A 72,089-nucleotide genomic window follows, 5' to 3' on the forward strand; every position below is an offset into this window, starting at 1 on the left:
TTCAGTACAAAGTTCAGTAAAATAATGCAAAATTTGTGCATCAACATTCATCCACGTGAGCACCCATCACCACAAACTGGAGGTAGTAATATTATTCCTGCCAAATATGTAGAACTCTGTCATAAGTACCTGTGTGCATGGCATGTGCCACTGAGCGTCCATTACGATCATAAAAAGGTTACTGTTTTTTTCTCCCATCCACTGTCATGATATCACACCTCAATTGCATGTTGCAATGTTTCCATTTACCCATACCACCTATTGTTATATCGCAACAGGAACTCTCTTTTTTCCTTTCGACAATAGTAGACATTTCTTTCACCACTAACACATGGTATCTCTTTCACCACTAACACATGGTATCTCTCTGGGACTGAAATGACTGCACTGGCTCCCAGTACCTGCGAGCAATAAGGTGAAAACCTTATTCATAATGCACAAAGCCTTCTGGGTCCCGAGGCTTCAATACCTGCAACTGTCACTGTGTAAATATGTGCGTACTCCAGCTCCTCCCTCATCCACTTCCAACTGCCTCAGGGTCACTTGCTTCTGAAAGTAACCACTTGGTGGTAGATCTCTTTCTTTGGCTGGGGCCTTCCTCTGCAACACTTTGTTCATAGTGGCAAACAAAACAGCATTGCCAATGGAGGTAAAAAAAATGCCATTTCCTTGAAACCACTGCAAATCTCGCTCGTTAGTGCTGTCATAGTCAGTGCAGAACATTCCAGAACTGCACATGAAGCCACACATGCTTCTGTTTATGAAACATCTCCCGACCTCTGGCTGTGGACAAATTACACTAGCATGGTCCCATACTCCTCTTCATGGTATGGCTGAGAAAATCAACTTGGCAGTGGGAAAAATCAGCATCACTGCTGTCATCAACTTCTTGAGGTGATGGAGCAAACGTGAGCACAACATGTACCGCAAATGTAGGCCTCCAAAATGCACGCTGACTACATCAACAGTACCGACAGAGGCCACACATGTACAAAGGGGAACCATGGTACCGAAACCTCCCTCATAGACTGTGCCCCAAAAAGCTTGCACTCCTTCCAACTGAAAGTTAGCAGCAAATCCTCTTTCCACGGCATACAAGTGCAGATCTTGCACAAAGGTATAACCCACGATGAGCACTCTGCATCTCTCCATCTCTACCAACCTCACTGCATCGACTATTGGGGAATGATATCACAATCCCTTCCTATCAACGACACCCTCAACACCTGATTGGGTAAATCACACAGTTCCATCTCCATGCCCACCATCCTTAAAAGGCCAGGATGTGGCACATGTGCTTTTCCACCTACAGTGAGTGCTGCGCCCCAGTAAAGCAGGGACACTACTTTTCCCTTTCCACTCCAGCCATGCATGCAAGGTGCTAGGCCCTCACCACCGAAAACACAACAAAGTACATGCTATGATTAAATGCTCATTTCATGTGCACTGCAATCCCCATCTGCAATTGAGCTTGCCAGCTTTCACCCTGGGCACATGTTTGCATGCATGGCTGCATAGCGTGGCATTTGGTGTGCTGAACTTTAAGTAGGAGGCCGTGTACATTAGCCATAGTTTACATGTGTGCTGCTGAGCACTGCCTTTCATGCTGCAATATCTTAAAGCACTCCCAAAAGCATGGGGCTTGTAAAGGCCAAACCATAGACATGCACATGGTGGCATGTGGCTCCCTATTGTTCAACAGGGGCAATGATGTAAACCATATGCTACTGTAAACATACAAGCTCACTTCTGCTCGTCTACCAAGTCTACAATGTCCTCCACAACCATTAGGTAAAAGTCACCAACGTCAAATGCATGCAGACACCATCGTACACGCTATGTTTAAAAACTCATGGCATGTGCACTGCACTCCCCATCTGCAATTGAGCCTGCCAGCTTTCACCCTGGCCACATATTTGCATGCATGGCTGCATAACGTTCCGTTGGGTGTGCTGAAAGGTATGTAGGAGGCGGTGTACATTAGCCATTGTTTACATGTGTGCTGCTGAGCATGTCCTTTCATGCTGCAATATCTTAAAGCACTCCCTAAAGCAAGGGTCTTATAAGGGGCAAACCATATGAAATGCACATAGTGGCATGTGGCGCCCTATTGTACAACAGGGGAAATGATGTACAGCATATGCTAATTTACTCATAGCAGCTCTGTTCTGCTGGTCTACCAAGTGTACAATGTCCTCCACAACCATTGTGTAAAAGTCATCAACTTCAAATGCATGCAGAGTGACAGCTTCATGGCTGCATTATGTTGTGGTGGCTGTAATGAAGGACTAGGCTGTTGGATGCAGATGTGGTGAATGGTATATAGGAGGCTGTGTACATTAGCCATATTTTACATGCCATTGTTTACATGTGTGGTGCAAAGCACGTCCTTTCATGCAGCAATAACTTGCAGCACCTCCTAAAGCAAGGGTCTTATAAGGGCCTAACCAAAACAAACGCAAATGATGACATGTGGCTCCCTATTGTACAGCAAGGGCAATGATGTACATAGTATGCTAATGTACGCATAGCATCTCACTTCTGCTGCACTACCAAGTCTGCAATGTCCTCCACAACCATTGCGTAAAAGTCACCAACCTGACATGCATGCAGACTGACAAGTGCATGACTGCATTATATTGTGGTGGCTTTGATGAATGCCTAGCCTGTTGAGTGCATGGCATACGGCTTAAGGCCTTTGGCCATGAACCCAACAGTCTAGGCCTTGCCCACACCCACCAAAACATAACAAAGCCATGCAGGCCAACATGTAGGCATGTGCCACAATTCAGAAAGGCAACATAGGCACCTGCACTTCTACCCAACCTGTGCATCCTAAAGCAAGAATGCAAGCACACATTTTCCACTTACTTAAATGCACCAACATACCACAGTGTTTGGCACCGCTACACACTTCCATTCAGAAACCATTGTAATAATGCCAACCAAACAACACAATCTTCACAATATTGGTCTTGCTCTCTACACTCTACTATGTGCATACAAGCAATGCTGCATAGTGCACTGCAACACTTACTAATCTGTGCAATGCACACTACGCAAGCACATACAAGAACGAGTTGCACCGTAACCCCTTCTATATGTACACTATTCCATTAGTGCACCCAGTGGCCACACTACATGACTGGTCACTGCAGCATCTCCACCCATACACTGACAACTGTCCACACACACCAATGTGAGCAATGCAGCCAAACCACACACACAAAGCAACAATGTAGCACTGCCTTTAAACCAGTGGACTTACCTTTTCAACCAGTGGACATGCTTTTCTGTGCAACGACTGCAGCCATGCATTAAAGGGGCTATGGACTAACCACACAGCACACCATAGTACACCCTATCTGTAAATGTTCATGTCTTCTAGAATGCACTCCCCTTCTGCTAATGTGCCTGCCACCACTTATCACAGAAAGACATCACTGCTGCAGCTGGCATGCCATAATGAAGGCTGCCTGCAATGACCACACAAGATTGTTGCCTGTTGAGGTAACCGCAAATTGGCGTAGTATGCACGGCTACCACTGGCACACCATCGTCTTTTTCTAATGAGATATATCACTTGAAGCACTTCTCACTCCCCCACCCTTTCTGTCCCTTCTTCCCACCACCAGAGGCTGTGAACTATGTTTTCAGTCCCTGTCCCTGCTGCATTTTCCTTCGACACAACATGCCGCCGTTATGGACAACTTTTGACACACATCACATCACTGCACACTGGCCCTCATTCCGAGATTGGAGGTAGTCAAGGCGCTATTTGCTCCATGACTGCCTCCAATAACGGGTCCGGCACCGGTATGGTTCAATGGGGATTTACCAGTGTAGTCCGACCTTTGCGGGACCGGTAAGTCCCCATTGAAAAAGCTATTCCCCATTCCCATTTGAGCCCCCATAGGGCTCCATACCGCTAATTGCGGTACCGTTATTAGCTCTGAAGTCCCTTAACGGGTCCCGTCCATAACGCCTGGTCAGACCAGGTGTCAAAGGAGGGACCCGCTAAGGGACCTCATAGTAGGGCGGTAAGGGATTACCAGCACCGGTCTCCTTACCGGTGCCCAGGATCCCTTACCGCCCTACTCAGAAGGAGGGCCACTGTGTTGCAATCAAAATTTCCACCGCGCGGCAAACAGGGAAATTGGATGCTGGAGCTGAGCTAGATATGACTAATTTTAGTGGTCACGCTGCTATGTACAAGAGGCCCAGCCATGCACACAACGGCTTACAGCCTCGGCACACACATCACAACACTATCCTTTGATACACCATGGCAACGTTTCCCAAAAACTTTGATGCACAGCACGCTTCCCTCCAGCCAACCACTGGCCACCTCCAATGTTCGCCGACATCACAGCGTACCGCAGGCCCATGAGACTTTGGTCCGCGGAGTGAACAGGGAAATGGGTCTGCGGAGCAAACCCAGATATCACTCATTTTTTGAGACGTACATTTCAGTTCTTTGCAACAAAAGTACTGGTCGGATTTCCACCAAACACACAAAGCATGATTTCTGACCCAAGCCCGCACTCCTGCCGCAAATTTGGTGAACATCCATCCAGCCGCAGCCGTTCAGCCTTTAGCTGCGCGCAAAGGTTTCCCCCATTCAGTCTATGGAAAAAAAAAATGTTGGGACCCCATTATAACTTTGCCCCCCCTGCACAAAACCTTACCCAACTTGGCATACAAAATTCAGACATGGCCATATACTTTTTTTGCAAAGTTTGGTGACGATTCCTCCAGAGGGAGCGAAGTTATAAGCCACCGAAAAAGTGCTCTTCCTATGAGTTTAGCAACTTAACAATGACTACACGCCCGCTACTGTGGGCCATGTAATATATACACATATATATATATATATATATATATATATATATATATATATATATATATATATATATATATATATATATATATATATATATGGGCAGTAGTCATGTACATATTTATTTCTACACAGTTAGACTTTAATAACTATTCATGATCAGTACATATACATGTAAATACTTTAAAAAGTTAAGTACATATGCAAACACATTTTTTGGAACAACAGCTTTATTCGGGGGGAATGTAGTTACACAATTGCTTTTAATTTTACTTTCTAGACATAATACATTGTTTTGATTAGCCAAATTGTCTGTATTATAAATGTTAATTATGTATGGAATAACAAAACCCTTAAAATTCAAGGAAAAAACTTTAGTTGCACGGACATTAAGGTGGGCAATAAATTGTAATAAAACACTTGAAATTCAAGGAAAAAACGTTAGTTGCAGGGATGTTAAGGTGAGAACTTAATGCAACAAACCCCTGGAAATTCAGCTAAAGCCACCTTATCTTTGCGACCCCTGTTGCACAGACAATGACCACAATGATGACATCACAGATCACATCACTAATTACATGATAACACTAATTGCATTGTATATAACTGATTACATCAATATCGGAATTAGACATATCATCATTTATAAGTTAGCTCATGAAAATGTTGATTACCTTAATAACAATTTAGGCCGTGGACGTGGCCATGACAAAGACTGGGGTCACTGGCCAGCACCAAAGGCCATAGCTAGTGGTCGGTTAGTGTTAAAAAATACCAATGTGCATGGTTAAAAGACATGACTATTGGCCCATCAAAGTTATACAATATACAGTGGGCAACATTGAAAGCTGTAGTGAGTGGCCATGGCTAATGGCCATAGCTAGTGCCCATTAATATGTCAGAATATATGGCCACTGGCTAGCATTGTGTGGAAGACCATGGCCAGTGGCTGGTTAGTGTATATAATATACAGTGGGCATGGTTGAAAGCCATAGCTAGTGGCTGGTTAGTGCTGTGTAATACACAGTGGGCACAGCCATTGCTTAGTGCATTTTATTATTTTAAAATATACAGTGGACATGGCCAAAAGATGTACAAACTGCTCAAGGTCGAAGGCCATGGCTAGTGCCCCATTTATATGTTACAATATATAGTGGGCACATCCAAATATTGTGGCCAGTGGCCAGTATTATGCTAAAGTCTATGGCTAGTGCCTAATCTTGTTGAAAGCTGCATTCACTGGTAAAGGCCAACATGTATGGTTGGTAGCCTGTTAGTGCACATGGATGAAGGTTGTGGCCACTATCCATAGGTGAAGGACATGACTGGTACCACTCATGTGTTAACATATATTTGGCCTTGCACACTGACCATGGCTGAAGGCCATGCTTAATGCCAGTTACTGTTGCAATGTAATTACTGATGTCATCTGTTATGTGATCTGTGATGTCATCATTGCGGTCATAGTCTGTGGAACAAGGGGCATGACGTTAAGGTGGATTTAGCTGAAATTCCAGAGTTTTGTTGCATTAAGTTCTCACCTTAACATCCTTGCAACTAGGTCAATATTGTGTCTAGAGCCTGTACTTTTTCTTGTATCTAGAGGTAAATGGACATTATGAATGAAAGGCACAGTACAAAGCTTGAAGATGCATAGCTAAGTTCGAGAGATAAAATAAAAGTGGCAGAAAAGGAAGAGTCAAGCTATTTCTTCATACAACCATCAGTAACTACCTAATTGAGAACAGTGACCTGAAGGCTAACATCTAGAGGAGCTGACGAGCCATCAAGTGACACTGGAGGCAATGTGCTCCTAAGTGAATGGCTCTAAAAACAATATGAATGTCCCCACCCCCCACTATGAGGTTAAAATATGTGCAGGTGGGCTGTATCAGCTGGTAAGAGCCTACCAACCTGAATTATTGATAAACATGATACAAGAGCCATTACCCGGGATCAGTGCATCTAAATGAAAGGATAGCCGGAGGTCCTCTTCCACATCCATAGCACTGACAAAACAATGTGCAAAAGTGGAGGGTTAGCGGAAAAAGAGGTTGCAGAAAGATGACCTGGGAAATAGAGCTATCACCCCACTGCCCTGTACACATTAACCCCACCCCCCAAACCTGACAACCTCGGACCGGACTGTCGCACACTGTCCAGCAACCCTTGCCCCGTTCATGCTCCCAGCGCATACTTTGCTAGTCAGATACCCACCAGGTTACCCACACCTGGGACTCTTTTATGGATACACTTCTCCCAAGCATCCACACCAAAGCTCACCTAGAAACAAACATTGGTTATTCCATTCCGCACTCATCAACAATTCAGGTTTCACACCATGCCTCTACCTCTCCGTACTATAATGCCACAATCGCAGAAGCTGCGCTACACAAAACCACTTTATATTCCATTACATTTACTTTGGTTTAAGCCAAAATGTATAGCTGTCAAGTTTACTTTAAAACAATGATGAATGGATGCACCTATTAATGGAGTTCGGAATTTTAAAATAGGCAGAATGCAAAATATTTTGGGCCTCATTACGAGTATGGAGGTAGCCATGCCCTTAATAAGGGCATTGCTGCCTCCATACCGGGTTACAGCTCTGGTTCCTTCAATGAGGAATTACCGGGCCATTTCAACCTTGGAGGACCCGGTAATTCCTCATTGAAAAAACCCATTCCCATTTAAGCCCCCATAGGGCTCAATGGAAATGGGTAGGGAGCTAATAATGGGCCCGTTAATAATGGGCCTGTTATTAGCCCCCTGGTCCCCTTGTGGAACCTGCTAAGGACGTCTGGTCTGACCAGTTGTTCTGAGTGGGTCCCGCAAGGGAACCTCGTAATAGGGTATCCCATAATGAACGGTGGCGGTCCCGTACCGGCACCGTTCATTACGGGACCGCCAGGGTGGTAATGAGGCCCTTTGACTTTTGCTGAAATCCGGGGAAAGGGTTGAGGTGTCCAAATGTCATGTAGCCAGTAATGTCTGGAGGGTCCTAACAGGCAACTATGCAACATGTGGTGCAGATTGGTGAAAAGGGGGGAATTGTACAAGGAACAATGCTTTACCCAAAAAATCCTGCCATATACACATTTTCACTTTTTTATATAAATATATACATGTAAATGGACAAGCACCAGAATGCAGTGCAGCTAGTAGTTTACCACAATAGCTTAAAAGTAAAATTGACATTAGCGCTTGAATTCCTGTTTTGGGACTCACAGGTGGGCTTCCATTATCACATCAAATTTCATCTTAAACGTCAATAGATTTGGGGCACTACTGCCTTAAAAAAAGAGAACTCAGTGGGCCTCATTACACGGTATGCAGTAACCATGGCGCTATTAGCGCCATGGTTGCCGCCGGTATTTTACCATGTCCGCCTTGGTGGATGGCGGAATTACCGCCCTACTCCAAGGTAAGGGGGGTGGTAATTCCCCATTTACCACGGCACTTCCCCATTCCCATTTTTGCCCCCATAGGGCTCAATGGGAATGGGGAAGGAGCTAAGTACGGTACCGCAAATTGCGGTACCGTAATTAGCACCAAGGTCCCTTTGCGGGCCCGTTCCTTATCGGCTGCTAAAACCAGCCGTTGAGGTCGGGTCCGGCAAAGAGACCTCGTAGTAGGGCGGTAAGGGTTTACCGGTACCGGTGCCCTTACCGGTACCGGTAAACCCTTACCGCGTTCCGTGTAATGAGGCCCAGTATCTTCAAATAACTACAAAATTGCAGTTAAACTATAAACATCAACATGTATCAGCAGATGTACCTTTTTGCTTGCAAGCTAGGACTCACATGGATTGTCTTTTTCCACACACGCACTCAAACACACACACACACACACACTGAGCAAAAAACGATTATAGCTTTAGTTGTATTTTCCCCATTCTAAATAAAAGCCAAAAACTACCGGCATACAAAGTAATACTAACCAAAATAAATCTAAAGAAACACAGTGAGACTGAAACAATAACAGCCCCAGCTTTGTTTCACATGGCATGCAGATTTATCCACCCCTTCAGTCATCTTTTGCACCACTTTTTGACAATGGCCACAGCACACATTTTCCTATTACTTTTGTTATTGATAGTTAGCCCTTTGTTGGGACACTTCCCGAGCCCTCCAAGCCGAAATGCAGCTACTTCCTTCACCCTGCACACAACCTTTGACTGTTTGCTTTCCAGGAAGAGGAGAGGGAGAGGGCAGGGCAAGAGGCCCTGGGACTTCAGACACCAAAATAAACACGCATGGGCCTCATTCCAAGTCCGGCAGTAAGCTGCCGCCGGACTTTAACACTGTTTCCGCCGCCTAAGATCCTGGTGCCACCGGAACATTACAAGTCCTGGTGGCATGGGATATCAGGCAGTGGAAAATGTTCCGGTGCTTCCGTGACAACTGGGTCTATCGCGGCCGATGCACCCGCCAGGTCAGACTTGCCATGTGCATTCGCTCCGGCAGGTAGAGCTGTAGTCTGCCGGTCTGGAAAGGGTGCCGGTACATTGCTATCGGCACCCTTGTTTCCAGACCGGCAGAGTTGCAATTTTGGTGTCTGATACAGAGAGCTACTGGGAAGCCTCAGTCAAGCTACCAGTAGCTTGGTATATACTGCTTGGAGACACTAGACATTCGATATTTCATAGGTTATACACACAGCACGTGTTATCTATTTTGGAAGGTAATGCACGAGACAGAGATTTCAGGCATTTCCCATTTTTCGCAATGTCATTCATAGCAAGGTGTATACATGCTGAAATTATTTTGCTATGGATTCATAAAAGACCAATAGAGCTTCTGTCTAATCCCCGTGTTAAGGATATAGGAGGGAGGGACATATCACGTTGCTTTTCCTGTGCCTATATTTCTTCTTGAATACACATTCAAACGAGTCTCCTTGGCAACTGACACAGCATATGAATCTGTTCGCTCTTTGCAGGCTCTAGAAACCATAAGGACACAGTGATGAATGTACATGCTGAGTAAGCGATTCTTTCAAATTATTACTTGCATAATTAATTTCACCAGTAGGTAAATCACTTCATAATTTCGAAGATTTTTTTTATATTGCCACATACAATCCTAAACTATTCAGGATATGAAAAGTGGAACCACGGAGGGTAAAATAAAGTCATGTGAGAAGGACTTTGACAAATAGGCTTTGTGAAAGATATGTTGAGTCATGCCTTGTTTCTGAGTGCAATCTCAAAGGAGGCCTGGGTGTGAAATGATACTGAAGGACATCCTAAAGAATGTTCAAAGCATGTAATAAATAATGCAGGGCTTATGATTGAGGAGGTATCCCATGCAGCGCTAGACACAGGCTTCTGAATGTCAAGGAAAAACATGAGAACATGTGTTTTGGTGAGCCGGACTTCAGGAGCTTGAGAGAGCTCTGGTGGGTTCAGACAAAGTTCCATAAAGGAACATCTGTGTAAATAGGACTCTTCTCGCGAGTGGGCAGAGGCAGTAGCAAAGTTCCAAAGGGAGATCCAGGGAAAGGAAAAGTGCTTCCACTAAATATATTGTATCCATCTGTTCACCTGTGGAGGAGGTATTGGCTGGGTGATTGGGGGCAAAATGTTGTCTGATAGAGCTAAAACAGACTAAACAGGTATGCAGTGGGGTGGGGGCTGGAAAGTGGTATTGGGGATCATATATGGACTTTTGAGTCATGCACAGGGTTTTAAAATTAAATTGTTCCTTGATTGGGGACACTGAAGAGGTTTTTAATGCTGGCTTAACATGGTCATATCACCTCATCATGAACATTATTCTGAGGAGTGTTTTTAAACACTTTTGGAGTAATTTCATAAACCTCCTAAACTGAACAGGGATGAACCGTGTTGGTGTGAAATTAAGTGAATAAGGTCCCCTTAATTGCAATTGTGGACACATGAAACACAAAGTAGAAATATGAAGAGTAAAACAGGCAAAAATGCCTTTAGTATTCACTTTTCGAATCAATTCTCTAACATTTTAGATATCACCTGGAAATTACATTTTGCTTTGGATTCACAGTTTTCCAGTTTTTACATGTTGAAAAATCAGGCGAATTCCCTAGGAATCGTTTAATTTTCTGCCAGAAAAAAATACATGCTGGCGGAAAACCATGCTTCTCTTTGAAGGATAAGCAGGCCAACAATATGGACATGTGTATTCCGTTCCATTCCCCCACTCTGCCTTCAAATCCCCTAGATGATTGAAGTAGAACATAACATGGAGGGCTAGAGAATATGACCCTCTTTATAGTTTCAATACATTATTTTTAGGAAGACCTTTGTACAAGCTGTTGTAATAATCTAGGACTTAGATGGGCACAATGAGGACTATTGAGATATTGTGAAATCATTCTAGGAGAGAGAGGATCCCTTTAAGCATGTATTAGAGGAAGAAACCATTAGGTTTATTTTATTTATTTGGAAGGAGTATTGCAGGAATATTCAAAATTAAATATGACTGGGGCAGGGCTGAATCTAAAGGTTTTAGGTGCATTCTATCTGGAGAATACACCTTTCCCTGAGTGCCATGTTCAAATGCCGTTTGTGCCTTTCCCCAGTACTTCTCCCAACTGATCTAACTCAGAAACCCACCCTCCCTCCCTCTTTAAATCCTCACACTCCCCCCACGAAACCTCACGCACTTTTGTGCTTCGTGGTTCTTTCCAAAGGCCTCCCATGGTCATGGAAATGGAAGATGGGATCCACCTGGAACCTATATTCAATTTCTGTATTCCACCAGCCCATCCTTAAGGCCTTGGCTTTGTTCGGCTTATAACTTGATTCTTGGGACATTACCACCCAATCCATCGAACCACTGCATGTATTATTGCTTAAAAGAGGATCAGAGTGAGGTCCGTCTGCACAAGATGATGGAAGGTGTGGCAAGAGAGGCTCTAATTTGTACCAGATGAGTAATTCTGTTTGTGAAGAAAGAATTCAAAGCAGCTGACAGCAGGGTATGTAATGCACACTAACGTTGCTAGGTGTTTGAGCAACACTTTATATTATGTATAGTATTGAACATTACAGAGAGGTTCAAGTGAAACACATCGACCTCTTTATTTTGTTCAGTAATAGCAAGGCTTCTATGACAATGGTTCCTCCATTTTGGTCTCACACCAGATTGAAAATAACTGAGAAATATTGATGGTCTCCAAATAGGGGGATAGTTGGATAGTCTCTACTATTTGCAGTAACATAGCATTGCAAATAACCCTGAGATTATTCAGCATTTCCTCAGGATTTCAGGACTTGCAAAAGTGTTTCTTTGTGGTTTGGTATTGGCATGTATCACATAATCGGGGACAATCTCAGTAGGAAAGAAGGCAATGCTGAGTATCAAGTTGAGGGGGTTGAGTTACAGGAGGCCAAGGTTCAGGATTCTTGATTTAAAAAGGCAGTTGATGAAGAAGACTTCATACAAGGGGGAAATAGCCTTTCTTATTACGAGGTGTTCGACCAGTGTATGTAAAGTGAGAAGAAATTATGTTGCAGGCAGGTAAAGGTGTCCATGCAAGACAATTAATAGGGACATGTAATTGAAAGTTGACTTTAAGGAGAATATTTTATCATTGAAATAGATGTGTGGGCTATCAGCAAGAGTGCTACAGAGTGGGAATATTTTTGAAAGGTTAGTGTGGACCACATGTTTGTGTACATTGAATACTTATTTCTTAGAGTTCTTTTTATCAAAGATCGTAAACTGTATGCAGACATCTTTGGATGAAGTCTACAGGAAGTTGCAATTGAAACCAGAGGCATTGGACTAATCTTTGCTAGTGTTTTCATCTGTTACAATCATCTCCCAACCAATCGTTCATTTTCTCTCTCACTGTGGTTAGATGCTCAAGTGCACCCTTGTTAAGGGTGTTGGGCAGAATCTTCTACAGTGCCCTTTGGGAACACTATAGGCAATTAAGACGACAAGTGTGAGCACAATTTCACCTTTGGTAAAAGCCGGTACTACACAGTAAAGTTGTAGTGATGGCTGAGCAGCCAGACTTATCTCAAGAATTTAAGTGAGCAGTAGAAAAAGTTACACAAAGGAACAGCTAATACAGTGATTCAAACAAACACTTACTCAAGGTTTCTTGATAAAAGAATATACATTTATTTACTCAGTCAGTTCAAAAACATTGCACTAACATAAACAGCTCAATATCACACACTAATAAACCACAAAAATACAACCGTTAAGTAAATGAACAGGTTTTAGCTCATGTGAAGTGGGAGCAAAATGGCACTTCAGATACTTATTAAAGGGGTAAAAAGACAAGGTTATAAGAACAGACAGCCAAAATACATTCATAAGCAGGGCAAAGGGTTTCAGTTAGCTACAACAAGCAATTCTTCTCAATAGGAGAGTCTTTGTATAGGATAGCACAGTTCTGGTAGATAATGGTTAAGTCTTTGCCACAGAGTTTGGACGAGTTTGGCTAGGTGAAAAATATGAGGAATGTTTAGGGAAGGACAAGCCTTCGAAGTTGAGGAAAGTTTCACCCACTTTCTCAATGGCCGAAAATAGTTCTGGACCGTGTTTGCACAGGACCTTGTTAATGAAGAAAGCTATAGCTGAGACAGTTGTTCCTGGCAGTTCGAGCAGATCTCGCTGTTCCTGAGCTTCAGTCATGGGGACAAGAAGGAGGACATCGGGAGGTTCCTTTACTGCCCAGGGATGAGGCCAAAAGCTGTAGCAAGACACTGGTTTAAGATTTGAGTGCCTTAAAGTCCATGAGCTGGTTTCCTTCACTCTGGCTAACCGGTTTTCAACAGCACTCTGATGAAAATTCGACCAGATGGGGATGGTGTCCAGGTGGTTTATGAGTTGGTTGTTCCCAACAAACTCAAGGGAAGAAGTTAACCTTGAAGGGCTTCCCTGTCGATGGAGTTTCAGGCAATTCGGACCTGCAGCTGGGCTTCACCGGTCATCCAGGAGTTGCAGCAGTCCTCTTCCTTCAGTTCCTCTTCAGTTCTTTCGTTCCAGTGGTCGACTCTGCATACCAAGTCCCAGAGACCTGCCTTCAAACAGTTTTCCCCCATTTATTGCAGCCTGGCTGTCACTCACACAGCAGGGTGGCTGTCCTTGCTGGACAGCCAGCAGGCCAATCACGCCAGAGTGCATTCAGGTCTCCTAGCAGACTAAGCACAGGGAGTTTCGGGCATCTCCCTCACATCCTGTCTACCCCAGGCAGTCAGGCGCCAGAGGAGGGCTTCAGCACTGAAGCCCACAAAAGGCAAATGAACAAAGGGACCAAACCTGGTTTGGCGTGGAGAGACAAACACAAGAAGGACTTTTCCGAAAAGAAATGGCGAAAAAAGATGACCAATGTCTGTTTCTACAGATAGGTTTTGGGCGCCACATTGGATAACATGGCTGACCCAATTTTTAGCTACCATTGTTAGCGATCGGGAAAAATCTCAGTAGTTGATCTAAACCACTGCCACCAGCCATTTAAAGTAGGAAAAGGTAACATTTTACTGTTACATGAGTGTTTTGACTCAGGGCAAGCTAAATGTAATGCATCAACCTTGGAAGGTTTGGAACCGATGGAAGTACACCTAACATGGATTCTGGAAGGTTTGTGTTGCGGTCTATGCCTCATCCAAGATGGCCACCAGCATGTATTTACGCACAACGCACCAGTGCTCCGATGCGTTGTATCAAAGTACTTTCGTATCTTACGAGCGCTGTGTTTCTGAATCTCTCGCTACCTATTATTGCTTCCTGTTGTTTATTCATCTCTCTTCTTCCACTATCTTACACCGAGGTTTACGTACTTTTTTTGGGTAGCTTTCCTTATAACGGTTGGATCCCTGTTAATCGCACTTTGAGGTATGTTCTTTAACTCCTCAGTCTCTGTATCTTTCCTTTCCTGCTACGTACCTTGTTTACTTTTGCCTTGCCTTCCAGTTTCATTTCAACTTACTCTGTTTTCTTCTGCCTGGAGTTTCTTCATTCGAGTGGCAGACTATCCTTTCTAAGGTTGCTACTTACCGGTTTGTTGGTTCGCCGTCTTGGCGTTCTTCTACCATCCGGCCATTATCCTGTGCTCCTGGTGTGCCTATTCTACAAATCCATAACATCTACAGTAGCACACCTTCAGTTCCTTCGGCACCAACGGCTACTAGAAATTGCCTTTTGGACAAGATTTCTCAGTTCTCTCTAAGTACTCTTACGGTCCTTATCGTCTTATTCTTGCTTGTGGAGAGAACTGCTGTATGGACATTCAATACCAGAGCGCATATTACACAGAAGAGAAGACTGGACTCACTTCTACTCTTCTACCCAACCTGAAAGAGACCATTCACAGAGGGTTTTTTCAGCTCACGGCTTTTTCCCTAAAATAGCGGGTTGGCTCCTGGGAGGCTTCTGGGATTTGGTTCCTATCCGGTCATGGTGGCCTCCGGGGAGTCACGCCCGATTGTGCATCAAAGAAGGAGTAAAGAAACCAGAAAGACACAAAGGAAAAAGAAGACGGAACTCCAAGAAGATTCCACCGGTGATTCAGGTGAGGAGGAGTTGGAAAGGAGGGGAACCAGGTTTTCAAGTTTTGACAGTAAGCAACACTCCATCACTCTATAGGAAGATAGTGTGTGCTGGGTCAATAAATTTAAAAAGACTATTAAAGCCAATTTAACTTTAAATGCTCTGGGAGATGGTAGGCAGCCCCAGATAAGTTATTTAAACCTGGGGAAGTCTGAGAGACATCCCCGAGTCACTGCAATGATGGTGCTGTGTGACACACAGGAAAAGATGATGCCTATGGAGTTGTTTTAAAACTCCATAACCAAAGAACACAAAAGTAAAACACACATCAAAATGAAAAGTTCAAAGCCCCAAAATATAGCAAAAGGGCTGGTGGGCTCTAAGGTAGAGGAAATTTAGCACTTGTGTGAGAAATCTCCCTACAATCGCCCCACCACCCAAACTAAGGGTACATGAGGATCTAATCACCACCAGGATGGATCTCCTGTTGCAAGTTGGTTAAATGTCCTGCTGAGTACACCAGCAACCTTTTGTCCCCTACAACTAAACCTATGCTACCTAAAACGGCTCTCTTTTCCCACACGCCTTTCAGATTCGCACCAGTCACCATCCCGGAGGTGGAAAAAAATCATCTGTAACTTAAAACCCTCCAACTGCCAAGGTGACTCTTGTCCAGCACCGATCATCAAGGAATCAGCACATGACCTTGCTCCTTTTATAACCACCTTCATCAACTCCTCGTTCCAATCTGGAATGGTTCCTAATAATCTGATGGACGCCCGGGTCATCCCTCTTCTAAAAAAAAATGACTCTAGACCCTGAGATACCAATTAACTACAGACCTATCACTACTGTCCCGTTCCTCTTAAAAATACTAGACAGAGCAGCATACTTACAGATACAGAACTATCTGGAAACAAACAACCTCCTCGGTACAAGACAATCTGGTTGTAGACCAAAGCACGGGACATAAACAGCCCTTTTAGACCTCAAAACCCAAACTGAGGACCAAAAAGACAACGACAAATTGGCCCTTCTACTCTTACTGGACCTATCTGCTGTCATGATGCCTACCCCCGGAGCACCAGGCCAGGCCCAGCACCCCCGGGAGCAGGCATCATGCCCCCGGGTAAAAGCCCAGCGGCCCCTTATAGGGACTCTTTGGACTCTGTTCTGGCGCCAGGCTCATGTTGGACATCAGTCCTGGCACCATAGGCGCCAGGCTCATAAAGGAAGGTGTTTTGTGCACTTACCTGATGCAGACCATGCTGCAAGATTCAGGCCTCCCTGAGACCTCAAAGGGACTATTTTTTCATTGGGACTATTTTGCCACTCGGGCGTGGCCAGGGAAGGATACTTACCTGGAACTACTTTGGGGGCTATTTAAGCCACGCCCAGACAGTAGCTCACGCTTCGCGTTGTTCTGCATCCAAGCAGCTGACTCTCACCGTGTCTGCTCCTGCATCTGGTCTCCAGCCACGCCCGCCGCAATCCTGGAACACCTGTAAGGAAAGAAGAGAAGAGAAAGGTGAAAACCAAGAATTTTATCAAACTTCTTACCTGCATCCGGAACCTTCACGCCAGCGTTCCTGAGAAAAGACTTTCATTTAAAAGCACTGCGTTGCTCGCTGCAGCGCCGCGCTTCACTCACCTGTCCTCGGGAGTTCTTCTGGCTCCACCGCGACTGTCTGCACCGGTCGCCACATCTCTGTGCCTATGGGAGAGAAGAAGAGACAAAAGTTGAGCAGAAGAACATATGAGGAAAGCCTAATTTTCCACCATAACACTTACCGGTCTTCTGTTGGTGGACCATTCCTCATTTCGGGTCGGCGCCGCTTCGTTGGCAGGTACCTCACCCCAGCCCCTATGGGGAAATGACAAAAAACATTACTGGAGGAATATAAAGACATTAAGAGGGATCGCCCCCATCGCTAACTCACCTGAGTTTACCATCGGCAATTCAATCCCTCAACGCATCGCCTTCATTCTGCACCTGAAATAAAGAACAGATCACAGGTTAGGAAGGCAACAGAAAAGGATGCTCAACACTTGAACTTTTGTAATCTTCATACTTACGGCGTTCCGTTCGGAAAAGTCAAGTGGATTTTGCCAGCGCCATTCTGAAAACCAGTGAAGTAACTGGACAAACACGAGCCTCTGCACCAGAAGCAGGATGGAGAGTTCATCCTTTCAAACCATAAGGTGAGCTTCAACCGGGGATTTCGGAGGAAGTTAGAGAAGAACAAAGGGGGAAGGGGGGAGCAAGCACACTATTCTGCAGACTGTTAATCCCCTTTCTCATCTGCAGAAGGATATTCCTACGGGCCAGACAAGCAAGATTTGAGGGTCCTGTTCAGTCGGTGTTCCGAGTTCTGCGCATCACGCTCGAAGAGGCCACAGCAACCCAGACTAGACCAGCGCCTCCGTGGGAGTCAGGTGAGCCTTACAGAATGTGAAGCCTTCCTACAAATTCCCACCCAGGCGCTATGGAAACTTCTGAGACTGATCGGTTGGCCCAACTACTGGGGGAATTACGGGCCGAAGTACACACCGCTCGTCAAGAGACTAATGCTCTCAGGAGGGAAGTGATTGTATCAAAGGAAAGAACTGATGACCTGGCTAGACAGTTTTTGCAAGGTCAAGTTGGACACACTCCTCTACCCGGTTCTGGGGGGAACCCCGCTCCTGTGGTTCCCAGTAACCCTGTGCAGATTAATCTACCTGGAAACATGCTGCTGGCCCCACCCGAACGCTTTGCTGGGGACCCCAAACGATTTGCCGTATTCATGAATCAGTGTCGTTTGCACTTCCTATGCAGACCTGGGGCCTTCCCTAATGACCAGACCAAGGTAGCCTTTGTATTGTCATATCTCAGCGGCTGTGCTGCCGATTGGTCAGCTCCACTGGATACTCAAGATGACCCGATTCTCCGTGATTTTCAAGGATTTCAAGCAAGCATGGAAAGGTTATTTGCTCGACACTCTCAGGGGCAGGCTCTGGATGACGAACTCCTATCCCTGCGACAGGGCAATCAGGACCTCCTATCCTACATTGCAACCTTTAATAGACTAATTGTGGAAACAGGGTGGCCAGAGGATAAAAGAATCACGTTATTGTATCGAGGTCTACGCGGAGAACTTAAAGATGTCCTGGCCAAAGTTGTAAATCCGCCCCAAGAATGCACAGAATATATAGACTTAGTGGTCCAATTGGATCACAGACTTCAAAACAGAAAAGCAGATCGGTCCAAGTTTGAGACCCGGGTGTTGGTCAAGACCCACGCTAACCCCAAGGGTGTTGATGTCTCTGAGCCTATGCAAATCGGAGGGGTTAAAGGACCTTTAACTCAAAAAGAACGTGAAAGAAGACGGCAGATGCAATTATGTCTTTATTGTGGGTCCTCTGGACACTTTCTACGAGATTGCTCGGCAAAACCGCCCAAGAAGGTGGTAGGAGCCGCTGATAAAAACCATGAAGACTCTGTTTCGGGAAACAACCACGCCCAACAAGCGTAGGGGTCCGCTTGCCGAGCTTGAAAACTAACTCTCAGACCTCGCATTTCATTGTGCCAATGGTCCTCGTAGATCCGGAACAGCCTAAGCGGTTGCATGCAATAAAGTCATACATCGATAGTGGGGCTATAGGAAATTATGTGGATCGTGAATTGGTCTCTAGGATTAACCTCCCTCTGCGTCCTAAAACCAGCAAAGATGTCATCACCACAGTCGATGGAACCGAAATTGCCTCTGGACCGGTAACACATTCCACTGCTGAGGTGACACTTATAGGTCCGGACGGCCATCGGGAGGCAGTTGTGTTTGATGTAATCAAGGCTCCACAGTTTCAGGTTATTCTTGGAATCCATTGGTTAGAGACACATAATCCTCAAATTGATTGGCGAGCGAAGAGAATAACCTTCCCGGATTGTGCACAAACCTGCTACCCAGAAAATCTGAAGATTAGTCTAGCATCTGTAACCTCTGTCTCCATGCAACTACCTCTGGAATACCAAGACTTTCGGGACGTCTTCCAAAAGGAACAGGCCTTTCAGGAATTGAAAGCTAAATTCACGTCCGCACCTATTTTGAAGCACCCACGTCCCGATCTCCCTTATATAGTTGAAACCGACGCGTCCAGCTTAGCCATGGGAGCTGTCCTGTTTCAGAGAGACCCTGAAACCAACCAACTGCACTCCGTAGCATTTTGGTCCAGAAAGTTCTTGCCGCCTGAGGTAAATTATGCAATCACTGAAAAGGAATTATTAGCCATTAAGTCCGCCTTTAATGCTTGGCGGCATTATCTTCTTGGCGCCAGGCATACCATCCCCGTGATCACTGATCACCGAAACTTACAATATATAAAAACTGCCAAGGCTCAATCGTCACGTCAGCTCCGATGGGCTTTGTTCTTTGCTGAGTTCGATTTTGTAATCACTTACCGCCCCGGCTGTAAGAATGGCAAAGCGGACGCGCTATCTCGAATAGGAATGGGAGAAATAGACACAAACTCAGAACCTGTGCCGATAATTCCCGAACAAAGAATTTTGGGGATAACCTCTTTACAAACCCTTGAAGACATTCAAGCACGGGTAAAACAACTCCTGGACTCTACAGCCTTGCAGGATTGGATCCAAAGGGGGTCTTACTTTTCGGTCAACAATGACCTACCTTACTTCCAAGAACGCTTATTTCTGCCAGAAAAGGAATTGCAAGAACTGGTTATTTCCCGTCATCATGATACCCTGATGGAAGGACATCCTGGCATTGCCAAAACTGAGAAAAAAATTAAACGACAATTCTGGTGGCCTTCCTGGCGAAAGGATATTAAATCTTTTGTGATGTCCTGTGGAGTTTGCGCCCAAAACAAAGGCCAAAAGACAAAACCTGCCGGTCTTCTTCAGCCTTTAGACATTCCACCAGCACCTTGGCACACCTTGTCACTAGGTTTTATCACGGACCTGCCCACATGTAATGGATACAATACTATTCTGGTTGTGGTGGATTTATTTTCCAAGATGGCCCATTTTATTCAGTTGAAAGGATTACCTTCAGCTTCTGTCCTAGCCAAGGAATTCCTCGAAAATATCATCCGTTTGCATGGATTCCCGTCCATACTAGTCTCCGACCGGGGAAGCCAGTTTATTTCTCATTTTTGGAGAAAGTCAACTGGCACAAATCGACGTAAGACTCTCAACCAGCCACCACCCACAGACCGATGGTCAGACGGAGAGAACGAACCAGACCCTTGAACAATACCTACGATGTATGTTGCACCAATCGGAGGGTAATTGGAAGGATATTTTATGGGTGGCCGAATATGCATACAATAACTCGGTACACTCTGGAACTGGACAAAGCCCCTTTCATACCCTATATGGACATCACCCTCGTACTTCAGACCTGGACTCACCTCTGAGCCATGAAATGCCCGCAGTGGACCATTTGCATTCCACGATTACTCAAGCCTTCAAGGATGCAACTGCACATTTGCAACAAGCGAAAGGGAAATACAAAAAGAATGCGGATCTGCATCGGAGTGAGGCGCCTCCATACCAAGTAGGGGATCAAGTATGGTTGGCTACCAAACACTTATTGCTCAAGGGACCTCGAACTTTTAATCCAAGGTATTTGGGCCCTTACTCAATCAAAGCTATAATTAACCCAGTGGCAGTCAAGCTCGATCTACCAGCTAACATGCGGATTCACCCCGTTTTACATGTGTCACTTTTGAAACCAGTGCAACCAGGAACCAGATTAATAAAGCCACCAGAACCAATCCAGATGGATGGGGAGCCTGAATTCGAGGTGAAGAACATTTTGGATTCTAAGATCTCAAAATCAAAACTTTTCTATCTAATTGATTGTAAAGGGTACGGGCCTCAGGAAAGGTCTTGGGAACCCAGCGACCACGTACATGCACCTCGGCTGGTAAAAAGGTGCCATCGGAATTTCCCAAAAAAACGGAAACCTCCAGAGGGAACGACCTTGGGAGGGGCCTTGGGGGGGAGTGCTGTCATGATGCCTACCCCCGGAGCACCAGGACAGGCCCAGCACCCCCGGGAGCAGGCATCATGCCCCCGGGTAAAAGCCCAGTGGCCCCTTATAGGGGCTCTTTGGACTCTGTCCTGGCGCCGCTGGCGCCAGGCTCATGTTGGACATCAGTCCTGGCACTATAGGTGCCAGGCTCATAAAGGAAGGTGTTTTGTGCACTTACCTGATGCAGACATGCTGCAAGATTCAGGCCTCCCTGAGACCTGAAAGGGGCTATTTTTTCATTGGGACTATTTTGCCACTCGGGCGTGGCCAGGGAAGGATACTTACCTGGAACTACTTTGGGGGCTATTTAAGCCACGCCCATACAGTAGCTCACGCTTCGCGTTGTTCTGCATCCAAGCAGCTGAACGCTCACCATGTCTGCTCCTGCATCTGGTCTCCAGCCACGCCCACCTCGATCCTGGAACACCTGTAAGGAAAGAAGAGAAGAGAAAGGTGAAAACCAAGAATTTTATCAAACTTCTTACCTGCATCCGGAACCTTCACGCCAGCGTTCCTGAGAAAAGACTTTCATTTAAAAGCACGGTGTTGCGCGCTGCAGTGCCGCGCTTCACTCACCTGTCCTCGGGAGTTCTTCTGGCTCCACCGCGACTGTCTGCACGGGTCGCCACATCTCTGCGCCTAGGGGAGAGAAGAAGAGACAAAAGGTGAGCAGAAGGAACATATGAGGAAAGCCTAATTTTCCGCCATAACACTTACCGGTCTTCTGTTGGTGGACAATTCCTCATTTCGGGTTGGCGCCGCTTCGTTGGCAGGTACCGCACCCCGGCCCCTATGGGGAAAGGACAAAAGACATTACTGGAGGAATATAAAGACCTTAAGAGGGATCGTCCCCATCGCTAACTCACCTGAGTTTACCATCGGCAATTCAATCCCTCAACGCATTGCCTTCATTCTGCACCTGAAATAAAGAACAGATCACAGGTTAGGAAGGCAACAGAAAAGGATGCTCAACACTTGAACTTTTGTAATCTTCATACTTACGGCGTTCCGCTCGGAAAAGTCAAGTGGATTTTGCCAGCGCCGTTCTGAAAACCAGTGAAGTAACTGGACAAAGACGCTCCCTGCACCAGAACCAGGATGGAGAGTTCATCCTTTCAAATCATAAGGTGAGCTTCAACCTTTGATTTCGGAGGAAGTTAGAGAAGAACGAAGGAGGTAAGGGGGGAGCAAGCACACTATTCTGCAGACTGTTAATCCCCTTTCTCATCTGCAGAAGGATATTCCTACGGGCCAGACAAGCAAGATTTGAGGGTCCTGTTCAGTCGGTTTTCCGAGTTCTGCGCATCACGCTCGAAGAGGCCACTTCAACCCAGACTAGACCAGCGCCTCCGTGGGAGTCAGGTGAGCCTTACATCTGCGGCTTTTGATTTGGTCAACTACCAACTCCTCTGTCATCATCTGAAATCTGCTGCCCACTTCTCAGACAATGCCACTGATTGGATTAGATCATTCCTCGACAAAAAGCACATGAGAGTATTCTCACCTCCTTCCTCATTAGTTCCTACTTCAGTCCCCTGTGGAGTCCCTCACGGGTCCTGTGTATCCCCTACACTCTCCAATGTATTAAACAAACCGTTGTTTGATGTGCTTGACTATCTGGGCGTCACCTATACTAATTATGCTGATGACACCCAGATACTCATTCCCATCACTGGTGACTACATTGTAGACTCATTTACCAAGTCATCCAAGCTGGATGGCCCAACACGAGCTCTGTCTTAACGACGATAAGGCAGAGCTCCTCATCTTGGGTACACAACAGAGACCCAATAAGCTGAACCCATCGTTCAGCTCCTTCAATATTGATGGCAATTCCATCAAAGTATCTAAAGATACTAAAACTCTAGGAATCTACCCAGCTTCCACACTTTCCCTATCTAGACAAACTAACGCAGTCATCGCTGCCTCGGCTTACACTTGTAAGATGATCACAGCCTGTCGCCCATTCCTCTCTACTCAGAACTGCATCACCCTTGCCAGGGTGCTGGTTATGCCCAAACTGGACTACTGTAACACACCGTACCAAGGCACCAATAAGCGTAACCTTGATAAACTCCAGATCACCCAAAACAGTGCCATCAGAGCGGCCCTTAACATCCCCAGATCAGCTCACATCACAGAAACTAGAAAGAACCTTCACTGGCTCTCAATCGCCCAAAGGGTATCCCTGAAAGCGCTTGCCCTCACCTACAAATGCGTATACAACCTGGCCCCCATCTACCTAGCCTCTCGTTTCACCCAGTACATTCCATCTTGGTCACTTAGATCTGCCCAAGCTCAAGGCCTCACAATCCCCAGATACAAGCTCCAAACAGCCAGAGGTGTTAGCTTCCCAGTCTTGACTGCTAAACTGTGGAACACTCTGCCACTCACCATTAGAAATCTACCGTCACTGAACCTATTTAAACACAAAGCCAAGCTATGGCTAACCACCACACAAGACCATTTGTCCACTTGAACAATGGAAACACATTGACTTTCTATATGCCTGATGTGATTCCGCATTGTTTTTGCACTCTACTGCTCTTGATGATGCATATGTAGGATTGTAACGTTAACTGTAACTCCACTACTATTGTAATTACTCTTTTGTATATATGTCAGTCTTGTAACTTACTGTTTGAAGATATGTGCCCGGTTTCCCTCGGGCCTGGCTGTGCTATACAAATAAATAAAAATAAATAAATAAAAAAATAAAAATAAAGTAACCCTTGCTATGAAACTTTTTATCAGTGGTTTTCATTTGTAAGCTATATGACCTACACACTTGTTGTGGTACATCTATCTTTCTTAAGGTATAGGGGATCTGATCTAACAGTCCCTCAGAAGTTATGACAACCTCTGAACCTACAATAGGCTTTTCCAAGGGGTCCTTAGAAAGAAATCCCTTAAATCTATAGGGGCCTCCATGGATCCCACCACCTCTCTCTCCGGAGCAGGTTGGGTCTCAAGCATCTTGGTTGAAGGGGTTGTGGTTAAGCAAAGTACATGCTTCCACTTCCTCTCAGATCTGGTTTTACCTGGCTTAGAAGTTTCCCTCCTAACACTAGGTTTTATACTGGAGTCTTCAGTAGAAGATCCAAAAGTCTTAAGGTGTTTTGCCCTAGACCTATTTTTCCTGGTTTTCCACCAGTTCTGAGAGTTAACAGTTCTCAAAGGCCTAGAGAGGGGTCCAATTTGTCTATCCACCTCTTCTTCAGAAGCAGGGGGGTCAAAGACTTTACAATTGGATGGGCAATGATGGAGCTTGGTTGGGGCTCCCATTTCCCTACTATACTAGCCTCAGAATAGCCTTGGTTAGAGGTTACCTTACTAACACAAGAACTGACAGAGGGGGTCTCTGTAGAGGTTCCCACAGGCTCAGAGTGGTCTCCTAAGGTTGCCTCTCTTGCCAATTTTGTTTGGTTATGTTTCTCCTTACTGGGCGGCCTGTGGGTACTGGATACTACTCCTAGAGTTTTTAAATCATTACCCAACAGGACTCTCCCAGGCACCTCATTCTGGACACTGACAGGAATCCTCACTGTCATATTGTTACACTGAATGAGTGCTGGTAGAATTGGAACCAATTGGACAGGGCCTCCAGGGAATTTAGTGGGACCTTTGGGTGCCTTATCAACATCCTCAAGCTTGAAAAAGATTTCATCCACTACTGTTCTGCTGACCCCAGTGTCTCTCCTGGCAGGAGTATCCTGGCCATTGATAAGAACACTGTCAATATAATACCCTCTAGAATTCTCTGGAATGGAGTTGTACACATCCATATGCTCTTTCCTACCCAGACCCATGGACTCTAAGGAGACTGTGGCCTGAAGGCCAAAGAGTGCTTCAGCAAATAGTTGAAAATGGGCAATAGCCATTTGTACTTCTTTCTCTGGGAGAAGGATTAGGAGGCAATGCTGATCCATGTAGGTTAACCCTTGCATCTGGGATCTCCTTTGACATGGTCAGTTGACCCACAGACATAGCATTTACCAAATGCTCTCTGGAATGGGGGTTTCTGTTGACCTCCCTCTGGTGGAGCAACAGAGTATTCACTAGCCCTATTTGGATTCCCATGGGGCTTACCCTGATACCCCAGATATGTTTGGGGGCCTCTTCTGCTTGGATGGATTTAGATTTATCTATGTTCTCACCTTCGTGCTGCTTCCCCCAATCCTTTTTGGGAATTGCCTCAGAATCCTTATGAACGGCCCTGTTAGCTACCCATGAGTCAGCTGCTCTAGCTAATTTTTTTGGATCTAATTCCTTAGAGTCAGCCAAGTGTTGTCTCAGCTCAGGAGAGCAGGCATCATAAATAGTTTCCAACATAAACAGATTCCTCATACCTTCATAAGTGTTAACTCTGTAACGCTTAACCAAACCACCTAGGTTTTTCAAACATTCACACACCCAGGTAGCCCAAGGGTTACCATCATGCATTTTAAGGGTTCTAAATCTCTTAAGATACTGAGAAGGGGTCTTCCTAAATCTAGCTATCATAGCTAGGTTCACAGTTTCATACTCCTTTCTGTCTATATCCCCCAACTCCATTACCAAATCAGTTGCAACAGGGGGTAGCCTAGAAAAAAGGCAACGAATCAGCTGATTCCCTGTAATTTTTTGAATACCATGGTTATAATCAAAAGCAGCCAACCAATCCAAAATATCAAGCTTAACCTCATACATACTTACTGCATCTTTGGGCATGTGAGGCTTCTTAGGACTGGAAGACCTAGAGGACTCTGGGAGAGAACCAGTTTCAAGAGACACCTTTTTCATTTCAAGTGCATGATTCAATTCCATTTCTCTGAGTCTAAGTTATTGGTGTTTGCTTTCAGTTTGAGCTTGGATTCTTTTAAACTCTAACTCAAGTCTCAGGTTTTGTAAAGAGATACATTCAGGACTTAGTGTTGGACCTGATAGGGTCCCTGTGGTCAAGGTTTGAGGCCTATGAGCAGGTAGAGGTAAGACAGGCCCTACATTCTGAGACTCTTCTGCCTCATCTAACTCATCCACAATATTAGAACCCGGCTCTGACATATTATCATCCTCATCAACATTTTCCACATTTGCTGTAGGTATGGGGGTTTCAGACCCACTCCTCAGACTTTGGTATTCTAACAACTTTTCTATCAATTCAACCTTTTTGCCTTTTACCGTGAGATTCCTAGCTTTACACACATCTCTCAATTGAACAACAGTTAAAGTCCCTAGGGTCTCCTGTCTGTAGCTTTCCATATCAGTCATGATAAAACAATTGCTTTACTAGTGTTGCTTAGCCTTGGGAGGATTCTTTATCCTCCTCGCTGTACACCAGTGTTAGGCAGAATCTCAAAGCAGTACCCTTTGGGAGGACTACAGGCAATTAAGACTACAAGTATAAGTACAATTTAACCTTTGGTACAAGCCTGTACTACACAGTAAAGTGGTAGCGATGGCTGAGCAGCCAGACTTATCTCAAGAGTTTAAGTGAGCAGTAGAACAAGTTACACAAAGGACCAACTAATATAGTGAGTCAAACACACACTTGCTCAAGGTTTCTTGGTAAAAGAATATACATTTATTTACTCAGTCAGTTCAAAAACATTACACTAGCATAAGCAGCTCAATATCACACACTAATAAACAACAAAAATACAACTGGTAAGTAAATGAACAAGTTTGAGCTACTGTGAAGTGGGAGCAGAATGGCACTTCAGATATGTATTAAAGGGGTAAAAAGACAAGGTTATAAGAAGAGACAGCCAAACACAATCATAGGCAGGGCAAAGGGTTTCAGTTAGCTACAACCATCAATTCTTCTCAATAGGCTTGGGCCAAAGTCAATGGTTCAGAGTCTTTGTATAGGATAGCACAAATCTGGTAGATAATGGTTACATCTTTGCCACAGAGTTTAGAAGAGTTTGGCTATGTGAAATGTTTGACGAATGTTTAGGGAAGGAAAAGCCTTTGAAGTTGAGGAAAGTTTCACGCACTTTCGCGATGGCAGAAAATATTTCCGGACCGCGTTTGCACAGTACCTTGTTAATGAAGAAAGCTGTAGCTGAGGCAGTATCGAGCAGATCTCGCAGTTCCTGAGCTTCAGTCCTGCACTGCCCAGGGATGAGGCCAAAAGCTGTAGCAAGACATTGGCTTAAGGTGTGAGTGCCTTAAAGTCCACAAACTGGTTTCCTTCCCTCTGGCTATGCGGTTTTCAACAGCACTCTGATGGAAATTGGACCAGATGGGGACTGTGTCCGGGTGGTTTACGAGTTGGTTGGTCCTACCAAACTCAAGGAAAGAAGATAACCTTGAAGGGCTTCTCTGTCAATAGAGTTTCAGGCAATTCGGACCTGCAGCAGGGCTTCACCAGTCATCCAAGAGTTGCAGCAGTCCTTTTCCTTCAGCTTGTCTTCGGTTCTTTCGTTCCAATGGTCGACTCTGCTTTCCAAGTCCCAGAGACCTGCTTTTAAACAGTTTTCCCCCATTCATTCCAGCCTGGCTGTCACTCACACAGCAGGGTGGCTGTCCTTGCTGGACAGCCAGCCTGCCAATCACGCCAGAGTGCATTCAGCTCTCCTAGGAGACTAAGCACAGGGAGTTTCGAGCACCTCCCTCACATCCTGTCCACCCCAGACACTCAGACGCCAGTGGAGGGCTTCAGCACTGAAGCCCACCAAAGGCCAATGAACAAAGAGACCAAACCTGATTTGTTGCGCAGAGACAAACACAAGAAGGACTTTTCCTAAAAGAAATGCCGAAAAAAGATAACCAGAGTCTGTTTTTACAGATAGGTCTTGGGTGCCATATTGAAAAACATGGCTGACCCGATTTTTAGCTACCGTTGTTAGCGGTCGGGAAAAATCATGGTAGTTGATCTAAACCACTGCCACCAGCCATTTAAATAAGGAAAAGCTAACATTTTACTGTTACATGAGTGTTTTGACTCAGGCAAAGTTAAGCAACCCCTGCAGCACTCCATAGGAAGATAGTGTCTGCTGGGTCAGTAAATTTAAAAAGACTAGTAAAGCCAATTTAACTTTACATGCTCTGGGAGACGGTAGTCAGTCCCAGAGAAGGTATTTAACCTAGGGAATTATGAGAGACATCCCTGAATCACTGCACTGAAGGTGTTGTGTGACACACAGGAAAAGATGATTCCTATGGAGTTGTTTTAAAAACTCCATGACCAAAGAACACAAAAGTAAAACACAAATCAAAATGAAAAGTTCAAAGCCCCAAATATAGCAAAAGAGCTGCAGGGCTCTAAGGTAGAGGGAATTTAGCACTTTTGTGAGAAATCTCAAAGGGCATATTGATAACTGATTCTAAATAGATTAGGATGTTTTCAGGTATTTGAAACATGAATGTATCAATTTGGGCCAGTTTATGTGCAGGAGTCAGTTGAATCTTGTTCCAGCATCAGAAGAATTTGGTCAGATCCTTTTTTAGAGAGAGTCTTGGGAGCTGTTAGATTTTATAAGATATATCCTCCTTTTTCTTCACGCACAGAACACTTGCCGTCTTCTCCCTCATCATGTCTAGGATAGATTATGCCAACAGCCTATATCTTGGAATGCTGGAATACTTGCTGAGGAAACTACAACCAATGCAGCATGCAGCTTCCAGACTTCTCCTCAAACTCTCCTGAAGAGACCACATCACACCAGCGGTAAGGACGTTACATTGTCTCCTAGTCAAAAAATGAATCACCTTCAAAGCAATGGGCATAGCATACAGAGCAATCCATATCCAGGGAGTTGAATTCATACAAAAGAAATTCAGGATCTACAAACAAGCAAGAACACTTAGATCCAGCAATGACATTAGCCTAGAACCAAAATTGTATGTAAGAACCAAACTTGGAGGAACAGCCTTCTCTTGCATAGCTGTAAAGCTCTGGAACTCTTTCCCGACAGAAATACAAACTATAGATGACCACCTAAAATTTGGAAAACATCTAAAAACCTGGCTCTTCAGCTCTGAAAGAGCATGAAAATGCCTGAACAGCACCAATGTACCACAACATGAACAAATACACGGAAAATAACCCTGTGAAACCTGAATCACATCTACGTATCATAAAATGAACAAATACACAGAAAGTAACCTATCTAAACTGGGGAATAACCAAACACACCACACATAAAGCTAGACCAACCAAAGGGACTGACCATCATCAACACAATACAAGGTGCAACGCCATGCAAATTCCAGCAAGAGATGCATACCAGAAAAAGTGAGGACTACAAACACTACTTTACTCCTGAATAATTCCCTAGTATAATCACCTGATATCATGTACCTACCAAAATACAAGAAAAAGGGGGGAATGTCCCATAAGCAGTTGGGGAGGGGACTGAAAATCCAATATATACAGGAGGGTCCCTACTGCTGTGAAGTATAATTACAATGATTCTAGTCAAAAGTAATTTGGAAATCGTACCGGAAACGGTATCACACAATTTGTTGGGATTCTCTGAAAAACAAAAAGGGCAAGTTTCTAAAGAAAAAATGGGTGTTTATTTTACACAAAAAAAGTGAAAAGCATAAGAAGCATAAAAAGCATGAAAAACGTTAGAAAACGTGGTGCAATAAGCAATAAGCAAATAGCTGCATACATAAATAGTTTCAAAGTTTGGAGTTATTCATCAAGAAAACACAAAGGGAACAAAAAACACACAACAATTCAATTATGCAGTTTGGTTAACTATACGTGTACGTGTCACAAAAAATAATAGGATAATAAGGTTCAGATTGACATCATCAAAACAACGTTTCGGCAAGAGTGCCACCTGTCTGGCCATAAGTTCATAACATAGTAGAGAAAATGCCTTCCTCAGGGTGAGATACCTCACAGCAACTTGACCCTGTGGGGAAGCAGAAATAAAAGGATTAATTAGAACATGATAGGGGCAATCCCCAATTCATGAAGTAAAATTGCCCTTGTTGTTTTTAAAAAGAAAAAACAGCAAAAGAAATTACCTAGTTATTGGGCTGTGGGTAAAATGAAGTAGAATAGGCGTAATGACGGCTCGGGAGCCCAATGATGAACGCTTGAAGGGTGGATCCGGCGAAAATCCACGGGGGAAGCTGCATCGAGTTTAGGGTCACATTGGAACAAACACTCACTGGGAATGGAAAAGGGATAATGTCAAAAAGTGGGTTTTAGTGAAAGAGTAGCATATGGGAAAGGAACGCTATCTTAGGTATAGGATTACTCACAATCGAGTATCCAAGGCAGTTGGGCCTTCCCAGTGGCATAAAGAGTGGTTGGTAGGGTCCGTGAACTATCATCAAACCATCAAACAGAGTGGCTGGTCTCAGGCACGATGACCGGAAGGGTGCCAGCCAAAAAAGCCCTTTAATCTTGAGTACCGGTGAAGACCTCTGTGAAGATCACCTCAGCATTAGCATTGTGAAAATAGAAAAAATGCTGGGTACTGCCGCTGAGAAAAGAAAAGAAAAATGGAGGCGTAAGGAAATTTGTGAATGCATTTGGCCGCAGAAATGCAGCTGACTTGTCAGCAGTTGTAGTTTGCTGTAAAACACATTGTCGTGGCTCACGGAATCTTACCTGATTAGCACTTGAAAAGCGAATGTGCGAAACCCTGCAGCTCCTGTTGCCCTGCCTGCTGCAGGGACTCTTAAGAGGTTGCTATGATAGTGCATGGGTGCGCTATCGGTGGCGGCAGGGGGCATGTGGCTGTATGGCCTCATCTGATTGGAGTATTGTGTGGAGAGCGCACGGATTGACCCCGTCTTAAACAACCAGCCGCCACTGATACGCACCCTCAACCTCTGAACTAAACACAACCATACCTCGACTGCACCACAAAACCACATGCACTTCTCAAAACCCAACATGTAAACAAACCATACACAATCGCACCTCAACACCACATTATGGTCATCGCCTGACAATGCACCAATGCTCAGTGACCAGTTTCTCCGAATTGATGCAGCCAACCGCACATCAAAGCTCTCTTGCCCTTCTCCCTCTCAACCCACTACCAAACCCCCCAACCCTCTTTCCATTGCAGATCTGCCAGAGCGCCAAGCTACCACGCAAGTGGCGACAGTCCGCGGTACAATACCCATTTATCATTTTAACATTTTTAACTTAAATAGGTCTTAAATTCATCAAGGATGAGCTGGTGATAGAACCCAGCATCCCGTAGCTTAGAGTTTGGACTAATCCAAATGCTTTACTTACTAAGCACTTATAATCATATTTGCTGAGTAAGAGAAGTGTGGAGAACATAGAATGGTTTTCTAATGTTCAGAAGATGCTGGAGAGTATTAATGCAGGTGTTTATTTTAATGAACCAGCTCAGTTGAATGGGAAAGTGAGTCATGAACTTAAGAACAGACTTATGATGTGGGTATCAAAGGCAAGAGAATCCTTGGAGATATCTAAACCTGCCAATAGTTGGTTCATGATTCTGGGCAGTGAAAGTATAAAGGATTATCTGATCATGACCAGTTATAAACATCAAAGGGCACCGTTAGCAAGAGCACAATTTGAATGTCTTCATTAGGTGAGACCCTCAGCAAACGATAAGGAAGGTAAATTCGGGCAAACTGAATCCAGAGGACCTGGCACACTTCGCATATTCTGTACTGCTGCACCCGGCTACCATCAGGTTTGGTGTGCATTATAAGTGAATAAAATAAACAAAGAAAGCAAACACTTCATGTTCTTTTGCCCTGATTACTCCATGCTGAGAGATAGACTGTTGGTTCCCCTCCTAAAGGGCAGTAGTTTTGTGCAGTATCATCCGGGTCTATATTTTTTATTGAAAGTAGATTCACCTCTTATAGCCTGGTCAGGTTCCATGTACATCCGTAGATAGACATCGCATTCCAATTTGTAACTAAGCACAAGCACTTGTTGCGGGTTACCAACGTTTTTATGTATTAATGGGTGTCATCTGTATGATTATGATAGTGTTTGGATTTTACCATGGCTATTTTAGAATTTTATGGTCATGTGTTTTATGTCTTTATATTTATTGGTTTGATACTTTGCAAAATGGCATAGAAGTAATTGCTGTTGTACTTTTATGGATGTTTGTATCCCTAATAAAGGGATATGACTGACTGTAGTGCCCAGCTCCCTCTTCATGGTGAAATGGACATGGATGTGATGTGGCCAGAACATGTGCTTATAGCTATTCACCTTAAGTTAAAGGATTGCAAAAACACTACATCAAAGATAGGTTTACTATAATGGATAGGTTTGTCGGACAATTGGACAAAGCCCACATTAGCAGAATCGTCAGGCTTTCTTTTACAGGATGGGTTAGGAGGACCGTTAGTCCATATGTTCAAGTACCCATAATGCCAACTCTGTTAAAAGTTACTTTGGACTATTCAAAAAGTGCACGAGGGTCTGTGGTGTTGCTTTTTTATAAAGGGATGACAGACAAACCCACACACAGGGAAGTTGGTGGAGAAAGTCAAATATTTAAATTGAGGTTTCCAAAGAAGGCAAATGTTTGCATTTGGATCTTTGGTCTTGATTAAAATTGTGTAGCTTGCTGGAAGTAAGCCAATGATGACAGTGTTAGAAACATAGTTGAAGCAAGCTTCTATGATGGTCTTCAGGAGTGGGGAATGTTCAATGATCATGTCACAGATACTGAGAGAATTGCATGTTGCAAGACCTGCCTTAATGAAGATGCTGGGGGTGTTCATGATGAGGCTCTGATTGTGTCTACTGTAATGCTTTAATGGCTTAGAGGGAGGATTATTTTTTTATATTCAAGCTCCAGAGTAATGTATTTCCAAGCAGGCTGTCTCGTGAAGTAGTGCTTGGGGTTTAGTTCTGGTGGCTGTAATCTAATGTGTAAAGTCATCGGGGGTACATACTAGGACATGTATTTATGCTTTGCCGAAATGGCTTGAACTATCCCATAAAATGCAGCAATGGGGTTTTAGAGATAATAGCAGTGCAGAACCTGGGGGAAGGAAATCAAATGTAGACATGCAATCATGTTTACAGAGGGATGCTAGGCTCAATGTACTGCAGAACGTAATGTATTAGTAGGAAGGCACTGTTACTAATATCATTATCACACTGACCCACCCTAAGATGGTTTACCAAATCCAGCATGTTTATGCCAGGAATCAGTTGTGACCAGAAATGTTCTTTTCATATTTCAACATAGTTCAGGCATGATGATAGGCCCCCAAATTTCCCTCTGGGGTGGGGCTGTAATAGACACAGCCATCACTTTACTCTGCCATCCCCCTGCCCTACACATGCATTAACTAATCTTGTTGTGTACACCTAGGGAAAGTGTGTTCAGATCTGGAACCTGTGAGCAGGGCGTCTAGCAATGCCCACCACCAAAAGCCCTGCAAGGTTGTGTGTCATTCCCTGGTGCGAGAGTTTGACAATCTAGTTGAGTTTGATAACTTCTGTTGATCTTGTTCAGACTGATGATTGTGTTGCAACTTCTCCTTTGTAATATTGTAGACAAGACAAGTAAATTCACACAAACAAAGCTCAATTATTTTCATAATTGTGTTCCATATAGTTGGTTGTAGGCCAGATGTGAACTGTGTGTGCTTTGAAGCTTCCTATGCCACTTCAGGATTAGATAGAGAGAACAACCAGTGCCTTGCAGTATGAGAAATATGTGCAGATTTTGGGGGGACCAAGTTGAAGTGTGTCGCTGTTTTTCAACTGCATTCAGAGACATCTTCCTCATTTATACCTTCAGAGTTTTTCTCCTAGGAGGAAATATACATTGCTTTAACTACACAAAGCTCCATGTTCCAAGATGAAGTTAACTCCTCATTTCCTGATGTGTTCCCGGGTCTGGGAATGCAGTGTAAAGGCTGCTTGGGATCCCGAATGGCGAATTAGTCCTATGGTAGACTGTGAACACTTGCATCTCTCAAATAAATACCTTAGATAAATTATACCCCACGCCCACCTGTGAATGGGCCATCAAGAGTCAGTTGAAGCTATTCTCAGCTGAATGACCAATCTATTACCAGCAGCACTAGCCATATGGAGAAGGGCCAAGCACTTCCCTGCAGTTAGCACTCGCTATCGAACAAGGCTGTGATGTGTCGCAAAACTACAGAAGAGGGAAACACTGTCAGGCAATAAGATCCACTCTCATGGAAAAGTTCTAGCAATATTTTTGAACAGTGAGTGCCAACAGGGTTGTCTATCTAATAATTGTGTGAAAGACCACAGGTAATGCCAAAATAAAATTGCCACTCTGCTCTCAATGAGACTTTCTGGCACTTGATATCTCAATGACGATACTACGGATGCCTATGCAGCACCATTAGATTGGGAACATTTTCACTGCCATGAGGAGAGGCATTTATCAATTTTCAGCTTGATGCCGGCATGTTCCATCTCTCTACACGTGCCCTGTATTTACCAGTGACCAGCACCGACAGCTCACGGGAGCACTTTAAGGTCAGGAGCATGGTCAGACACATGCTGACGCGGTGGCTCTTTTTATTGATCTAGCCTGCTGTATGTCATGGCTGGTCCTCTCTACACTTTTCTACATTACCAGTGAATGGGTCCTCACTGAAGTGTGTCCTGAAATGTTCTCTTGGTCCTGAAGAAGGCGGGTCTGTATCTCTTCACACAGCCGAAACGCATTGTGATCCTCATATTTGTGGCCCTGTACGCCACTGTAATTCTTGAGTTCTTGGCGTAGACCCTAGACAATGTGTACAACCTTTCAGACTTATTTTTGTACGGTTTTAGTTCTATGCAGGTTCATTTATTTACCTTCCTCATGGGCATCTAATTCCTAGCTTTGCTGAATTTGAGTATACGTGTAGACAAATTGCCACCTAACCAATTTGTTTAGGCTATGAATTTGCATATGTATTTTTCTTTCACTACCTTTTGTGTGTTTTCTTGAAATTCAGGAAATTGCTACTGTGAATTGCCAAATGTTTCCCATTTGTGTTCTCTCATTTCCTTGTGCCTATTTGAAATTCATGTAATAAACCCTTTATTTAAAGGTGTTTCTTAACACTTTGCTGTGTACCTTAACCATGTATTGTGTGTAAGCAAAACTCAGCTTTAAAGCCAAGTGTCTGTACACTTAAACCATGTGATTCATTTCCATGTAGCCTCATTAGATACAAATTAACTCACGATTAAGTCATTTGAACAATTCCTGATGGGAACATCCCCTTTGTATTTGCTTTGGTTCTCCAGTTCCCATTAGTTTTGCTGTTTTCCCTTTAGTTATACAAACAAGAATTGTGACCATTCTGTTAATCGCTGATCTCAGTCAACCACCTTGTACTTTTGGTATTTCATTAGAAACCCAGAGTGTTTTTTTAAAGAAACACCGAGTAGAGGCTGTGAAAGAAGTCAATAACTGATTAAGGGTGAAGAAACCAGTATAGTCTGCATGGAGGACTGTATATTCTAAAATGTCTACCAAACACCTATTCCATTCATGCCTTCTCCCTGGAGAGAGAATGAGTGGTGGCAAATGGAAAATGTGGCATATGGCCATGATGGAGGAACACATATTGTCCCTTGCCCCTTCTCTAATCGCAACTGTTCACTCTGATGCAGAGACATAGGCTGGAGGGGTGGAAAGTCAATTATATTGTGAACCATTAAAAATTAACTCTCTCAAGAGCTTGATGAACAACCAGATGTTCCCAGGTTCAAAGCCAGACAAATCTTACTCAGCATTTTGTAATTCTAAATTCTGTAGACTGTATAACATTTTGTTGGCTAAGAGTGACACCTGCTTTTTACTATACTACAAATTGGCAAAATCGGATATGGCAAGTCGCATATACAACCGCAAGGCTTGAATACTATTGCACGCATCTCCACGTAGTGCAGTATTGCTATCGGAATATGAATGCCACGTTGAAAGTGGAGGAGGGGGAGCTAAGTGATTGATTTCACTTCTATCATGTAACTTCTCTCATGTCCCTTACACCCTCGTCCATCAGCATCAGGGCAGACCATTATAAGACTATCAAGCGGTCGTTACATTTACAGCTGCAGCCTCTAATATTGTCTTTTGCAATAACCCTCTTCTCTACAATTTCTCACAATTGCTTCAAAAGGTCTTCTTGGGGGAGCAGATGCACTCGCTGATAAGAATTGATTTTTCAGTCATTTCTTTGCAAAGCATTTATTCTCATGAAAACTGTTATTATTTCTCAAATGGACATGTTCTGAGGTTCTTTTTAACACTTGGCCCTGCGGTTCATCTGCAGATATGAAAACAGACAGTCCAACTCCTCTGCATCCAAACTATATGGATAGGTGGAAATAGAAAATCTCTTTAGAGTTGACGTTAAAAGCTACGGCCTTGATCCTTCTGGCCCAGCTTGAAATGCGACCTTAACGCAGAGTTGCCCTTCTTTCATAAATAGCACTCTATACTGATAAAAGCTAATGAGTAGGTGACAAAGACGGTGGTGGGGACTGGAATGCACACTAATACATTAGAAAGTGGAATCAAATTAAGTAAAACAAAAATGTAATTTCACAAGCAAGCCGACCAGAAAATTGTAGCCATATCAACTATTCAGAGGGATACCCTAGATACAACCAATGAGACAGCCAGTCCCCTCTCTGATCAGACAACTGCCGCTGTGTCAAATGCTATGCAGAGCTTTGCAGTGAATTCCTGTTGGCAACGGTTTACTAGAACGCCATTTATCTTACATATTCTGTTTGATATTGACTCTTAGGAGTATGGTGATGTTTTTCTGTGTCTTCTCCTCTCTGCTAATAGAAAGACTAGCAGTCATTCCATTATGATCCGATTTAGATTGTCTCCAATCCTTGAAATTGCCCATATGCCTCCAATGTTTTGAGAATTTTTGTATGACAATTATGAGGCAATTTAAGAACTGCATACTGCAGCGGTTTCTAAAACCGCCCTCCTCCCAAAATAAAGAACTGACAAAGCAATTATGTTGTGTTAATGTATCAGCATTGTGTTCTTCTGTAGGTGTATGTGCATATGCAACGTGTGTGTGTGTATTGTGGGGGTCTTTGTGGGGTGCAATGGTGTGTTTGCAATGTGGACATGTGAACATGCATTTGCAGCCTGTATGTGGAGTGTGAGCACATATGTGAAGGGTGTGGCTGCATGTGAAGTGTGAATATCCATGTACAGTGTGAGGTTGTTTGTGGATTTTTTAATGCCAGTGGGAGGATGTATATGTGGTGTGTTAGTGTATATTACTGTGTGTGTGTGTGTATGACTGTGTGCATAGGTGGTTTTGGGTGTGTAGTGTGTGTGTTTGCACAGTTGATGTATGTATTTATTGTTTGCTTGTTAGACTCTTATACAATAAATACATTCCGTTTTAAAGCGCCCACACGGCAACGGGGAGAGAACATGGGACTGAATTGTAGCATTTTTGGTGAAAGAACATTTTAACTGTCACAACCCTCAACTGCATCATTTGGATAACTGTGAATTCCGTATGATTAAAATAAAAATTCACCAGAACACCTCTCTTGCCATTATCATACTTTACAACCCCCACAACCCAGTCCATTTTTTGAAGAGCGATTTTTAGGTACACTGAATAGTATCACTAAAATGAACTGTCCAATCATTTTCATGGGTGATTTTAACTTATGGGCCTATGACCCATCAGACAAACCTGCCTCCTCCCGACCAGCACCTTTAGAAGTGATTGGATATATCCAGCTGGTAAAGGTACCAACGCATCAACATTGTCACACCCTTGATTGGTTACTGGTGCACAATGTTAATACTCGTGCTGTTGACACACTTGGCTGTCCATGGTCTGATCATTTTTTTGTCAACACCACGATTATACTGCCCAGCTCCCCCTTAAGACCGCATACTAATACCAGGTCTATGACTACATACAGAAATATCAAAAACATCACACCAACCATCTTCTCCTCCCTAGTAGCTTCCAAATTGGGAGATATTGATTTATACAAGGGTGATACACATGAGCGGTTTTGTCATATATCATCTACCATTAATGATACTATTAATAACTTATCCCAGAAAAAACAAAAATGATAAAAGCGTAAACTACCAATAAATCTTGGTTCTGCAAGAAGCAAGAAAAAACAAAAGAACATATGAGCTAGAATGGCAGAAAAATCCTTGTCCGACTACATTGGATACAGACAAAAAATCAGTTCAAGAGTATAAGAATGTCATAATTGAGTCCCAATTTTTTTTATAATGATCGTATTGACAACACTAGATCCAGTACAAAATAACTATTTAAAATTCGCAAAGATTTTGAAAATCACACATCCTCTTTTCCACCTATTAAAAAGGACTTTGTGTGGTGCAAACAAATTCAGGATGAATTTACACACAAAAGTGTTGGACACCGTCTAGCTATTGCCAATCAATTGGCCAATCTTGATGTCAGGAATCACTGTCCTGATCTTCATCATCAAGATGACATTCCTGTGCTCATCGTCCTAAATTTGAATTCTCTGCTTGCTCTGAACTAGAGATTGAGGAGATTATACATAATATGAAATCTACATCATGCCTTGGTGACGCCAGTCAATCTGATGTATTAAAAGGCTTCATTAACCTCCTGGCACCATGGATCGCTAAAATGATCAATTATTTCTTCCTTTCAGGCAAAGTACCAGCAGCTTTGAAGGAGGCATTGGTCACCCCTCTTTTGAAAAAGAACTTTCTCAATCCTTCTATCCCTAAAAACTATAGACCCATTAATAACATCACTTATCTATTGAAAATCTTAGATAGAGTGACATATGTACAGCTACAGAAATGTATTGAGAAAACTCCTCAAATACAAATCAGTCCAGTTTTTGTGCCCAACATGCTACTGAGACTGATCTTTTGGACGTAAAATCAAAGGTTACCGGAATTATTGAAAGAAAACATACCGCACTACTGTTATTATTAGATTTCTCAGCAACATTTGATCTCATTGAGCACAATCTTTTACACAATAGATTGTTCACTGTTTCCAATTGTTTTGAGAATGCTGCCAAATGGATTGCTTTGTTTTTTGGTCCTGGAAGCTTAAGAGTTGTCAGGTGTCTTGACCCACGTTTGAATCATTATGCTACAACATTTGGTGCCATGGGCTTAGAAAATCCAAGATGGCCGAAAAGCCCACATCTGCGCCAGAATCCAGGAAAACCACGCAGTTTTTACGCACACCAAAATGGTTGCTTGACCTGCCACCCACCAGTGCGAGCGTGAGGGGCCAGAAGCGCCATGAGTGAAACGTGGTGCCAAACGAAAAACAGCAGTGCCTGTTAGCTCAAAAAGCGCTTTGAAATCACATTTGTTTCTCTGAAGTGCAAGCTCAAAATGCCTATTTCAAACATTGCAAGATATTAAAAAATCTTACTAAACACCAGCAGACGTCTGGTAGAATGAAGTCTTGTGTGCATACCAAATCTGGAAAGATGAGGAGTCTAAAATAATGTTCATAACAAAACTGGTTGAGCTGTGGATGTCAGCAGCTTAAGTGAAATTGGACTTAAAGCCACTAAAATCGAAATGTTGAAAATAAATGAGTGATTTACTTTGGAGTGTCACATAGGTTGCAACTGTTTAAATGTCATAGTTTTGAACTTAGTATCAGCGTTCTAGCTGCATGTGTCAAAATTGTAAGTTTGATTTGAATGATGAAAAACTGGAACAAAAGTGACATTTGGCTGAAGCCTGGCTTAAAGAGATTGAATTCTGCCCGGCAACTACCCCCGACAGGAGTTGAAACTTGCACAGGAACTGCATTCACAGGCCTGGCTGCCTTCTGATGTTCCCACCAAAAGGAGACCACACCTCTTTGATTGAATTAGGGGAGGATTACCTGGGACTGCAGGAAACAGAACAATGAACTTTCCTTGGCTCAGGCAAATGCTAAATCAGGGGGTCGTAAATGGCTTCCTCTTGGAAGGAAATGGGAGGGGCGCTGCCTCTGGGAGCCACCTGAGCTGGAGGCAGGGACAGACAGAAATTCCCCCATGTGCTTTGGAATGTAAACCACACCCATCTGGGCCAGAGCATAATTTTAAAAAGATAGATAATTCATAGTACGGAAGTGTCAAAATTATGTAAATAATATCATTATTTCTGTGATTTTTCTGTGCACATTTTAAGAGGTGTTAGGACTATGTGCTATGTTCTGGGGAGTAGTAGCGGAAAATAGGGTGTTACTCCAAGTGTCTGTATGTTAGAAAATCTGACACTTCATCATCTGATGCCCCTATTCCTTGCGCACATTTGTGTAAACTCTGGAAAAGTTTAGAGGTTGTGTTCTGGATGAAAAGGGCAGAATTATGTCAGAAGTGGACACACCATCTTACAAAGCCAGGGATCGGATGGTTTGGTACTACAGAAAATATCTTAACTGGACATATAATATTAGAAAATGTGTACATAGATAAATACGCATTTGGATCAAAAATAGATTTGTGTGCAAAGTGACAAGGGGAGTGTTCTTTCTGTATGCCATAAAAATGACACCGGATGACTCACAACTCTGTTCTCCAGTGAGAGCACAGAAAATCTGCTAACCTATCAGGATGTTCAGAGGGTTGGGCATAGAAAGTCAGCTTTCCCACCCACTTTCAAAAGACATAAAAAGGACCACTGAAACCCAGGTAGGGACATTCACTTTCTACTTCAAACTGATTTCTTGCGAAGCACTTTGCCAGACCAGACAATATCCAGAAGACTCCAGAACCAGAACTTAGAATCCAGACTTCAGAATTTGCAGCAGAGAGGCATAGTCCAAAAGCTGAATCCTTCTCAGCAGGCCTCAGAATCCAGCCAAACTATTCAACAGCCAGGCAAGCTGTTTGATTCTGGCTAGAACCCTGTGCCAGAGGGGGGCGTGGCTTGGAAGCCATGTGAGAGGACGCGCTCTTGGGAGAGCTCCCGGAGATCCTACATTTATCCTGTGCAATAGTGCATTGGCACTAACTCCCGCGGGCCAGAAACGAGAGTACCTGTCCATGAATATGAGCTGCACAACTATGGAAGAGCTGAAACCTCCACAAGCCCGGCAACGGTAGATAAATGCCATCGAAGTTACTGGAGTCGTGGACCGGACGGAGTGAAAATGGCGGCCACACCGGACAATGGAGGGGACACAAACGCGTTGAAAGGAACACCCTTGCGGGGATCGGCGGCGACGTGGGCGGTGCAGGCCGTGAAGATACAGATAAGCCTTTGGGAGAGCGTCAGCGCGTCTCTGTGGGCACCGATGACCTAACGCGGGCCTGGGAAACGGTCGGCGACGGTCGGCGGTCGGCACTAGGACCCGCCTGAGCTGACTGGTGCAACGGACTACGTGCTTGGGCCCTGACCTTTGAGGGAGACTCGGATAGTGGCTGATCCTACGACGGGGTCGCGTGTACGGGCCCACGGCTTACAGCGGCTGTGGAATGGCGAACAAGGCCGTCAGACAGAGAGCAAAACAGCCCACATTGGACGAGTTTACCAAGACACCGACGGGCCCAGAGAGTGCTCGGACCAAGGAGAAACCACCCATGGCCGCGGCTAGCCCAAATCAGGACGTGCTGGCTGCTCTTGCTGAACTGAAGGCGGACTTGAAAAGCGCTTGGGAGGCCAAGCTTGAAATGGTGGTGGCGGACCTGAAAACTGCGCTCGACCTCAAAGTCGGAGAAGTTCGGGAGGAGGTGAACCTACTTCGACAGGATGTGAAGGCCCTTTCGGAGCGCACAGAGAGTCTGGAAAAGGAGGGCAGCGCCAATACGGCAGATTGCGCCTTACACAAGGCCGATCTGCATATTTTGGAACAGAAAGTACGCAACTTGGAGAACAGGGCCGAAGAAGCGGAGGGGCGCGCCCGAAGGAACAATATCCGTGTGGTGGGCATCCCGGAAGGATTGGAGGGCCATTACCCCACAGACTTCATTGAAAATATGTTGCTCCAAGAGATCACCGGGGGTGCGCTGTCGCAGGGTTTTGCGGTGGAGCGAGCACATAGAGCATTGGCTAGGAGTTCTCCACCGGGCGGTCCGCCCAGGCCAATCATAGCCAAAATCCTTAACTACCGTGACCGGGAAAGGATCTTAGAGCATTTTCGTAAAGGAGGAACCATCAAAAGGGGGGAGGCCACTATAACGGCCTACCCAGACTACACCATGATGGTGCAGAGGAGTCGGATGAACTTCGGGGCGGTCAAGAGAAGATTGAGAGAGGCAGGGAAGAAATATATGCTCCTCTACCCGGCCAAATTAAAGGTGATCCACAATAATAGATCCCTGTTTTTTGAGTCACCGGAGGAAGCCATGGGTTGGCTGGACATGCAGGGCAGCCCCCAGGAGTCGGAGGTCCGGGCGGATGAAGGTGGCAATGAGAGATAAGTGCTCTACGACGAGAGAGGGTGTTGCCGGAGACTATGGGACTTGATTATAGTTATTCCTATGGCCTGGGGAGGTCGGGCCTGGAACTGGATGTTAAATGCACTGTTTGCACTGTAATTGTTGTCGTACATGGGAGCCTTTCGGGGCTGGTCCATTCACCCCCGTTTAGTATTTCTTAGTTAAGTGGCCGCTAGGGCGACTTTACCCTACTGGGCTCTGTGTGTAACAGCCGGAACTAGATGTGGGGGGGCCTGAGTTCCCGGGATGGAGCTGGGCAACAGTTGGGGAGGGAGTTGGGGGGGAGGGGATGGGCAGGGGGAAGGGGGGGTGTGGGGGCAGTTGGGGTGTACATAGTGTTGGGAGGTTTGAATGGGATCGCGAGCCCTGAGGGAAGATTTTGGATGAGACTTCTGGATAGCATGAACGAACAGGGATGGTCGGGGGGGAGAGTGCAGGATATCAGTACATCATGGGGGAGCTTAAATTGTTAACATGGAACGTCAGGGGCCTCAATAGCTACCTTAAACGGAACAAAGTTATGTTGTACTTGAGGCGACAAAAGATAGACGTCGCATTACTGCAAGAGACGCATTTGACCCGAGACAAATTAGAGCTGGTGAAGAAAAAGTGGGGGGGAACGGTGGTAGGATCCGCGTACTCAGCTTATGCTAGAGGCGTGCTGATCTGGGTGGCGCCACATGTCCCGTTTCAACTGCAGCGGGAACGTGTGGATACTGAGGGTCGTCTGGCTATGGTGAGAGGGGTAGTCGAGAACAGAGAGATGTGTGTAGTGAACACGTATGCCCCGAACCAGGGCACGGCAGAGTACTTCCGGACCATGAGTGCCAACTTGAGTTGGTGTGTGGGGAGTGCGGTGTTCTGGGGAGGGGATTTTAACTGTGTGTTGGACCCGGGGATGGATAGATCCGACGATAAGGTGATTAGGCCCGCCCCGGCAGCCCGGGTGCTGCGGACACTGCTGCGGGACTTTGAGCTCGATGACGTGTGGAGGACTAAGCACCCCACTGAGAGACAGTACTCGCATTACTCGGCCCCGCAGCGGTTGCACACTAGGCTAGACTATATTTTTGCCACGTCGGACGTCTTGGGGGATGTGTCTAGTGCGGAATATAGAGCGAGGGTCCTCTCGGACCACTCGCCTATGGTGGTGGGATGGCAATATGGCCGCCCCAGAGCGCGGATCCCGACGTGGCGCCTGCGCGCAGAGGCGCTCAAAGACCAGGCCTTTAGGGAAGACATGCGGGAGGAAATAGTTAGCTATTTCGATACCAACACTGGCAGCGTTGACTCGGCGGGAACTCTGTGGGAGGCCTTTAAGGTTGTGGTACGCGGGGTGGCGATTGCTAAATCGAAAGGTTTGCAGAATAGGGCCCTGGTCGATTTACAGAAGGCGGAGAGAGAGCTGGAAAAGGTGCTGAAGAGCGAGCATATAGATGACGAACTGGTGCTTAAACTGCAGCAGCAGTGTACAGAACATTGGGGGAGGCTCTGTAATCTAAATTACAAAAAGTATATTGAAAGGCAACATGCGGGAGGAGATAAAACGGGTCGTCTTTTGGCATGGTTATATAAAAGAGAAACCCCGAGGCCCCCGATTAGGACAATAATTAGAGAGGATGGGGAGCAGATAGATACCCAGGAGGGTGTCAATGAGGAATTCGTAAATTACTACAAAGCATTGTACGGGGATCCGGGTGGCGGCGACCGGGAGGAAATGTTGGAGACCCTGCAAGAAATCGGGCTGCCCAGGTTGAGCACGGAGGAGAGAGAGGTACTAGATGCCCCAATAACACTAGAGGAGTTGGAGGCGGTCGTCCGGCAGCTACCCACTAGCAAGACCCCAGGAACGGACGGCCTGCCCAGTGAATTTTATAAAACTTTTGGAGCGGAAGTACTCCCCCCGATGCTTGATATGCTTAATGAGGCGTTCGAGAAGGGGAGGTTGCCGGAATCGCTCAGGGAAGCGACTATTATACCGCTCCCTAAGCCTAATAAACCCGGGCATAGTTGTGGGTCGTACAGACCAATATCTATGCTGAATCAGGACAGCAAAATACTAACGGCTGTCCTGGCCAACAGACTGCGAAGGGTGATAGGCAAACTGGTACACCCGGACCAAACGGGATATGTCCCGGGGAGAAACATTGCCCAAAACCATAGACGACTCCACCGGGTGATTGAAATGGGATCTGACAGTGATGGGGAAATGGCGATAGTGTCGTTGGACGCTGTTAAAGCCTTCGACTCGGTTAATTGGAAGTGGCTGCTGGCGGCCTTGATAGAATACGGACTGGGACCAGGATATATTAGATGGGCGGAGCTGCTGTACAGCGCTCCGCTGGCTAGAGTGCGGACGGGCATGATTATATCCGAGAGATGGCAGCTTAGTAGAGGCACTAGACAGGGGTGTCCTTGGTCCCCGATGTTGTACATCCTGGCCCTGGAGCCTCTGGCACTGTACTTGCGGCAGCAGTATGATATCGTGGGCATTGAGGTGGGGGGAGAAAACCATCTGATATCCCTGTATGCGGACGACTTGTTATTGTACTTGAGTCATCCGGAGGAGAATTTACAATATATCCTGGACGTGATGGGGAGATATGCGAGGTTGTCGGGCATAGCGGTCAACCCCCAGAAATCGTACATCTTCCCGCTGGGCTGTTATAGGGGTGTTCCCACGGAGCGGTTGCCGGTGCTCCAGGTGCCCTGGTCAGTCAATACATTCCGTTACCTGGGAATAGATATCTACCACACGGTTGAGGAAGAATACAAGCATAATACAGAGATGGCTGTTGAGAAGATACGCACATGTATGAGCTTTTGGCAGAAGTTGCCCCTAGCGATGATGGGGCGTGGGGCGATGATCAAGATGGTAGTTCTGCCTAGGCTGCTACATTACTTTAGCAACATCCCATACATGATCCCTAAGGGTTTTTTCGCTAAAATAAATGGGGTTTGCAGAGAGTTTCTGTGGCATGGTACTCGTAATAGAGTAGCGCTCTGGAAGTTACAGAACTTTCATGAAAAAGGGGGAGTCAAACTCCCAAACTTTGAGGCGTATTACATAGCGAGCCAACTACAGTTTGTGTCTAAATGGCTGTCCGACGAAGAGACCCCAGAACTCAGACTATTCGGGCAAGATTGTGCCCCATTTTTCTTGAAGGAGGTCATTTGGTTGCCCGAGGCTGTCACGAGAAGGTACCCGGCGATGGTGAAGCTGGGGTGGAAGGTGTGGAGACGGGCATGTACAATGATGGGTGACCCACTTCCGTGTTCTCCGCAAATTCCACTGGTTGCCCTGGCGGGGGTGGATGGACAGCTGAGGGAGATTATTAGGACTTACTGGGAATCGGTGGGGTTGGTGACATTGGGCGATGTGTGGCAGGAGGGTGCTATTAAGGGGTTTGTGGAACTTAGCGAGGAGATTGGATTGCACGAAGGCCAATATGTTACATACCACAGATTGGGGAAGAAAATTCGGGAACTGTGGCCTGAGAATATCATGGCAGACGAATCGGAGGTTACGATGGCGGGGATATATGATACAACGGAAGGGGGACATGAAATTTCTAGGCTGTATGAGATGGTGATGTTGAAAGTTGGGAAGGAACTGACATGCTTACGATTGGAATGGGAGAGTGAGGTGGGGATCGAAATGGGAGATGGGATGTGGGAACGGGCTTTGGGGTACCACAGGAAAGTGTCTCGAAATGCCAGACTGCAGCAAATACAACTGTACGTCACGCATAGAGCGTACATGACCCCTCTGAGGTTATCCAAATTTCGGAATGCAGGCAGACAGGCGTGCCCCAAATGCGACGAGGAAAATGCGGACATGACGCATATGTTTTGGGCGTGCCCAGTGATTGAGGGGTTCTGGAGGGAGGCGGCGCGCAAGCTGAGAGAGAGAGGGGTCACGTTTGCCATAGACACCGCCTGGGCATGCCTTCTGGGTGGGTTTCCCAGACCTCGGCAGCAGAAACATGTAAGCAAACTGAAAGACTTAGCGTATGTGCTGGCCAAACGACGAATAGCCATGGGCTGGAAAAAATGTAGCAAGCCACGGGTTGAGGTGTGGTGGAATGACCTACAGAAATGGGCGGAGGCTGAGACAGCGGTGTGGCAAGAGGCGAGTTGTATGTCTTGGGAGGAGGAACTGGGCTCTTTGATGGCATGGAAGACATTGATATCCTGCATATTCGGGACAGGGGTTTTGGGAGATCCAGATGATGACGATGCTCGCTCATGTGCTACAGAAGCGGAACAAGACATGGAAAATGGCTCGCGAGGGGGGAGGGATCAGGGGAGTAGTGCGCACTAATGGTTAAATGTTTATTGGAATATTGTTTATTGCACTGCTGTTTGGTTTGTATCGTTGTTTGTGGTGAAAAATCAATAAAAATCTATTTAAAAAAAAAAAAAACCCTGTGCCAGAACCCAGAAAGCAGAGCTGTATCCAGACGGCCGTGCAGTGCCGATAGAAGACCAGACCTAGACCAGACCGCTTTGCAGTGCCAGAACTTTTGCCAGAACCAGAGATCCAGACCAGCAGAGCAGAGAGAACCGCAGCTAAACCTGTTGACCAGATCTCTGACAAGGCCCATTCCTTCCAAAATTAGAATTGAGTATCCAGCCAGAGCTGTGCAAACCAATCTCTTAGTTTAATAATAATCTAATTCAAACCATTTCAACCTATTTAGAACTGCATAGAAATCGTGTGTCCATTCTGTGATTTCAAACCTGTGAAAGTGTCAATTGCCATTCTGAATCATTATTTCATTTCTGAAATCTACCTCCACAAAATCGTCCGTATCTTTTTAACCACGTGCGCTAGGAACAAGATTTCATATTAAAGCTAAGATCCTCAGCTTTCCAACAAGCCCTAAACTTCTACTCCTTATAGTGTTTCCTTAATCGCGCTCGACGCACTCGGAAAAAGTGCAGCGAATTGCAATTTGAATCAAATTTCTCCACCTGTCAAAAATCGCTATCTTTTGCTTGCAACTGCTGAAATCCGTTTTCAACCTGATAATCCCTCATGAATCACTGATAGTGTTGACCTGAACCAATCTTAAGTAGCTATCACCTACCCTGAATCTCCTATAGGGAAGTAAAATCATTTTTAGCATATTTTCACTTCTTTGCAAATCACATTTAAAGTATTTTTGCCTGTGTTTTAAAATCATCTCTGTTGCTCTAAGCTTGCTAGGGGGGAACTGAATTGGTATTGCATTTGATTGTATTCTGAATATTGTGTGATCTCCTTCCATCTCCTTATATTGCATGGGGGGGAGTGAATTGTCAAAAGAAAAAGTGATCATATTATCTCTGGTGGAAACCATCTCAGTTATTTCTGTGCTGCATTCTTTTCCATCATTGCATTTCCTTGAACCCATACAAGCATGTTCAGCTACCTTATCCTCTCTATACCAACTCATAAGTAATTAAAAAGTGTGCTAGTGTAATATTATCCATTGTTGATCACTGTCATATTCATAAGTGTGCTATCAAATATTAATTTATTTATAAAAGTGTGATATATATATTGTTTAATTTTTCAAATAAATCTTTTAATTTGCAAAACAAACCTACTTCTTGGCTCAGTGAGGTCAGGGGGGTTCAAAGAGAGGGCCGTTAATCAAGGGTTTTTCATCCAATCTAGGAACTTGTCATAAAAATATATAATTAAGGGCTTCCCTTGGGCATCCCAGACTCGGCATTGACTTAGTTGGAGTGCTGATTGAAGTCGCTTAACAGAGTGGCGGTCGAGAAAGCTCAAGAGACACCCATTTTTGGAACAACATGGTGTATTAAGGTTAGTAATTGTATCTAATCTTCTTGAAAGAATTGTGCCATATTATTTTTTTTTTAGTTTTTTACAAAACTATCTGGTTTATTAAAGTTTGAATATAAAGTGTGATCCATATTGTATTTGTGATCATTTTTAGTTTAGGGTGTGTTGTCTAACATCTGTTGTTTTGTTGTGGGTATGTGGAAGAATTTCCCTTTAAGTATAGGGTATTGTTGTATCCCTGCTTGATATTACGACATTGATCTCTGAAGTTATACCTACCTTAAAATGACAAAGTCAAGAGATTGGGTAATTGGCTTTCTCATGCTTTTCTTTTCATATATTTGAACCTGGATGGCTTTCCCCTAAAAAACAGGGTACACCCAATTCTTTATATCGCACCTGCAAATGCCACAATGCTAAGGCACCACTCTTTCCCAACCAAGAACTTGCCTAAAAAATGTTAGCGATTGCATTTTTGAACGTAATGCTTCACTTGAATGGAACAATTTACCGATGAATATCAAAGAATCTCAATCAATCTTTGTCTTTAAGAAACATGTTAAGACTCTGTTCTTCAATTTACCGGAATAGATTGTACTAATGTTCTACTGTATCCCTCTCATCCTTTACTTGGAGCACTCTGAGGCCTACAGGCATGCAGTGCCTTATAAGAATTTTTATTAAATAAACAAATAAATCAATGAAGTACATTAAAGAAACACAAATATTAATACAGTCGGGGAAGGGAAAGTACAGACCTACTATGCCTTGTGAGTATTCAGAATGTGCAGGTGAAGCAAGGGAGAGGGCTGTGGGATAGGTGATGGGATGTCCATGCTGGTGGGTGTGCCACAGATGAAGTGCAAGGTATGGTAAGTGCTACAGAGCCAGGAGCCATATTGGGTGGAAAGGTGCAAGTCTCCAGGGAAGAGGGTGTGCCCGGGCAACTGAGTAGGGTAGACAGAAGCTGGGGAGATTGGTATGGGTCCAAACCACCAATCACAGCAACTGTGAAATAAGCAAAGTAGGGAAAAAGGGAAAACAGGAAGGAGGACGAAAAGAGGAAAGGCTTGAGGTGCTTTTTGAATTTAAGAAGGTCTTGCTCAAGACGCAAAGAGTGGTGGAGGCTGGTCCATAGGAGGGATCCAGCTGAGGAAAGAGAACAGCCTCCTGCTCTCTTTTTAGTGAAACACTTTACACACAAGGAGTTGGTGCCAGAGGAACGTAGAGGTCTAGAAGGAGAGCATTTGGTAAGAGAGAATTGAAGATGGTCTGGTCCCCGGCCCGAGACAGCCTTGTGGATGATGCAGAGGGATTTGAATTGAAACTGTGCAACACCTGGGAGCCAGTGAAGACTTTTTAGGGAATGAGAGATGTGGTCCCTGGGTTTAAGGCCATGGATGAGTCTGACTGCTCTATTCTGGGTTAGCTCAAGGGGTCGCAGAGTGGAAGAAGGTAGATTAAGGAAGGGGCTTTTGCAGTATTCAAGTCTAGAGAGAACCAGGGCTCGGGAAACATTGAGCTTCTGGGGGAAACTGAGAAAAGGGAGAATTCCTTTGAGAAGGAAGAGTTGGAAGGGGGACTTCTTAGTAATGTGCTAGATGTGAGGGAGGAAGGAGAGAGAGAAGTAGAAGATGACTCCAAGGATTCTGGCTTCAGAAGAAGCATCTGGGGGAGAACCCATTGAGGAAGGCTAGAGAGAAGAGAAAAAGGAGTGAGCAGGGGTCCCAATGGGAAGTATTTCAGTGTTGCTGGCATTGACGCAGAGATTGTTGGAAGTGCACCAGGGCTGAATGACAGGTAGGCAGTCAGGGATGAAGGACGGTGCAAGAGAGTTAGCAGGAAGTCTGAAAAAGAGTTGAGTGTCATCTGTATAACACTGGAAATTGGGGAGAAGGAGGTGAGAAGTGCCAGCTGAGCAAGGTAGATGCTAAAGAGCTAAGGGGAGAAGATAGAACCCTCGGGGACACCACAGGTGGAGAAGGAAGTAGGAGAGGATAAGGTGCTCAGGATGACTTGTGAAGAGCAGTCAGTTAGGAAAGAGGTCAGACACTCCAGTGCCCATTTCCATACAGTGTTGATGTATGTTCCTTGTGAGCATGTATACGAGCTTGAATGTGCCACATCTGAGTGTATGCGCAGTGAGTCTTCATGTGAGGTGTGAATATGCATGTACAGTGTGATGCAGGGTTTTGGTGAATATGCATTGTATGTATGTGATTTTGTGAGGGTGAGTATTTACACAGAATGATGATATTGGTGTGTATTCAGTTTGAGCTTGTATGTGTGCCTGCATGTTCTGTGTTTGAGTGTATGCACTGTGTGTGTGTTGCATGAGGGTGTATATACTGTTTCAGGATGCATTTGAAATGTGAGTATGCATGTGAAGTTACAGGGTGCATAATGAAGTGGCATGTGCATTTTGTGAATGGATGTGTAATTACTGGGTGTATATGCAGTGTGGGAACGGGTGTGAATTGTGTGACTGTAGGAGCTGTGTAAAGACTTATGGGCAGTTTGAGGATGCATGTTTAATGCGATTTTCTATGCGTATTGTGAAGAATAAATGGACTTGTTGCATACATCTGGAATTATGCATGCCATACTGTGTAATGTAGGTATGTGCACTGTGTGGTGGTCTATGAGCAGATTAAAGGTCCTTGTTCAGTATGAGGTTATGAGAGTGAAGTGTGAGATTGGGCATCTTTTTCCTCCTATAGCAGCTTGTGACTGTTCTCATACCTGATCAAACCAGTTGTCACAGAATCCAAGGCCTCTTATTTCAACCTTGAGCCAGTCCCTTACATTGACATTGTAAATGTTATAACATCCCTTCAAGGTTTTATCTCCTCTGTATATATAAATACCTTCAACTCTCTCTTCCTAAATATCTTCCTTCACGAGCCCTTCGCTCATCCGTCTCCAACTCCCTCATGGTCAGCCGCTTCTCTAAGCAACGAGCTGGGGGTAGATCTCTCTCCGCAGCAGGGGCCTCCCTCTGGAACAGCCTTCCTGCCTCCCTGAAACTTGAGGAGAACCATCTCCGGTTCCGGAAGCACCTCAAAACCTTCCTCTTCGCTTCTGCCTTCTCTCTCCCTCTCCCCTGCTAAACCTGCTTAACTCCCCACTGAATTCTGCACTAAACTTGCATCTCGGCCACTCTCAGCGACCTCGGTCCAGGACCCAGCCACCCTCCACTTGCACTGCCTCCCTGGCTCCCCCTGCACTGTGGGACTGTCACTGTATCCCTACAGCCCCCTTCCCTGCACTTCCCAGCACTTGCTCTGCACTTACCTCGCACTTGCCACCAGCTGGCCCTTTTTATATATTATTTATTATTTAATATTTATTACACTACTTACCTTGTACTGCACTTTCCCCCCCACCTCCTCCCCCTGCACTTTCTCCTTTTCCCCCTACCTCTGCACTTGCGCGATCTGAATGACACTTGGCCTAGTAGGATCGTTTGTCTGTCTTCCCCTTGTTTTCCCTCCCTCCCTGCCTCGTCGCGCCTTGAAACACCTGTGTACAAATACCATATCATATCATATCATATCATATCATATGATAGCTGCAACTCCAGCATTACCTTACCTTCATCAGCAGGGGAGAAGTGGCACTCAAATCGGAGCACACTAGCTTTACCTCATTATTGAAGAAGCCATCCACAGTCTTGTACTTCCTGACCAACTACGGAGCCACCCCAGGTCACCCGCGTACTTCTAGAGCACTCAAAAGGGTACTGCATTCACACCTTTAATCAAATTATATATTAAAACAGCCGTGTAACAGAGAGTAATTATTATCCTGGCATGCAACAGTACAGAGATCTAATAACCACTCTCATACATATCGATGAAGTATTTCTCAATGTATGGATCAGCAGCAATATGTCTCTGTCCAAAATGTATGCCATTTTATGTAATTTTCACGAAGCAGCACCCACAACATTGCCACTATATACCACATTCTTGATGCGCACAAACAATATATCTCAGAATTGCTGAGGAATAAACCACTGTCATGATGCTGCACCAACACAATTACAGCATTGAGAGAGCAAACCACTTTCATGATGATGCACCTACAATATGCAAGCATTGCCCCTGTCATTAGGATCCGTCTGAAGTCTGCTTGCAAGTGCAATTCCTGGTTTGACTCCGACCTGGCTGCTCTGAAACGCAAGTGCAATGCGATCGAGTGGAAGTGGAGTGCTCCGTGCACATCCTCTGACAAACTGGCCGGCCGCCTGCTCCAAAGGCAATACAGACTCCCCGTCTTCTCCAAGAAGAGGGTCCACATTCAATATTGCGTCTCTGCGGCCTCTATCAGCATGGCCAACATTTTTAAAATCTGAAAGGAGCTGGCCAATCCGACTGTAGTCGCAACCTCCCCTGTTCCTTCTCAAGCCCTCTGTATGGCCCTGACATCTCATTTCAACCAATACAACTCAGGATATCCTGTCCATGCCATCCTCCTCTCCCCTAACTCTCTCAGGCTCCCCTGGGCGCCCTTCCCTTTGCTCTCCTTATCTCTTTTCTTTCTCCTATAATAGCCCATGGTGTTTCTAGACAACCCGAGTCTAGGAAAGTTTCATCCAAGCAAGGTGCTTCCCTGCTCCTCCAGAACCATTAAAGACAGCATTGTTTCCCTTGCTCCAGTCCTGGCTGATTTCTGCAATCATTCCTTTGACAGTGGATATTTCCCCTTTCTTCTCCAGCACTCCCTTGTGCAACCCCTCCTGAAAAAACATTCTGCTGATCCTTCTTGCCTGGCCAACTATCGCCCCGTATCTATCACTCTTTTCCAGGGCCAACTGCTTGAGAAATTGGCAATCTCTCAGTTAAACTCCACACTGAATCTGCAGGTTATCTCCATGATCATCAGTCTGGCTCCAGATCGGCCGGAGGCATGGAAACTGCTCTCCTGAACTCCTGTGAAGATCTGCTCTCCAGCCTTGACTCCAGCTCTGTCTGCATCCTCCTTGACCTCTCTTCTGCCTTTGACATGGTCAGTCACGCCACCCTGATCAACAGTCTCAGTGTGAACCTTGGCCTCACTGGACAGGTTCTGGAATGGCTGCCCCCCTTACTCTTGGACCAACCCTCCCAGGTCTAACTTGGCTCCTTTACTTATTTATTTATGTATTTATTTTAATTATTATAAAGCGCCACAAGCCCATGGGCTTGTCCACCAACTCCCTTTTCCCATGTAGTGTTCCCCAGGGCTCCATCTACTCACGTTGGCTGTTCAATGTCTATCTGGCCCCCCTGGCCCACCTGATCTCTACTTTCTCCTCTAACTTTCAGCATCATACAGATGACACTCAGGTCTCTTTCAGGCTACCCTCAGCCTCCTCTCCCTCCACACTCATTCCTGACTTTTTAGCCGCTATTCAAGGATGCTGTACCTCTAATGACCTCTGCCTTAATGACAGTAAGACAGAGATCCTTCTCATTGGGACCCCTGCTTCTGCTTTTCCTCTCTCCCTTTGGCCACCCTCCTTGGGCCCCCTCCCCTATCCCTCCTGTGAGGCAAAAAACATTGGTGTCATCTTCAACTCCACTCTTACCATATCCCTACGCATCACAGACCTTGGCAAGAAGGCCCACATCCAGGTGCATCTCCTCAGAGTTATCCTACCTTTTCACACATTCCCCCAGAAGCTCACTGTCTCGAGAGCTCTCAATCTTTCTAAATCTACTCTTCGCCCTCTTCAACTATTCCAGAACAGGACTGCAAGACTTACCCTTGGCATCAACTCACTTTATGTGGCCGCAAGGATCAAGTACACAAACCACTGAATTATCCGCAAGGCTTTCTGAGGCCGTGGTCCTCTCTATATCCAACACTCTCTTCCTAAATACCTTCCTTTCAGAGCTCTCTGCTGAGCAACCTCAAACTCCCTGTGTGACAGAAGCTTCTCCAAACAGAGATAGGGGCTAGATCTCTCTTCTCTGCAGGTACCTCCCTCTGGAATGGCCTAGTTGCCCCACTCATAATTGAGCCAGATCACCTGAATTTCTGGAAGCTGCTCAAGACCTTCCACTTCTCCACTTCCTTCTCTCTCCCTCTCCCTTGCTAAGCTACCTGTTTTCTGGTCCTGACTGGTGGCATGGTTGCCCTCAGAGTCACACAGGGACCACACACCCACCCATTACCAGTCACCCTGTACTGCGTTCTGGTCTACCTAGCACTTTCCGGTCTGGGACTACACCCATGTAGTCTACTGCCATCCCTGCACTGACACAGAGCCCTGCTACCCAGTCTGCACACCCCCTCATACTCCTTCCCTGCACCTCTCCCAACACCATCTCCCCTGCACTTCACATTAGGCCTAGCAAGATCATTGTCATTTCATCCCTCTGTCTCCCCTCCTTGTCTTGCGGCACCTAGAGACACTTGTGTACATGCACATTATAAATTCCAAATCATATCATATCATATAATTGCCATTATAAATCATTTTGACATTAAACCCACAGTACATTCCTGTATTGCCACTGTAAATCAGTTTCATGAAGCTGTACCCCCAATATATGTCAGCACTGCCAAGTTAAATCATGTTCATTGCAGGGCTAGCAGACACCCTGTGTTTTTGGGAGACAATCACTGTTTTTTACTGTGAGGTAGCTCCAGCCCCAAAACAAATTGAAAATGTGTCTAGCTGGCTAGGGCCTAAATATGCATAGTTTCCTGTAATTTGAAAGCACACTTTTGACTGGCAGACTGAAAGGCCAGCATGGACATTTCAACACTGCAAAATACCCCAACAGTGTTGTCAGAAAAAGGAATAATACAATTAAGTGTGCCGTTTGTGTGAATGACAAGGCTGAAAAGAAATTAGGCCTACCTTCCATTACAGGCTATTAAGATACAGAAATGCATTTTTGCCAAAGAGAAAGCTGCCATGGAAATACCTCTAACAAAACTCCCAATCTTAGTAGACTCAGTGCCCCAAGCCACACTGTGCCTCCCACACTGAAATCTCCAAAACCCTTATGCTCAAGCAACCCGGATATCACAACACGCAACAATAGACTAGGCACTAGGCTACCCCTTACAACAAGCAACCACCCTGCCAAACTTAACACCAAAACTAAGAAGAATCTAAAGACCCCCAATAAACCTGAACCTCTCCCCCTAAAAGAAGCGTTACTTAATGTCAGATCCCTGGCCGCACACCCCACAGAAATTGCCGACACCATTCTAACCAATGACCTCGACTTCCTTGCCCTAACAGAAACATGGCTACACGAGGCATCAGGACCACATTTATCGTTAGCTATTCCTGTCAATTACTCCATCCTCAGAGCTGACAGACCTAATGGCAAGGGAGGAGGCGTAGCGACCATCTCTAAATCACTATTAGGCTGCACACTAGTCTCCACCCTATCATTTAAATTCTGTGAGCTACTCACAGTCAAGTTACAAACGTCTCCCTCAAGCACAATCACTCTTCACCTTATATATAGACCCCCAGGCCCTCCTGGAGTCTTCAAAGAAGACATCACTGCGCTCATCACTGAAAATTCCAAGCCTCTAGCACAAACCATTATCCTTGGAGACTTCAATCTTGGTTACAATGACCCCAAGGACACCCCAGCCACATCCTTAGCAAACGCCCAAACGAGAATGGATTCACTCAACTCAGTACTTCACCGACTCACCAGAAAGGTAGAATTATCGACTGGGTAGCAACTCTTAACTGCAACACCACTTGTAAGGACCCCCAACCTCTCACATGGATGGATCACTACCTTATCCCCCTCAAAATTCACATCAACCATGTAGTTCCTAAAAAGTGCCTAATGGCACCAGTCTGCCCAACCAGAAACAAACGCAACATCACCGCCGAAGCCCTATTACCCTTGGTCCTACCCACCCTTAATGCTCTACCAGACAATGCTGATCTAAATCTAAATTGTTGACACCTTCAACAACTCCATGGCCACTGCCAATGATACCATTGCCCCTTTGAAACTACGTAAAAGCAAGCCATTAAGCCACCTGAACTCGTGGTACACCCCCAAACTTAAACTACTTAGGAAAAAGAAGACCAAATCAGAACTCCTGTGGAAAACTAACCCATCATCTGAAAACAAATCCAATCTCAAGAACATCTCTGCGCTATACAAAAGTGAGATAATTTGCACCAAAAAAGATGCCTGTAACGTTAGGATAGATCAGGCAGGCTCCTCCACCAAAGAACTATTTAAATTACTAAAGGAGCTAGAAAACCCCAATCCACTTCCAGACACCTGCTCAAAGGATAAAGCTTGGTGCACCAGCATCCAGAACGCCCTCAACAACAAAATTACAGGACTCCAAACCAGAATTGAGGACAAACGTCAACAACTCTTCAGCAACAAGACCACTAACCCAATTCTTAGCTCACCAACTCCTATCAAAGGTAATATAGGCTTCACCTTTAAGAAAGTAACTATCCTAGAAGTCCAAAAAATCATCACCTCCTTAAAACCATCTAACTGTAAAGGGGACAGCTGTCGTGCCCAGATAATAAAAGATGCAGCCAGAGACCTCTCCCCTTTTATCACCAAGCTAATTAACATTTCATTCGCTAACAACTCTGTCCCCAGCAACCTAAAACAATCCTGGGTTCTCCCTCTTAAAAAAACAATCACTAGACCCAGCCATACCAACAAATTATAGACCCATCACCACTGTCCCTTTCCTGTTATAAATTCTGGACAGAGTTGCCTACATCCAGATTCAGGAGTACCTAGAATCTAACCAACTGCTAGGTATACGTCAATCTGGCTTCAGACCTCAACATGGAACAGAAACCGCTCTGGTTGACCTCAAAAGCCAGATTGATGAAATCAAAGACAAAGGTAATGCCACAATCCTACTTCTCTTAGACCTCTCAGCGGCTTTCGATTTAGTCGACCACAAAATCCTCTGCAGCCACCTATCTATCACAGCCCACTTTTCCTCCTCTGCCTCCGCATGGATACAATCCTTCCTGGCGAACAGAACCATGCAAGTCTTCTCGACAACAGCAGCAGCGGACCCTATCCCCATCACATGCGGAGTCCCACAAGGCTCCTGTGTCTCCCCCACTTTGTATAATATATTTACAAAGCCGCTATTCGACAAACTGGACCGTCTGGGTGTCACCTACACTAACTATGCAGATGACACCCAGATCCTCCTCACCATCTCGGGCAACTACAATGCGGACGTCACCCGGATTAACGAAATCTTCTCCATCATTCAGGCATGGATGGCCACCCATGGCCTATGCCTGAATGATGAGAAGATGGAGCTTCTTCTGGTCGGCTCTCCCAATAACCTGTCAAAGCTTAGTCCTTGCTACAATAACATTATCATAGATGGTAACACCATCCCCATCGTAAAGAATGTGAAAACCCTAGGCTTCCACCTTGATGCCAACACCAACCTCTTTAAACAAATCAACGCGGCCGCCTCAGCCAATGCCTATACGGGTAAGCTAATTAGGGCTAGCAGACCCTTCCTATCCTCCAACAGCTGCCTCACTCTTGCCAGAGCCCTCATTCAGTCCAAACTGGACTACTGGGACAGCCTGTACCTAGGAGCCAACCAATCCATAATCGAAAAACTCCAGGTTCTCCAAAATAATGTGCTATATGCAGCACTCAACATCCCAAGGCAAGAGCACATTTCCACAACCAGGAAAGTGTGTAAATGGCTTTCCATACAGCAAAAAATTGACCTCAAACCATATGCCTCACTTACAAGTCCTTAAACCACCTAGCCCCACCGTACCTCACCAACAAATTTACATTAAAAACTGCCACCAGAACCACCAGATCATCCAACTCCCTATGCCTGTCAGTGCCTAGATTTGCCCTAAAAAGAGCAGGAGGCACTAGTTTCACAGTGCTTGCCTCCCAACTTTGAAACACCCTACCACTCAACATTAAAACTATTGAGTCCTTTCCGATCTTTAGGAAACATGTTATTGGCTGGTTACTGAACAAAGAATAGCATTTTCCTTCACGTTCTAAGATCTTCAACTCCCTAAGGCCGTAACCATGCCTATATTATATGTAAATTGTTGCACCATGTAATTCATGTAAATTGCTGTACTATGTAAATGTATATCTCATGCCTGTAACCGCTTCCTTAAGCACCCTTCTACCTACGGGTCTGCAGCGCTATACAAATAAATAAAACAAACAAACAAATAAAGCAGGCCTTGTGTGTAAAGGAATTAAAAAATACCAGTTTTCTATGTGTGAAGAAAAGCTGTGCTTCGCCCAAAAGACATTCATCCCATGGGATTCAAAGGCCCAGAACTGTTTACCTTTCCCCATCAGATGCAAGGGTCAAGTTCTGCTCTTCTCTTTATCTAACAATCTTTTAAAAAGCTCACAGAGCCAGGAATGAGGCAGAGGTTGTGCTGACTAAAGTTGTACGAGGTGAACAGATGGCCACTGTGAAAACATGAGAGCCAGCTAATAGGGGTGGACTCTAAAAAATACAGAGAATTAAAATTGGATTCCTGATTAAGTTCATGCACTGACTGACAACTGACATGTTACAGAGACTGCCACAATGAGTAAAGGAACAAAGTTATACCCTCTGCTCAAGGACCCAAATGGGCATCAGCCCTGGGAAAAGAATGTTAATGACTTTATGGCCGGCAAAATAAACAAAGAAGCAGATGGTCCAAACCAATGTCTAAGTTGAATAAAAGAAATTTAATGAGCAATTTAAGTTAAAATATGCATCTCATAATTTTTTACACATGTAAGATCATGCTTTGCCCATTATTTCAGGAACCATAACTCTCACATAACTCATTCTAATATTTCTGAAATTATCCTGGAAATCTCCATTCAATGATTTGACTCCCATAAAAACACGACCTTGGGAACTGAAGTTATACGCTGAAATGTGATGATAGCTTCCCAGAGAATGTCATGAAGTAAAGATTCAGAGAGATGGCAGCTTGTTGAATTCGATATCTGTATAGAAAATCTCATGTGGATAACTGTTATATTTGTTGAATAATTTACAAAAATCTGTTATACCCACCTGCAACATTGTGCCGATGCTCGATACATTTCATTAAGTCCGGCAGTGTCAGACAATTTCAGACACATATATTTTATGATGCTTATTTGTAAATTGAAAAAAAAGCCTGGTTGTAGATTTTGCTGCAACTATAAAAGTTTCAGAAACTTAATTCAAGGGGGTGGAGTCATAAAATCCCAAGAATGAGGTTTAGTAACTAAAGAAACCAATCCAAAGAAAAGAGAGTAGACCTTGTTTAGGGGAATAAAATAGATTTCCAAATGGAATTAATAGCCAATGAGCCGATCTGTCCTAATTTGGATATTTTGGGGGAGTGGTTAAAGAGTCATATGGAGACAGACAATGGGAAAGGGGGAGGACTGTCTGAAATCATCTGATTGGGAACTGTTGGAAACAATTGCTAGAGAACCAACATTGCCTGGGAGCTGGATTAGACCAGGAGGAAGACTAACATCTGGAGGGGAACCTGGTGAGTCAAATAAAGGGATGGATTCTGGAGGTCTCCATGACTGAACCTGGAGAGGCTGATTAACCAAGTCCCTGTGTTCTCCCTGAGTAAACTTGTCCAAATGAACCAAGTAAACTTGTCCAAACAAACCAAGTCTTTTGGGGATCTGCTTGATTTAATATTGCCCCCTCATTGATTGGGTGGGCCGACCATGTAGATCCTTAGCATTACAACTAGATATCAATTCAATTAAATACTATATAGTCAAAGCATGTGGGGTAAACCCAGGGGAATTCAAAACATCTGATCTCTTTGCTGATTAAAGTTATAGTAATTGAAAATAAGTGGGTTTTGCTTACCTTATTTTGGCCAACTCCCTCCAAAATCCCCTACAGGAAAATGGTGCTTATGAAAACGAAATTCCTAACTGTTCACCATTCCCCAGACCCTGCCTTAAGCAGAGGGGTGTTAAATGTAAATGGAATATCTGGGTTTGTGCTAGGGCAGAAAGGTGTTTTGCCAAATAAAAAGAGTGTAGTCCCTGATTGAAAGCATACCCTCTACATAGAGTGAGAAAGTGACGCCCGGTAGAAGAGAGAGATCATTCAGCACATTGTGGTGAAGGTAGAAGGGTTGCATATATATAAAAATGTTTTGTTTTTAAAAGTCTGTTCTGGTCCAACACTGCTAGCATTTCCAGATAAGCAGGGAGAAATAAAGAGTGCTGCATGTGTGAAATTGCTTTTGCCAATAGAACAGTGTTGCATGTTACGTAAATTAAACTTCATATAAGGTGTGTTGCCAAGCGACTGATCAGGTCAGGTTTCAAGGTGCTACATGTTACAAAGTTAAACCCTGCAAAGTATATTGTGAAGTTAAATTGTTCCATCATGTCCAGGGTGCGGCACAATTCTGTACATCACAAATATTTTGTGAGTGACCCAGGTATCTGAAGTTTCTAGAGACCTGTATTTCTATGTAACCACGGTGGAAATAACCAAAGAAGTAAAACTGTACATGTTGTGGTGTTAAAGAGTCTGTGATCTGTGATATTATAAACCACCTGGTGTTTTCAATTTGTGTGAAAAGTAAATTGTCAGGAAAGAAAAGCATTTGGGGCCACGGAGTGAGGTGGTGTGTCTTATGCAAATATGAATTGTCCTATTTATTATTAAAAATATATTCTTTCTACACACTGGCCTGATTCTTGGCTTATCTATTGCACATGGGTGAGGGCTGATAGTGGTGTTAAATGAGTCAGGGGCAGAGCTAGTGAAAGATCCGATAAATTTAATTATTGGTGTGGCGCTCTTGATTGGGGCTGCAATGAATTCCCTTTATCGATTGTTGCTGCATAAATATCTCCTACATCACCTCATGTCTCCTTGTCCCAACAAGCCTCTGCCAAATAGACAAACGTCCCACGTTTTGAAAGGATTTTGATGCAAGTTCTTAACAAGTGCATAAAGGGTGAATGCAGGAAAGGTCACAGCTGCCATGAAATCTTTATATTGGAGAGCAAATGTAAACATACCGCTTACTACTGTATTGGAAAATGAGGTGGGTAAGAAAATAAAGAGAGAGCAACAGATGAAAGTTTGTAGAGAAGTGGTGGCTTGCAATAGAAGGCATTATATAGTGGAGCATGGGTTATTATAAGGGTATTAAAGGAAGGGTGCAAATAAATATATGAACACTGAATGCCCCAATCTTTTTTCAAGTGCACCATTAGGCTTTATCATCATTAGAACACTCAAGTACTCTGCACAAAAAAACATCAAATGTGCCTAAAAAGTTTTAACTAGTGAATTTGATTAGAAAATGAGTGCAATGGCTGAAATATGTAAGTTTGCATAAGTACAATTTTGACACAATGGTGGCAAGGCGATTGGTAAGGACTTTGATTCAGACAAAAATAAAGAGGAAACCTATCTCTCCCTAACTCCAAGAGGGGATTCCCTGCCTTTAATAAAGAACTAAGGGATTAATCAGAATGTTCAAGTAAATAAAAAGACTCCACCGTCACGTCTAAATGCCAACTTCTACCCCTCATACCTATAACAATGAGCCTCAGTTCCAATCATAGGCGGAATTCACCTGTGAGAATAACTCCCTTCTCCAGATCTCAGTTCCTTTCTGAGAAAACAGAGTTCCAGCTTATGGAGCTGTAAAGGTTCAGGTCCAATGGAAAAGAGAAAGTTCCAACCAAAACATCATTTCTTATTGACTCCAGTTTTGCTTCACTATTGGGTTCCTGGAGAATGCCTCCCTTTGCCAGGAATTTGGTTCTCAGTGTCCGCACAGTGCACAAGGAATGACTCGCTTGTGCAAGCCCTCTTCTGATCAGTTTCACAATGCGTTATTTTTGTGGAAGCCCCCAGCAGGTATTGATTCCTGCTCCAGAGGTCTCTTGGCTTCATAGTTCACAAGGGCTGGGCAGAATGTCTCCCTTCCCCTAGGCCTGTCTCAGGTTTTCACAATTCGCGGTTCACAAGTGCTGGGCATCATGACTCCCTTCCCCTAGGCCTGTCTCAGGTTTTCACAATTCACAGTTCAGAAATCACCAGCAGGAATGCCTACCTTCCCCAGGCTTGCTTTACACTTCAAAAATTCACAATTCACATGTGGTCCCAATCTTATGAGCATGCGTCCCAGACCATGTACTTCTCTTGAATTGGATTGCAGTAGTCCTGGTTCACTATCTTGCCAGGTACTGTGACTATGAAGATGACTTCAGTTGCTCTTCATAGAATGATCCAGACCTGTTGGATGTTCACCTTTTGGTGTTTCAGTTCCTTTTTTTAACTAAGGGTCTTAATTTTCCCCATATGCCCGAGCACCATGGCTCCAGCATCTGCCCGTGCGTTTTGGTACCCCTTCCAATCTCCCCGGTCTATACTGTCTTGAAATAGTCGGTCCAGGGTTCACCACCCTCTGTTTCAGGCTTCTCCACTATTCTGGCATGCTGCAGAGTCTCCAGTGGCATTTGCAGGTTCTCAGCAGACAGGTCTTCCTGCGACTGTGACTGTGCTGTTCTTCTTCTTGGCCTGTCTGGATGTCCGCTACTCTGCTTTTCTGGATGGTCCTTCCACATTGGAACAGGTAAGAGTCTCTCTGCCTGCCCATACGTTTACCTGTAGATGCTTCAGTTCTCTGAGCATTCCCCAAGCCTATGGTTCCTCCAGGGAGGGCCTCGATCTTTTTCCTGTTTTCCCACTTCGGGTTTGAATGGGTTCTGTCCAATCAGATCCCCGGAAAGACTAGACTGTTTATTCATGCCCTCATGGTGCTCTGTATGCTTCCGTACTTCTTCATCATCAGAGTACTGATCTTTAGTTTTTCTAGTGAGTCAATTGGTCCATCCCTTGTCTCAGCACCTAAGGGATACATGTCCCTTGAAGAAATCCACACTCTTCCTCCTCCCAGTACTTCCTATATTAGTGCTATGTCCAACACATAGAGGAACACTATGGAACCTATTGGTGGAATGGGGGTAGGATGTTGTGTTAGGGTTAGATGGGCTATTGGGACACCATGTTCTCCCCAGGACATCACTAATCCCATAGGGGGCTACCTTCCTCACGAGTACCACATGCTGAGTACCAACCCATGAGGGCTATTGGGCAGTGGCCACATTGGAAGGGCTCCCCATAGGGGGATAAAGACAACATCTAGAGATTTGTCACACATAGCAGAGGACAAATCGAAGACACTTAAAATCTAGATGTATTAAAGAATAAACTAACTTCAACTAGTGATTCGAGCCAACCTGTGGCATTGTAATTCTGGTCTGGCACATATTTTCCAGTGGCCAGATGTTGATGCCCTTCATTTATGTCAATTTTAATAACTTTGCCAAATTGTCACCATTTCTGGTGTGTACAGTCAGGGTAACCACAGTTCATAATGATGCACCCATAATATTTGCATGCATTCTTACTCTAAATCACTTTTATAATGTTGTTTCCCTCTCTGTCAAAAACACAGGCACACACATGCAAAGACACACACACACACACACACACACGCACGCACGCACACACACACACACACCAACATTTAGTCATACTCCCACACTCACTTATACACGTACATAGTCATACAAACTCACTCTTGTGCAAACACATTCCTCTTGCATGCATGCCCCCAAACAGGCACACATATGCATTACATTAAATTCAAACATTCACACATGGAATTATTTGTTCAACCTTACCTTTAATAGCAGGAATTGTCTCAGGTAAGAGGGAGCAGGATTTTCAGTCAGTGCACACTCTTTAACCACAGGAGAATGCACAACAGACAGGCATGTATTTAGGCGAGTGGCAGTACTCTGGAAGAAACAAGCATGCTGCCTAGTGGGGGAGTTCAGGTCAGTGTCATAGCAACCTCTGCACCTCCAGCATTCAGCATTTGTATGCCGCAGTCTCTCCTGCAAGTACATTTGTTAGAATGAGGAAGTGCTCAATATCCAACCATAAGCTGGTCTTACGGGGGAAGGTGGGGTGCACCAGACATTGTAAGGGGTCAAAGAGGGGCAGCCAACCCCATGACCCACCCCCTGCTCCAGTCACTGTCAGCAGGACTGCATTATGAGTCTAGTTGTATTCTGCAGAACTAGAGGCTGTAGATCACAATAAACTGTTACACTGCCTAACATACTCAATATATATATAATTGCTCTGGGGCATGGCTAAGCGCCGTGCAAGATGGCCGCTTCATCCATGCGCTCCTACTCTATTATATTATTAGTATACTTTCCTTTTCTTTCCGGCGCGTAACTTTCATGGCTAAACGGCTTTAATAACTTGCTAGTTTCCCTGGTGGTCTGCGGAGACTCCTATTGCTGTGCTGTGCCTGCGTTTCAGGTCCTACGTATGCCAGTGGGCCGGGCCTAAAAACTGTGAGGTCCGGTGACTTTGCAACCAACGTTCCGGTCAGCTATCTGGGTCTGTGTGTCGGGAGGCCCAGGCCTGGCTCATCAATGCAACTCGACTACCTTCATATTTCACTGGATTTAAAGGTACATTCAGCATTTAAAGGCACATTTTGGGAACTTTGCCTGCCTCATATTGAAGCACTTTTGCTGCTTTAATTCGCAGCAGTTAAATACTTTTAAGCACTCGTGGCTCATCCCTGGCTGGCTATTCTGTTCTATTTATTGCACAGGCACCAAGGCAATATGGGAATTAACACTGACTTGTCGTAAAAGCACCTTAGCACAACTGGTGAACCATAATTAGTTTACATGGAAGCATGATTGACATTGTTTAAATATGACAGCTAAATGCCTTGATAAACGTATAGGTAAATAGTAGCTTCATGCTCTCTCCATGCGTAATCATCAAGACCACTTTGAGGGTTGATACCTCATCTGATATGAGGGTATCCTTAAATATATTTGCACAATTGATAGATCATCATTATCTAACATAAAAGCAGTGATGCTTCGGTAAAAATTTAGTGATTAAATGCTTCCTTGAAAATATGGCTGAACATTAACAAGTTTTTCTGGCAACTTGACATGTTCATCATGGCTACATTCAGTATTGAAAGAGACATGTGTAGTTGTTCAAAACTGATGTCATTATAACCTCATTGAGTATCTGTCATGACCTACCATTGCCTTTAAGCAACATATCTGTGATAGAGATATCTGCTTGAGTAAGAATTGTATTAAAAGACACGTGGGGTGTAGTTGTACAATCAATCATTGATGTGATGCTGGATCTACCTTCTCAATATTGCATCCAAGAAATCCCAGCTTAAAGAAATACCTATCTCTCCATCAAACAAGAGATAGAATAGTGAATCGCTGACACCTAAAGAAGACGCTCCACACTCTACCATGCAAGTCATTCTCATGGAAATGAAAGCTCTGAAAACCTTTATGGAGGTAATCAAGGTTAAACACTTTGATGACAACTAGTCTGCTTTTGAAACAAGGATAACTGAAGTTCAGCTGAGAGGTAGCAATACTGAGGATGTTATGGGGAGAGTTAAAGTGCTCGAGAATACTGTGAAATCATTACATAGGCTTACTGAGAATTTGAAAAATCGCAAAAGAAGGAACAATTTAAGAATTGTTGGCATCGAGGGAGATAATCCAATTTTGTTCCTTAATAATCTCCTAATGAAGCTCCTTGAACTTCCATCATCGATTCAACTGAACATTCAGAGGGCTCACCGGATTGGACCAATTAATAAAATACAGCCCTCCAGCAGTACTAGTAACAATTCTTCTAAAACCGTCATATGTGCTTTATTTGACTACACTCATGTGCTTTTGATCCTGGTGAAAGCCAAAGCAATAAGACAACTTTCATGAAATGGTAGAAAAATGTTCACTACCCAAGATGTATTCAATGCTACAGTGGCTAGAAGGAAATAACTCCTTGCTCTTAGATCTGCTCTTAAACAGCTCAATGCAAGTTGTGGCATCATACATCCGGCCATTCTTAAAGTGACTCTTAATGGTCACACCTCTATTTTTCAAGATCTTATCACCCTAAGACAATTCATCCAAAGTCAGAGAAGAGATGATATGGAATTGTCAAAACTACCTACCTGAGAGTTGCTACTTATGTTTCTTTAATTGGTACTAAATTTGCCATAAAGTTTCCTTACTGGAGCAGGGTGTGAGGATGGCTGTTTCCTCAGAGGCTCTCCCACACCCATATTTTTCTTTTTACTCAACATGGATTGATGTGGCCATTTCCTGTTAACCACAACTGTTTTCAATGTTTTTTCTCTGGTTTGATGTTATCCATGCTGATTTTGTAAGTCTCGCCACTCCCCTCATGTTTCCCTCCTTATGTGTCCTCATCAAGTGCGCTCAGCACAGGAATTTTACCACATCTTTGAAAATAACATCTAGTTCTTGGTTCAATATAACTTCTACGTCATTTCTTGCACTATCCATGATTATTGCATTCCGAAGTTTTGCTTTATATTTATTATCCTGCTGTAATTTTATACATTCAATGTAACAATGTGGAATGTTAAAGGGTTACATAACCCTATCAAAAGGCAGAAAATTCTCTCTCACGTTAATAGAACCAAACCCTCCATTTTCTGTATTCAGGAATCCCATCTTTCTAATGCAGAAGCAGCTAATCGTAAGCGCCACTGGGTTGGTCAAGTATTCTCGAGTGCCACTAATAGGAAGAAAAATGGCGATATAATTTTAATTAACAAGAAATTAAACTGTCAAGTATTAGCAAATCAATCTGATGATATAGGTAGATGGGTAATAGTAAAACATTTAGTCGACTCCACTGAATTACTGTCCTTAACATCTATGGACCTATGGATCTACATCAGCATATACCTCCTTCTGTGTGCAACTTAAAAACCACGTCTTCCTCTCTAATCCTTATAATCTGATTGTTTGTGGGGACTACAATGAGATCATGGGTCCGTGCTTAGATAGGAAATCCAATGTTTGCTATAAACTTAGCAAACCCCATATGTAATTCACCAAATTTATTTCAGAACTAATCCTTATAGACACCTGGCGTATTAATAATCCCTCTGACTCTGAATTCTTGTTCTTCTCTAGCCCTCACAAAACTCTATTCAGATTAGACTAAATATTTATATCCAAACCCCTTGCGAGTTGCCTTTTAGATGCCAAAATTGACTCTTTAGCATTATCTGATCATGCACCTGTTCATATGCAACTAACCTCTCTGCAAAAGTTTAGAAACTCTAACAGATGGATATTTAGCTCATCCATCCTGAAAGACATTTACTTCATCACAATAACTACTTCTCAGGAAATGTAAGTAAAGATACCTCAGTTTCCAATAACTGGGACTGCTATAGATCAGTCCTTCGAGGACATATCTCCTTTGTGGCTAAAAAAAGAAAGCACCCAAACAGGAATCAGAGAACATTTTAAAAGAACTCAAGGCCCTAGAATCTCAGTACTCATGCACCAACTCTGAAATAATCTTAAATTCCCTCCTCAAGTTTAGAATTTAATACAATAACACTGTAAGCCAAAATCTACCAACTCTCTTACAGATTGAGTACGTCCTGTAGGGTATTTTGTGGAGATTTGGGGCCTGACGGTATTTTATTATCGCCGAAAAGTAACTTAGCAATAATCACTCTTTGTATTCAGATTTGGCCATGTGCAACAATAATACAGTGGACATGCATTATTTCAGCACCCAGACATGCATATTTGGTATACGTGGTTGGTGGTATTTTGGTGAGCATAATTCCCTTGTTTTATTTGTGGCCCCAATGTCCAGAATCCCTTATCTTTGCTTAGATTTTTCGTGTAATCACTAGAGAGACCTCAGAGCTACATTTTAGGAATACCACATTTTCAGTGTTAGTGTGCCACCATGGGCGATCTCACTGACTTATTTACGACAGAGAGCTATATGTGGTAATTTTGTGGTAATTTCCACTACCTTATATACGGTAGGGAACTATATTCAGAGAGTCTCTCTTCCCATTGGCTGATGTACCTCCAACGAGCTATGCTACAAACAATCACTCTCAACTCTCCATACTGAATATGTCATGCACACACCTGTCTTAAAATGACAATTGTATTGTTTAAAAATCTCCCCTCATCATCAGCACTGTATTGGTAAATAGAAGACACACCACCTGTCTGCTTTCAAGTATTTTTCTGTATTATAAAAGTTGCATTTAAACACGATCTCACTCTTTACAGAAATAAATAAAACAGCACATTAACAGCATTGTCTGTAATACTCTGAAAAAAAACTTGGCGGAGAACAGAACACTATTTGCAACATTAACGTGTGATTAAGGCACCGGAATCCCCTTTCCTACTCTGACTGAACATTATCGTCTCGTACACACTCAGCTCCCACACTTATGTAATTACCTTATCTGTTCAGAGTTTTCTTTGGCTGTTCTCTTTCTGAATGTGGCTCCCTTGAGGATTAACCCCAGTAAAAAGGAACGCCTGCCTTCTCAAACCGGGGTCATTGCCTGGAATTCTCAGCTTTTCAGATAGGAATACTCCAGCCAGGAAAAGGTCTTCCTCCCAGCTCTGCCAAATCTTGACTCCCCTTCTCTCTCCTCCAACTCCCCCCCAGCAAAACTCTGATCACTCCCTCTAGCATGATACTTGCTATGACGCTGCTCCAATCAGAATCAATCATGCCATCTCCTCCTTCTCTACACAATGGCTCATTTTTATAGTAATACTTTGTAACCGACTGATTTCCTGTTCTTTCGAGCTCTTTTGCTTCCTGTAATTATGTGGACAGGGCAGCAGAGAAGAAAAAAAAAATGGATGTGCGTTTAAAAGTTCACTTTCAGAATATGCCTAATTCTGCAGTGGAGACACATTTTTATTAGTGGATTATGTTTCATTAGTCAGGTTAGTTATAAGTAATGTTAGTTATTATTTTCAAATGTGTCTCTCGCACCATAGGCATTTCAGGTGAAAAATAGTGTGCCTTTTTGAATGTGCACGTGTGCTTTTAACTGTAAAAATAGATTTGCATCTTATATGTTAAAATCGTTTTTGACTGAATGGCCTGTCTTTCCTTGTTAATCTGGTAACACATATAGCAATGCACCGCACCCTTGTGGTGGTGCTGCAAAAAAAAATTGCTACCTGTGCAGTAGTGCTGTACTCTGTGCTGTTTGCTACCTGTGCAGTAGTGCTGTACTCTGTGCTGTTTTCTACCTGTGCAGTAGTGCTGTACTCTGTGTTGTAACACGCCAAATATCCTTACATACCCTCCTTTTGTTTTTAGAATCTGGCTACGATCCAATACCAATTCCTAAAAATAATTTGTTCTTTTTCTTCTTTTCACAATATAGCAATCCAATAAAATGAATATTCATGTGCATCAATGAAAAAGTTGCAATCAATACAGTATTCATCTGAGTTCATTAGTTTACAAAATGTTCTACATTTGCCTTCTCAGTGCAAGTGGCATTACTCTAAGTTTAGATTTTTCAAGTCAATTAAAACAATGAAATAAAACAACTAACCAAAACAAATAATTAATATAACAAATTAAAATAAATAATTAAAATAATAAATACGTGGAACTCCATATGTCAGCACTCTTGTCTGGCTCTGATATGTCCCGACCAGCGATGTTATTTGGTTCATTCGAGTACATTTTCATCTTGGCAATCTTAGATCCATAGGAGTCATCTTTTTCAGCATTCTGGTTATCTTGTCTTCACCTCCACCTGGAGGCAGGCATCTTTTGGTCTTCATCCAGGGGACTCCAGGTCTCCATCGTCTCCCGTGGCCTCTGATCCCGGAACCTCCGACCAAATAATGTTAATTTTCTAAATTAAATAGAAAATAAACAAATTAAGTACATAGCACAATACTAACTTCACCCTTTTGCCAAAAATAAAACATGCTTGGTAAAAATATTTTGTTTTTCTTTTTCTGAAATTAAACACAAGTTAAAAGAAAACAAGCACACATAAACAGCATTCAATATTTAATACATTTTCTCTCTGCACACCAACCATGAGCTTCCGTTATATGTGCATTTATTTATTTATTTATTTATTTATTTATTTATTTATTTATTTTATATTATATATTTTACATATACTACAGTGTTTATGTGCCATCATAACAATCAACTTTTTTTAACTTCTTTGTCACTGCCTCCTGATTACACCCATTTATTTTCTCTTTTTGTGTTCAAGGGACTTTATCTGTTTCTACATGCTCAAGCTGCCTGATCTCATGTCTGGGATGGGATGGTTTGATTTGATTTACATGGACAAACTGCTCTATTGTGTTTCACCTTCATTTTTCAAAATGTTATACACTACAGGAGAGACCTTATCTATAATTCGAAATGGCCCCTGCCAGGCTGCTAGAAATTTAGAATTTTTCTGTTTATTTTTTCCAAAATGAAACTTGTATACCTGATCCCCTACACTGTATTCCTTTACTGATGTCTTTTTATCATAATACGATTTTGCACTGTCAGCAGCTCTTTCCAGATTTCTCTGCACAAAAGCAAATGCATTTTGCAAATGCCTCCTCAGTTCATCAATATATTCATGAACTGTGGATGCACTCACAAGGGTTTGCTCATGTGTTCTGTATAGTAGGTGTTGTGGTAACACCATTTTCCTACCTGTTAAGACCTCATGGGGGCTAACACCTGTTGCTTTGGCAGGAGTCGACCTGATTGCCATCAAAACCAATGGTAAACGTAAATCCCAGCTCGAACCTGCTTCTGCCACAAATTTCTTTAAAATATCCACAACAGACCTATTGCTTCTTTCAACTGTACCTGAAGACGCCGCCCGATATGCGATATGTAGTTTCCTTTTCACACCTAGTATTTGCCATACCTTACTCATTAGAGTACTTGTGAAATGACTTCCTCTGTCTGACTCAATTCTTTGTGGCAACCCAAACCTTGAGAACACATGGTTCACCAGCAATGTGGCTGCTGTTTGCGCACTACAATCTGGTGCAGGAATGCATTCAATCCACTTCGACATCAAACATACCACACTCAAAATATAACGGTGTCCCCTGCTCGACCTTTTTAAAGGACCTACATAGTCTATTTGCAAATCTGACCATGGGAGAGTTAGGCCTCTTTTCATCAATGGTGCTACATGCATTGGTGAAGCAGGTTTAAATTGGGCGCATAATAGACATCCTCTAGTATATAATTCCACATTTTGGGACATATGTGGCCAGTAAGCATAATCTTTTAGTATTTCTAATGTTTTTTGTGAACCTCTATGGCCTGCAGTTATGGCATCATGTGCATGGTGTAGCATTAGTCCTCTGAATGAAAGGGGTACTACCCACTGTATTTGCCCTGTTATGGACTCTCTAATCATGAGTCCATCCTGTAATCTAATTCGTGTTTTGTTCTTTAATAACACCCTCAACTCTTCTTTTCCCATACAATCATTTTCTGTTAAAGGATTTTGTTCGGGGTCTATCAAATGATTATAATAGATTCCCAAAATTTGATCATTCTTTTGTGCCTCAATCAAATCTTGGTCTGGCGTGTCATCACTCCACTGCACCACCGGTTGATCTACCTCCTTTGGTGCTTTAGAACG

Source organism: Ambystoma mexicanum, chromosome 9 (assembly GCF_040938575.1).
Source record: "Ambystoma mexicanum isolate Mex_15411 chromosome 9, UKY_AmexF1_1, whole genome shotgun sequence".
NCBI lineage: Eukaryota > Metazoa > Chordata > Amphibia > Caudata > Ambystomatidae > Ambystoma > Ambystoma mexicanum.